General features: G+C 32.9%; 7 protein-coding genes across 8 annotated transcripts; 3 read left to right on the top strand and 4 right to left on the bottom strand.

Moving 5' to 3' along the window:
• Positions 1-12,827: 12,827 nt before the first annotated feature.
• LOC132058839 (uncharacterized oxidoreductase At4g09670-like) lies at positions 12,828-15,499 on the top strand. The gene is made up of 2 exons (XM_059451211.1): positions 12,828-13,413; positions 14,689-15,499. Exons 1-2 carry the CDS (start codon positions 12,943-12,945, stop codon positions 15,304-15,306), a joined length of 1,089 nt encoding a protein of 362 aa, XP_059307194.1. The 5' UTR covers positions 12,828-12,942; the 3' UTR covers positions 15,307-15,499.
• A 477-nt stretch (positions 15,500-15,976) lies between these two features.
• Positions 15,977-22,908, bottom strand: LOC132058838 (beta-1,4-xylosyltransferase IRX14-like). Its single transcript, XM_059451210.1, has 4 exons — positions 21,949-22,908; positions 20,911-21,346; positions 19,943-20,497; positions 15,977-16,558 (listed from the first exon to the last, which is right to left on the bottom strand). Exons 1-4 carry the CDS (start codon positions 22,238-22,240, stop codon positions 16,330-16,332), a joined length of 1,512 nt encoding a protein of 503 aa, XP_059307193.1. The 5' UTR covers positions 22,241-22,908; the 3' UTR covers positions 15,977-16,329.
• Positions 22,909-32,407: 9,499 nt separating this feature from the next.
• Positions 32,408-35,097, top strand: LOC132058835 (pentatricopeptide repeat-containing protein At3g14330). The gene is made up of 2 exons (XM_059451206.1): positions 32,408-33,950; positions 34,400-35,097. Exons 1-2 carry the CDS (start codon positions 32,480-32,482, stop codon positions 34,870-34,872), a joined length of 1,944 nt encoding a protein of 647 aa, XP_059307189.1. The 5' UTR covers positions 32,408-32,479; the 3' UTR covers positions 34,873-35,097.
• A 114-nt stretch (positions 35,098-35,211) lies between these two features.
• Positions 35,212-36,420, bottom strand: LOC132058837 (cold-responsive protein kinase 1-like). The gene is made up of 2 exons (XM_059451209.1): positions 36,375-36,420; positions 35,212-36,247 (listed from the first exon to the last, which is right to left on the bottom strand). The coding sequence occupies exons 1-2, from the start codon at positions 36,405-36,407 to the stop codon at positions 35,933-35,935; spliced, it is 348 nt and encodes a 115-aa protein (XP_059307192.1). The 5' UTR covers positions 36,408-36,420; the 3' UTR covers positions 35,212-35,932.
• Positions 36,421-40,019: 3,599 nt separating this feature from the next.
• Positions 40,020-44,183, bottom strand: LOC132058836 (cold-responsive protein kinase 1-like). The gene is made up of 8 exons (XM_059451208.1): positions 43,670-44,183; positions 41,947-42,344; positions 41,720-41,845; positions 41,441-41,568; positions 41,110-41,320; positions 40,782-41,013; positions 40,555-40,705; positions 40,020-40,466 (listed from the first exon to the last, which is right to left on the bottom strand). The coding sequence occupies exons 1-8, from the start codon at positions 44,029-44,031 to the stop codon at positions 40,152-40,154; spliced, it is 1,923 nt and encodes a 640-aa protein (XP_059307191.1). The 5' UTR covers positions 44,032-44,183; the 3' UTR covers positions 40,020-40,151.
• Positions 44,184-57,371: 13,188 nt separating this feature from the next.
• On the bottom strand, positions 57,372-60,687 carry LOC132058834 (zinc finger protein 4-like). Of its 2 annotated transcripts, none has more exons than XM_059451204.1 (2): positions 59,950-60,687; positions 57,372-58,407 (listed from the first exon to the last, which is right to left on the bottom strand). In XM_059451204.1, exon 2 carries the CDS (start codon positions 58,335-58,337, stop codon positions 57,603-57,605), a length of 735 nt encoding a protein of 244 aa, XP_059307187.1. In that variant the 5' UTR covers positions 58,338-58,407; positions 59,950-60,687; the 3' UTR covers positions 57,372-57,602. The 2 variants fall into 2 exon arrangements, with proteins under 2 accessions (XP_059307187.1, XP_059307188.1); XM_059451205.1 differs by lacking the exon at positions 59,950-60,687 and adding an exon at positions 58,590-59,602.
• Positions 60,688-67,861: 7,174 nt separating this feature from the next.
• On the top strand, positions 67,862-69,102 carry LOC132060535 (ubiquitin domain-containing protein 7SL RNA2-like). The gene has a single exon (XM_059453550.1). The coding sequence runs from the start codon at positions 68,243-68,245 to the stop codon at positions 69,077-69,079; it is 837 nt and encodes a 278-aa protein (XP_059309533.1). The 5' UTR covers positions 67,862-68,242; the 3' UTR covers positions 69,080-69,102.
• The last annotated feature ends 2,987 nt before the right edge of the window (positions 69,103-72,089 follow it).

Genomic DNA, 72,089 nt, shown 5'->3' with positions numbered 1-72,089 from the left:
GAACATGCTTTGCAAGTCATTTTAGGGTTAAGCAGAAAAATTGTAGGATATAAAGGATAATTTTCGTTACGGGATAATAGTTATATCAACTTAAGTCTCAAGGAAATCAATAATCTAGGGAAATGTGTTCTTGAGGGTGCTTCAAAACATTCTATAAATGTGAATGCCCAATTCTATTTCTTGTGTCACTTAATCAATTAAATTTCTTGTCTTAAACAGAGTCGGATAATTATTATGTGTATTTCAGAATTAAGAACTTAGCTCAAATAATTAATTTAATAATTATTTTCACTAAAAAAATCTCTTAAATCATATAATTATCCGGAAACACTTGAAAATTATGCAAAAAAATTAAATGGTCTATAATATCATATACTATGACATTTTGCCAAATGGAATGGCAAAATGACACCGAAACAATTTATAAAAATCATTTTATTTCTCAGAAATTGGTATTTCACTCTGTTTGTGACACAACAAATAGAAGTGGTTAAGCAGAAATATCGTGGGTCAAAATTAGGTGCCAACACCACCCCATGCCCCTCATAAAATAATTACGCTTCTTACCCAATCAGTCAAAAAATATTTGGGGACAGGCATAAATTGACCCTTAAACTTATCCCCAAAAGTCATTTTCACACATAAACTATTTTGGTGACCCATTACACACCTAATATATTTAAAAGTGATATTATTTTGTTACACCTCGTAGTCTTGTACGTGAAATCTACTAGGCATTAGTTGTTTAAGTGTAGACGTGGAGCATTTCCTAGAATATAAGAGATTGTATGCATCTATCTCATGATTACGAGGGTTTAAGTTCATATAATAAGCTATGGAAGACTCTGGGACCAAGCAAATCAAGGAAAATAAGTTTACCAAAAATTTGAAAAAAAAAAAAAAAAGTTGGCAGAATCAAGGATAGAATTTTGGATCAACTTTGGAGGGGTATATCTTCATGCATATTAGGAGTTTTAAGGTGTTTCAAAATCCTAAAATGAAGTTCGTCGAGTCTAGTTTTCAACGCAGCAACCCGCTCATCGATAGGACATCGGAGTAAAGAATTATGGACGTTATAATTTAGGCTGAGAGAACGGAAAGAAGATCAAGCTTCTGATCGCCGACTTTGAGCCACTATAAAAAGGTTAAAAACCCCATTTTTTTCCATCAAAAACTTCTGAAAATTTCCAGAAAATTCAGCAACCAAGACTCTCTTTTATATCACATAAAAAGTGAGGATTTTGAGTAAAATTCAAGTTACGCCGTATTAATCAAGGCCCGGACAACGTGTAATCTCGTTTATAATTTCATTCTGTGTTGGAGTTGGCTTGAAAACAAAGTAAATATTGAACATCTTGCTACTTTAGTAAAGATAAGGTATGAATCATTGAATCTCTCTCTTTATCAACGTTGATTTAGGAATATTTACAAGAATAAAAGTTATAGTTTGTTGTGTTGATGTTGTTGGTTTATGGATTGAGGTTTGAAGAGAGTTTTGGATGAGAATATACATATTTATCTTGTAGAATATTGAGGATGTTGTTGTTGATGTTGTTGGTATTGTTTGGGAGTTGTTTTGGTATTTGGAGGAAGTATATGATATAGGGGAGATGCTGCCAAATTTTCGTAACCCAAATTAGTCTTCAATAATTAGTGCTTATAAGTTGATGGAAATATGATGAAAGTATGATTAAAGATGTATTTCTCGATATATAGGTTCGGATGAAGGGCAAGCATCGGTGTAAGAAATTCTTTAAGTGGTGGCTTGACGGATAAGGTATGTAAGGTGTTCGTTTCCTTCTTTCTTTGGCACGAATCCAACTAGAACATGAACATAAGCGTTGCATAACAACTTCACTCCATTCCTATGCTATGTATTTCAATCTTAATGCCTTACTTATTGGCAAAATACATCAAAGCACCCCTAAACTATACCCGAAAAGTCGATATCACACCTAAACTATACAGGCGACCTATTACACACCTGAATATCTAAAAACTGAAATTATTTACCCCCTGCAAACTGATGACCACTTGCACAATGGGAAGTGTAACCCACTCTCTTGCCACATCAGCGCCACACCAGCACCACGTCAGCTCTACCTTAAAAATTTCCTAAATTTTAATTTTATATTTATTTTCTTTTCTTTATTCATTTAATTTTTTTATTAATTATATTTACACTAATTAATCCCTAATTAGCCATTAAAATCCTTCAATAATTATATCTTCTTCTTCATCACCACCACCTCATTTCACTGGAACCAAACCAATACGCTACCACCATCGCAATCAATTTCACTACCACCAATCCGCCACCAATTTCACCACAACCAATCCTCCAATAATTATGGACAAATAAATTTGAACAAAGGGAGTATTAGTAATTTTACTACTGCTGCTGCTATTACATCAGCAGTAGTAGTACCAGCCCATTTCTTCTTCATTCTTATTTCTTCTCCATTCCCATTTCATCCCATTTCTTCTTCATTCTCATCCTTCAACTTCATATTTTTTCAATCTCATCCCATCCCCACTGCTACCTTTCCCCCGCCCTTTCTCCCCTACTAATTTCATTATTAAAAAAAAAATCCACAACCCAATAGACTTTGCGAGAAATTTAGTAGTAATCCACTTGCTTCTTTTTACTTGATAGATTATGATTTTGATTCGGTATTGGTATTAAGATTTGGTATTGGTATTTTGATTTTGGTGGTGGTGGGTTTAATGGTAGCTATTGAAATTAATGGAGGTGGTGGCTATGGAAATCTAGTGTTGGTGATATATATGGTGAAGAAGATGGAGGGGAAAGGGGGCGGCGTGGTGGTGGTCAAATTTGGGGCTAGGGCTGGAGGTGGCGTGAGGGTGGAGGAGGCGGGGGGGGGGAGGGTAACTCACGTTGAATGAAAAAGAAAAAGATGAAGAAGAAAGGAAGGAGAAAGGGGTTGGGGTGGGGATTAGATTTTTTTTAAAAAAAATTTTTAACTAAAACACGCGCTTCTTATTTAATTATTTTTATAATTTATGCCACATCAGTTTGTAGGGTGGTAATAAATTCAGTTTTTAGATGTTCAGGTGTGTAATAGGTCGCCTGTATAGTTTAGGTGTGATATCGACTTTTCGGGTATAGTTCAGGGATGCTTTGATGTATTTTGCCTTACTTATTTGATTGATTCTTACCATATTATCATGTTTATCACCATTAAGCTAATTCCTTGGATTCGATACGAGCTCCATAATTCATTCGGAGGTTATGACCTTATGTCACTCCGAAAGGCCGTTGTTACTTCACTGGCTCATTATGCATGGTATATATGTATGTATGCACTATTTTACTACACCGAGCCGCGTTTATAGTCGGCCGGGTACTTCACCTATTGTGCAACCACCGATCGGGTTGGTATTACACACCGAGTCCCGAAAGCGGCCGGTACGTTACACACCGAGTCCCGAAAGGGCCGGTACGTTACACACCGAGTCCTGAAAAGGCCGGGTACGTTATGATGATGATACTATTTATATATATGTATATGCTTGCATATGATTTTAAACTCATGCATTGTATACTGTACGTTCTCAAATGGCAGGTCACTTCTATTGTCTTTGTATCCCCGTTTTACTTATGTTATTGATTCCAGCCTTACATACTTAGTACTTTTATCCGTACTGACGTCCCATTGCACGGGACGTTGCATTTCATGCTGCAGGCACTGACAGGGTTATTGAGGAGCGACCGCAGTAGGACTTTCTAACCGGCGGTGTTAGCAAGTGCATTTCTCGGACTTCTTTGTCTTTTGGTATTTTTCTGCTAGTGTAGTATATGTTCATATGTACACTCTTAGAGGCTCATAGACATAGTTGGATATGTAAATATTATGTATGGCCTTGTCGGCCTTATTTTGGGTTTTGGATATTTTCTGATAGCCTTGCCGGCTTTATGACATACTTTATGTTGTGGCGACCTTGTCGGTCTGCATATATACATATGTGTTGAATTATCGGATATTTCTATGTTGGGCCTTTTCTGCGTGCAGGTGTTCTCTGAGTTATGGTATGTGATGTTCTAAGTATCTATTAAGTCAGGTGATTTTCGACCGCGGGTGAGCCGTCATCTGCTCCTCATTAGGGATGTGACATATTTACTCCCTGATACACATATAACTAGTTGCACAGACGGAGGTGTTGCACACTCGCCCGCTACATTAGCGCCACGTCAGTGCCATGTCGGAGCCACGTCGAAAATCCTCTAATTTTTAATTTATATTCTTTTCCTTTTCTTTATTCATTTGATTTGCTTTAGTTAATTATATTTATACTAATTAATTCCTTATTAAATGTTTAGAAATCCTCCAATAATTATATTTCTTCACCAATAAACCACCCCACCACCCCATCTCACCGGAAATGGGTAAGATCTAGACTGAACTGGCGGTAGTTCGCCGGAGCAAAATAAAAAAATATCCGAGGATTGTCTTCCCCTTTGTTGTCTGATTTCTGTTCTTGTGGACTCAACGGAGGAGAAGTGAGGGTGGGGTGGCGGTGGCGTGAAGCTAGAGGAGAAGGGGGTGGGGTGGGGGTGGTGGAGGAATTAATTTTTTTATTATTTAAAAATTATTTTTTATTTTAATTTTGACTTTACTTGTCTATTTTTGAATTATAATTTTTGTTTTTGCCACATCTGCTTCTAGGGGGTAAAAAATGTCACTTTTAGATAATGAGGTGTGTGATGGGTCGCCAGGGTAGTTTAAGTGTGAAAATGACTTTTGGGGACAAGTTTAAGAGTCAATTTATGCCTTTTCCCAAAATATTTACCCGAATACCCCCTCGCCCAAAACCTTTCCTCCATGATACCATCGCAATATATTTATATATCATGATGGTATCATGGAAGACTAAGAGAAGGACTGAAGCAGTCCTCCATGATACCATCTCAGTACATTTATATACCACGATGCTATCATGGAAGGTTGAGGGGCGTCTCATTGCAAGACTGAAATAGTCTTCCATGACACCATCATAGTAAATGTATATAAGATGATGGTATCATAGAGGTTTTCTTTAGAAAAGTGTGTCTTCTAACTAAATGAACATGATCCTTCATTATACCAAATCAGTATATTTATATACCATATTAGTATTATAGTTTTGGGGGCAGAGGCGGATCTAGGATTTAAACTCTTGGGGTTCAACCTTTTAAATTTTTTAGCATTGAACCATTATATTTCTAAAGTTATGGGTTCATATCTACTATTTATTGTAAATTTAGTAAATTTTTACATATAAATTTGTACACCGCATTGAAAGTTTGGGGTTCAATTGAACCCCAAATTATAATGCTCCATCCGCCCCTGTTTGGAGGCGTGAAAGTAAAAGGATATGGGTGGGTAATTGTTTTATTTTTAGGGAGCATCTACGCCCTTTCACCTTTTTTAATGGTTATATTTGCACAATTTTAAAAAATAGGAACAAAATTTAAAGGATGGCCTAGAAAACAACCTTCGTATAAATCAGCAATAGATGCACAGGTAACCCGAACGGCACACAATATAAATAACCCTAACTTTCAAATTGAAGCTTCAAAGACGAACACCAAAGGCGAATTTTTTCAATCAAAGCAATAGAGAGAAAAAACTCCAAAGATGACTCAAAAGAAAAATCACCAACCAAGGAAGAAATTAGTGTCTCCTAATCAAATCCGCAAAGGTATCTATTTTTTGCCTCCGCTATTTGGGCTGACTATAATTTTTAACTGGTGTACTTGTCCGCGCTTCGCGCGGTTATAAACAAAGATTAAAATATATTGTTAAATAATTAATGTCACCATTTGATAAATATTGCAATAAGCAGTGTAGTTAGTGCAATAAAAGAGAGAAATACAATTTATTATCCATATTTATACCTCATTTACGTTATTAGAAAGAAAAATCTGACCTTCGTCAACACTCTGAACATAGATGTGTAATTAGGAGAACCAAATGAGGGAGTTCGGAAACTCTTATAATAATTAAGAGAGTTAACGAAATTATTTTTTTAGTTTTTTAACATAGTTATTTAGCATAATTAAGAGTGTTAAAGGAGTGATTTTTGAGCTTTTTTTTACATCACGTAAATAAGAAAAAAATAGAGAAAAGGCCACAAAAGAAGAATAAAGATAATTGTGTTGCTTGGTGAAATTGAGGTATCACATCACCTTTACTATTCCTAATATTGTTATATATAGTGAAATGAATTTTTTCTTTGGTTTGCTTTAAATCCTCTAGAGCACCTTTTTATTTTGGGAATCAAATGACCATGTTCTTGTAATATGTTATAACTAGTGAATTTGACCGAGCATCGCGCGGGTGCACAAGCTAATCTTTTTCATAAATTTAAACAATATAGGTGACAATTTTTTTTTTATAGTACTAACACTTTACAAAAAAGAACACTTTGTTTTTGTAAAGACAGATTTCTTAAGGCACAATTCAATAAAAGTTAACTAAATTAGTCCTCTCACATTTAATTCCTGTAGAATATTTTCGTACTTATTGATTAAAAAAAAAATTGGTTTAGCGTCTCTCTCGTATGATTTTCTTGAAATATCTCGCCTTAAAATAATTCATACTTCAGAGGAACAAATATGATGCATGGTATTTTTTATCAGTAGTCAGTACGATTTTTAGTAAAATTTACAAAAATTGAGCACCAAAAATTTTAGAAAATTTTAATGTATGCTTAACTAAATTTCCTTTTTGTAGGAAACTAATTGTTTTTATCCGAATTCTTACACACACACACATATTGTATTGTGTCCCTCTATATATTTTCGAACTCCTCAAACAAAATGGCAAGGAGAATTGAAAATAAAAATTACAAAAGCTTTCGTATTCTTAAAAAGCAATTGAACATATAAATTGATTTCTACAAGGCATTTACGATTTAATTTGAAAACTCATTTTTATTACCTTGTCGGGAAAAACTTTGACAGTATACTTAGAGGCTTTTACACAAAAAGTAAATAGCAAAAAAATAAAAAGGAAAAAACTCATTAAAAATAAACAAATTCTATCTAAAACCACAAAACTAAAATATCTCATGCATCAAAGTATTTATTCAAGTAAAATAATAATGACTTTTTTTCATAAGAAAGACAACACTCACTATTTTTGGGATCTGATTCTATACACCTTGCTCAAGATTTTAGTGGATCGACTCGGTAAGATATTTCACTTCGCATCGAATTAAATCACATGTTCCACCGCTTGTGCGGACCTCCGCCAATTCAATAATAGTTGTCAAGTTTTAAAAATCACACGAAAATAAATATAAGAGAAGAACAAATGAGAGCTAAAATTCAATAATAGTTGTCAAGTCTTAAAAATCACATGAAAAATAAATTTAATAGAAGAACAAATGAGAGCTAATATGTTGTTTGCTCGACGCTCTTCTAAAAATTTATCAAAAAATTAAAGTAACCGACAATAATGTGCAAAAGCAATGAAAACGGAAAGAAATAAAAGCAAATGAATACAACTCAGTCAAACCACATGAAATATTCCACAATAGTTGCAGAAAAGTAAGACGAAGATGACAGAAAAGTTATATTTTCTGCATTCTCAGTTTTTTTATATTAGGTACACAGTTAGAGGGCATAGCCACCCATGATAAGCAGCAAAGCGTCAAAATTGTTGTATAGCTACAACAAAAGACCTCATGTGGTTAGAACAATCTGATGTAAACAAAAATCAATAGACATGCTCACTAAATAGACCAAGGCCCAGCTTGCTGTCAGCGTGAGGTGGTAATAAAATTAGATATAATTTCTTCATAAATATTACTGGGGGAAAACGGTTTAGACTTTATTGCAAATAGATTTAATGTATCACTAATTGTTTCTTCTACGTGGGATGAATCAGATAGTTAATTGTGTTTTATTGCAATACGTGCGCCGATTGTTAATTGGGTTTTATTGCAATACGTGGGCAGATTATTTTAAGGGCTATTTACTTGATCATTTGCCTTTATTATGAGGTTTTTGTTAATCAAAATTATGTTAAAAAATGAAAAAAGGGCAAAAAAAAGAGAAAAAAGATAAATAGCAATGTGGCCATAGAGAGGTGCCACATCACCTTGTCTATGCCTAGCTTTATATTATATATAGATTTATATCTTGTTATATTCCCTTGCTTCATTTGCTTCCCAAATTTTATACAAAAGCTTAAAATGTGTGCTTCTTTTTCTAGATAACTTCCTAGCATTTCATCATACCCCACTTCCTTTAAATTGAGAGGAGAATTCTTTCTATACAATCCTAGTCTCTTTCTTATTCTTCTCTAGTGAAACAACTCCCCTATTGTATCCTTTTTTTTTCTTGCAAAATCCTCATTTTTCTCTCTCATGAATTGCTTATGTAAAAATTAATTTGTATATGGATCACATCTATTTTGTGATAATTTACACAGATTTGATAATTAATTTTACAACCAACCATTTGAAAACATTCTCGTGTGATTTCATTGCTACCACTCTACCACACATTGCCATATTTATTCATTCACATTAAAAAATATTAACACTATGTGCTCATGAAAATGTATAACTACTATAAAAATTCTAAAAGACTAAAAAGATAACTTATTTGCTTATTCTTTGGCTGGCTTCTAATGTTTATTAGACTGTGTCATATTTCTTTGGGGCATTAACAACCAATAACTATGAGAAATATTGTACCATAGGCAGTATGGCTTCCATCATCAACCCCCTGTGAAGATCCATTTTGAGTGTTTGAAGTGGACGGACAATGAAAGAAAAAGGAGTTTAACTTAGTCAATCTTAATTTAGAAGCTGACAAAGGCCAAAACAACACATTAATGAATTACCAAAAAAGTAAAAATAAAGTAAATAGAATATAATTACATTCAAAGTAATAATTTTGTAAGCCAAAAACATTATTAAAAAAAAAGATAAATAAAAAATGATTTCAAAAGGACTAACCTGGCGTCAAATTAAAGGAACGACAAACTTAAAAAAAAACGTTTCAAAAATTATAAACTGTAAAAGAAATGGAATCATAAGAGAAAGGAGATTTTGCTAAGGCTTAAAGAAATAAAACAAAAAAAGAAAGACAACATTAATTTGAAACCTTGTTGTTTCATTGAAAATGAATCTCCAAAAACATAACAGTGGTACATCAAACATTCTAACTCATGATTTTTATTAGAAAAAAAAATAAATTGTGGTAATGAAGATAAAGTAATATTTTAAACGTGAATTAGCTATTCTCAACCCTCATGGATGTGTCCATTTTGAGTGTTTGAAGTGGACGGACAATCAACGCACGTAATCAAGTTTCATTAAGAGCTTCCTTTTTTTCCTCTCAAACAACACATTAATCTTAGCTAAAAAATAGCATAATTAAATTAGAATATATATTAGCATTAAAAGTTGCTACATTGTAAGATATAAACATTATTAAAAAAAAAGATAAATAAAAAATGATTTGATAGACACTTACCTGGCGTTTAGGGGGTTAATAGGAACAACAAACTTAAAAAAACGTTTCAAAAAATAAAAAAAAAGGAATGTGTGATAAAGAGATATGCATTAAGCCTTTTGCTAAATTAAGAAAAATTGTTTTAATAGACAGATTGCTGCTAAACAATCACCAATCCTTAGTTGATGCAAATTATTTCAAGATAAACTTGATACAGTACGTGTTTTTGATCATATATAGTAGGATTTGACAAGCAAACGTGAAATTTACCTTGTGGCTGGTGTTTGATAATGAAACTGCACTCTCAACATTCCTCATTTGATTTAATCTTTTCCACTCAAGTAATGTTGGACTCCTTAATTTCCTAGAAGCAAATCCTGCGTTTTCTGCTCATAACGTGGGGAAGGGAAAAGGTGTAACAACACATAAATACATATTAAGATATCTAATAAAGAAGACAATTATACTGGGTGGTGAAAAGTTGATTAATTGAATTAAAGACTTTTTTGGGTATTAAAAATAAAATAAATAGATAAATGAAGGGAAAAAGGTCAAAAAATGGAGAAAAAAGATAAATAGGAATTGAGAGGTGTCGCATCCTTTGCTATGCCTTTATATTTATATTATATATAGATTGCAGGGGAAAGAGTTGTGAAGCTATCAAATAATAATACAAAGCTGATGAATTTCATTGATCAGGTTAATTCTTTTGTTTGTTGAACTTAGATTCTATTACTATGACTAGAAGGTGTTTTCCTGTGCTTAATTTTACTTTAAATTGTTGTGTTTTAGACCCTAATAGGAAAATTTAGCTAAATAATTATGCGGTGTTTGGGGGTAAATAGGGAGAATTGAATAATGCATGATATCTCTGTAATTTAGAGCACATCTGCCCCAGTGAGACAAAAAACCAAACACAAAGTCGACAAATCATTACCAAGCATCAGTGGTTTCAATCATATAACTCGTGTCATCGCTAGAAAACAATGTGAGACATCGAATATATGCCTTTTATTCCGACGCCAATTTATCCATTCACTGAGTTATTTTGTCAAACTAGACACCACAACCATTGCTAAGGCATCAAACATGTTGGAAATTCTTAAAGTACTTCACTCGTCTGTTGCTTACATGGTGCGACTGCCAATTGACAAGTAATTTCATTTTCATCCACTTGAAATTTTCTAATTTGTTATTTGTTAGTAAATAATTGTTTGATGAAATCATGAAATTTTCCAGGTTGATATTGTTTAATGAGTATTTGAATACCTTAGAAAAATTGTCTGATCACATTTTCTTTTCTATCTAGACCATGGCGACTCATTTCCAAGAGGAAATACTTATGGACATCCTCAACAGGTTACATATGCGGTCTCTTCTTCCATTCAAATGTGTTCCAGAATTTTGGGAAACATTGATCTCCAAGCCTTACTTTAAGATGAAGTATCTCAATCATGCCAAGAATGACCAGAATTCCCCAAAACTACTTATTTCTCAATTGATAAAAACTAAGAGTCCACTAGATAGTATAAAGAACCAGGTTCTCTATCTGTTCCCTCAAGTAAACAAACAGTAAGTAAATAAGACAAGATATTTACGTGGAAAACTTCTTGGCTCAAGGGAATAAAACTCACGACCCACCGGAGTAGGGTTTCAACTTCACTAAACTGAGCAACTTTCAGATTACAAACTCTTGCAACCTAGGAATTAAACTCTTAATCCCTCACCTCTTACAATACCTCTATTGTAAGCTACAACTCTTGGCTAACTCTAGCTAAGCAACCAACTAACCTTGACTAACTATAGTCAAGCACTCAAACACACCTTGACTAGCTATAGCCAAGAAAACAAAGTAACAACGGTTGAAACCATCCTACAATAACACTTCTCGAAAGTAGTTTAGGATTACAACTAAAGAACGAAATGACAAAGAGTTAAAAAACCTAGGACTTAAGACATCTTCAATTGTTAGGATGTACAGGTGTCAAAATGGTGGCTCAAATTTCAACCTGACCCTAAAGGGCCAAAGAATTAAATAACGGTAGAGCCAGTGCCCATTTTAGTTGAAGGACGCACGTAAATGGTGGCCCAAATTTCTGCAAGTGGCATACAGGGGGGGGGAGCCAAACCGCTTTAAGTTTTTAAATTCAAATAACATTTTCTAAGTGATTTTTGGTACAATTTGAACATGAAACTTTTGCAATATGAAATAGAAGAAACTTTTGCCATATGAAATGGAATCTTCTACCGCCCATTCTTGCGCAAATTCAGAGCATAGAAGAAAAAATTCAAGAGAATAAATATAAATTATTATTTTTAATCAATAATTCAGATCACATTAAAAAAAAATTAAACATAATATAAATTCTAAGACTAAAAAGTATTACTCCAGTTTCTAATAACTACTAAGTAGTAATTACATTCTTTTTTCTCATTACTTTTTATCTTTTTGTTTAATTTACTTATATTTTTTTTTTAAATTAATTAATTTATTATTCTTTTCGGCCTCGAAATACAGCGCCATTATACCATGCAAGCATAAGAAAGGTGAGCTTTATTACTACTTAGTAGTAATTACATTCTTTTTTCTCATTATTTTTTATCTTTTTGTTTAATTTACTTATATTTTTTTAAAAATTAATTAATTTATTATTCTTTTTGGCCTCGAGGGGCGCTATTCGTGCCCAACCATGGTAGGCGGGTCAGAAAAATGACTTTTGAGCCCCTCGACCTATATGGTAAAAAGAAATCTTGGCCAACCCTACTTAAAATAAAGGGTTGGGTTGGGCGGCTCCATGTTGCCAGCCATATTGACAGCTCTAGATGTGGTCCTTGAGTTTGATGAAGCTTTATTCTTGAGAGCACCTAGAGAGCAGTGACGGCTACACTTGAGAGAATATGATTTTTTGATCTTGCAAATGATAGGTTAAGCATTGGAACATGTTGTATATATATTGGGCAGCATGTGAAAATCATGTGACCATGGATAGGGACATCCACCTTTTTGTTTGGCCTCGAAGCAATGCCGGTTGTCTTGCTATGGTTACACGGATCTGTGATATCATTCTTTACCGAAATTTGTAATGTTATTATGTATGACACACAGAAAATTTGCTGGTCGAAAATACTTGTCAATTTTTTTTTTTGAATTCCTAAAATAACAATTATTTTGGGATAATATTTTTTTGCTGAGGTGACATTTTGGAACGGAGAGAGTATTTTAGTTTGGTACATGTTGCTGTAGCCTATGCCACCTAGAGAAATTTTCTCTATTTCACCAGTTCACTCACCTTTGGCTGAGGTGACATTTTGGAACGGAGAGAGTATTTTAGTTTGGTACATGTGGCTGTAGGCTATGCCACCTAGTTTATTCTATATCACCAGTTCATTAACCTTTAATACCCAACTATACTTTTACTCAAATTTCATCAACCAAAAAAGAATAAAATTAGTAGCAGCAGCAAATTAAAATGTCTAAAGATGAAAAACCAGTTCGTTTTGGCATCATAGGATGTGCAGAGATTGCAAGAAAAGTATCAAGAGCCATTAATTTATCTCCAAATTCAACACTTTATGCTATATCAAGTCGTTCAATTGAAAAAGCCAAGAACTTTGCAATCAAGAACAATTTATTATCAGATTCTTTAAAGATTTATGGAAGTTATAATGAAATTCTTGATGACCCTTTTGTTGATGCAGTGTATATGCCTTTACCTACTAGTTTTCACCTTCATTGGGCAATTTTAGCTGCTGAAAAAAAGAAGCATTTGTTGTTGGAAAAACCAACTGCTTTGAATGTAACTGAGTTGGATAAGATTCTTGATGCTTGTGAGAAAAATGGGGTTCAGTTTATGGATGCTAGTATGTGGTATCATCATCCAAGAACTGGTAAATTAAAGGAGTTGCTTAGTGATCCTAAGCTATTTGGACAAGTCAAAGCAGTAAGTTTTAGTACTTTAGTCATAGTAAAATGTTCAAATTTAGAATTATGCTATATCTTAGTTTTACCTCTGTTATACTTGAGAGTTATTCATATCCTTATCGTTAGCAAATTTTGTCCTATTTGGGGGTATTTGGACTAGTGGTAAGAGCTTAGCTTGTGATGTGTGTTTAGGCGCACGTCACAGATTCAGACCTTGTCACAGGCAAAAGTCGAGTATTTAGGTAGAGGGTGCTTTAATTCCTGGGAAAAAGGTTCAAACTTTAACCCTCCATTATACAATATCTTAATTTTATGGTATGTTATACTTTGAGGCCATTTATATCGTTGTTGTTAGCAGAAATCTCATAATGGAGTTCCACTATGGGTGTGGATTGGGTGGCTTGGATGTGTCAAAACAATTTGAAGGAAAGGTCCAAATTTACCTTTGTACTATTGATGGTTTAGAGTTACCCTTCCTTATACTCTAGGTTGGATCTCCATTAGGATCAAGGACAAATACGAAATGAGTTAGTTATGATAAGAGTATGAATGATCCAAAGTATAAAGAAAGGAAAAATTATAATATTTTGAGTATAGAATTTATTTTTTACCATTGTCCTTTGTTCATCCCATCTTTTTGATAGTTTGATGATCCAGAGGACTGATGTTCAGCATATTAAAAGGGAAAAGAATTTAGTCTGGTTTAGAAATGTCACTAGTATTTCAAGAGCCCCTTTGTACTTTAGATGTTTAGTACATTTATCTGGAGAAGGTTATGGTTTAATTTAGGTTCCATAAATTTGAACTGACTCTATGGTCCATTACCTTATTTACCACAGTGGCTTAAAGTTCCTTATATATTTACAAAGGCGACGGCCTTTTATGACTATTGCTTTTGTTGATCATGAAGCGGTTTCTTCCTATCCTTATGGATCAGACAATACTATGATACCTAATTGTGATTGCACTCTAGATAAACATCTAGCCATGCCAGGATATGACCAAATTGTGGAATTTACAATAGCTCTGTTCTTAGTTTATGGAGGTTTAGTTTCGTGCTATTACCAGTTTATTCCAGAGCACCATTTCGTTATGCATTTTCACTTTTATGTAGCTTGAAAATTAAGGGGTCAATGGCATTCCAGATAGTCTGATATATGCTTCTATAAAATAAGGATATGCAGCTTCATTCATTATTCTATAAAATCCTTTTGTGTTTAGGTTTTGTTCCAAAAATGTTATTGATGATTATCTAAACTAACCTATACAAGTGCCTTCTTTTTTTTTGGGTAAGATCCACAGCTCATCATCATATTCACCGGGCCAAGAATTTCTTGAAAATAACATCAGAGTAAAGCCAGACTTGGATGCCCTCGGGGCACTAGGAGACGCAGGCTGGTACTGCATTGGGGGGATATTGTGGGCCATGAACCAAAATCTGCCAACAACTGTAACTGCACTGCCTAATGTAGCAAGAAACTCAGCTGGAGTTATCTTGACATGTAGTGCCTCTTTATATTGGGAAAAAGAGGAAACTGTTGCTACATTTTATTGCTCGTTTGTTTCACACGAGACAATGGACTTGAAAATTTATGGCTCTAACGGGACGTGTTATCTCTATGACTTTATTATCCCATTTGATGAGGATTCTGCTTCGTTCAACTTCACTTCTGGTGCTAAGTTTGTGGATCTTCATATCGGATGGAATGTGAAATCTCAGGTAGTTGAAGTAAGTTCTGAGTTGCCACAAGAGGCTTTTATGATTCAAGAATTTGCTAGCTTGGTTAAGGCTATTGAAGTGTTGAAAAGCAAACCGGAGAGCAAATGGCCTCGTACTAGCAGACTCACTCAACTCGTGCTCGATGCTGTGAATAAATCTATAGACCTCGGTTTCCAACCAGTTCATATGTAAATGTTTATGTTCATTACATAAAAAAACAGCTTATTATGTCCGTATGTAAGAGAGTGTTTGTATGGACCTTTGCCTTGATCGAGATGAGCACTCCAGGAGTGAAAGGTTTCTGCTAGACTAGTATTGAGTTTGTAAATCATCAAATGACTTACTACTTTTTCTTTTTCGAAAGAAAAGGTTTTGGACTTTTGAAGATCTCTCCTTTCACTTTACAACAATAACATCTACAATGTAGTGGTTAGGCATTGGGTGTCTTGAGCAGGAGGAGGAATTTCTCTTAATATTTTTATACTCTCTTTTGTATTAGTAAATAAATAGTACTTTATCGTGTGGCGTTTAGTATATTTTTCTTGGATCGTCTTATAGCTTATAAGTTCAGTTAAACCCAATAACTTTGGTCCAACCCTGCATTTGTCTTTAAAAAATCCAGTGACTTATGTGCAATTTATTAAATATAAAATTCAATAACTTAAAAGAACTAAAATTCCGAACCCAAAAAACTGCCTCTATTTATAGGTCATTCAAGGCTTGCTTTGTTAGCATCTGCATGACACCTTCAAACCTGGGAATTTCAATCCCAACAACTTCAACCCTTGGAATTTATAGAGAATAGGTACCATAGATTCCCGTTGGAGGCATGAAACACTATTTTGAAAAATAAAAAACAAGATTTGAGCATAAACTTTCTCATCTCTAGATGTTGTCATTACATATATAAACTCCAAGCCACAAATACAACCTTTGGCCAAAAAGGAGTCTGGTAACAGTGACAACAGCAACAACACCCTTCTAACTGATCATCAATTCAATTACACAAAAGGCTAAAGACCAAAAATAGGACAGAAAAGAAACCGGTGAAGAGATATGGGGAAAAAAGAAGTGGAAAAGAATACAAAGATATAATTGAATAAAGGGCAGGTAGTATGTATTTCAATTGCTATTGTAAGAAATGCCTTCTCCTATTTACGAGACACAGGATAGTAATGCGGTCTTCAAACTTGCTGAATTCACAGATGATTATTACTAGTTCTCCATTGATTGCCTGGTTGAACGACGGTCGTCCACGTTCTTTGCTACATGCTTCCTCTTTCCCCGAGAACTACGTTTTCTTGATCGTGTTTTTGGTGGGCGCTTCTCGGTGTGCTCTTGCATAGTGACCAACTTTTCACCCGAAGGGAGCTCCGGAGGAGAATCTGGCCATGGTGTGCGTTTTGCTGGGACAGTCACATCCAGTGGCGGGTCAATGATCCATCTGCATTTCGGATAGGAATTAGTGATATTGCATTCGAGCGAAAGTGACCAATTTGTCTAGTAAATGAGCTCTATAATAGAACCACATGCACAGTAACAATCAACACATTATGTCATATTTGATACTTCATAATAGAAATATTATTCTGGTCTCTTATTGGCAAAGTTGGCGCTGAATACTTGATAGCACCAACACATTAGCCGTATTATTCTAATATGCAGCAAATGACTTCATCGCTGGCATTTTTCTGAAAGAATGAGCTCAAGTCTAAAAAATAAAAAAAATTAAATGAAAACATAGTTCAACGTCTATGAAGATTTCCTTCCAGATGTGATTCATCTTCTTACTCAAAGAAAAAGTAGATCAGGAAGAGACCAAGCATGTAGGGGTTGGGACTACCAAATGATAAATGTGCAAGAAATAACAATTACAGATACCTAAAAATGCAACTCACACCTCTTTCATCTTTCTCGGAATTAAGCTTTTTAAGGCAAAATCAACCACCTATAAACTTAATAGTCTAACTCAAACTGAATTAATTATATTATACAGATGGAACTATGAGCAACATAATCAATTCAATGCCAAAAACCATAAGTAGAGCTGAGATTGTCAGAGGCCTCCGCTCCAGAAATAGGTGCAACTACATTTATGCCTAAATAAACCCGCCTCCCCACTGTTAAATATATAATCAAGCCAAGCTTCATTTTAGTCAAACCAAGTCCAATTACATAAGCAAACTAAGACTATATATGTATAAACAACAGTCTGCACAAGATATGTCATCAGACTTTAAGATATCATGCCACTATGATACCAATGGAGAAAAAATAAAAATCCATTGACCATCCTAAATCATTTCTAAGTGGAAGGTAGAAATTATTCATAACGAGAACTAACTCAAGACCCCACTTCCATCAATTTTCATCACCTTTTTCTCCCATCTTCAAATTTGATTTCTAGCACAGTGAGATCAAAACTGAATCAATTCTCTAACAGCTATCCACTGCATTTCCCTAACAACGGATCAACAATTACAGGGAAGAAAAGTCACATGTTTGTATTAATTTTAATTCTTGCATTTAGAGTAAGTGTGTTTCGGAAAGAGTAAAACGGTTGCACTAACTAAGAAAACACCAACTATCATGAATCACGAACTTCCAATAAGAAAATAACCCATTCTTCGGGTATTCACAGAAGATATTGCTGATTCCTCCACCCTCTGGAGCTCCATGGCAACATGAAGACATACAAAGACATCCCTACTGGCAACCAAAACTATTATCCTTAACCAGATTTTACCACGAGCAAGTAACCCAAGTGACCAAACTGAGTAACCCTATAGCTATGGAAGCAGTTGGGGGATCAGATCTATCCCTTTTTTCACTAAAGCCTCACTCTAAATGCGGTTTTGCCGGATATAAGCCTTACTTGAAAGTGACTTTGGAGATGTAATAATGAGAAAGGAGACTATGGGAAAAGTAACTATTACTCCCCCCGTCCCAATTTATGTGATGTAGTTTTAATGGGCACGGAGTTTAAAAAATAAAGGAAGACTTTTGAATCTTGTGGCTTAAAACATGTCAAACATATTAGTGTGATTTTAAATCATCTTGTTAAGCGTAAAAGGTAAAGTTTAAAGTTAAATTGTTGCCAAATAAGGAAATGTGTCATTCTTTTTGGGACTGATAGCAAATATGGGCAGGTTAGTGGAGGATGGATTACAGATACTGAGAATAGACCATATGGATGCTCTTCGTGGAAACTGATTTAACTGGGACGGAATACCCTTTCAAATGCTCTGTTTTGGGAGGTAGATGGAAGCAGAATCAGATTTTGGGAAGACAGACCGCCTGAGGACCATGAAGAAAGCTACCCAACCATCTTTACTCCCTCCCTCCCCCCAGATTGGAGTACGTATACTAGCATTGAGATATGGCTAATAAATGTATAAATAACACACATGTATTTAATACTAATATTTTGTTCTAGAAGTATATCTCATAAGTTTTCAGTATCTTATATGACCTATAAATCCATTTGATAAGTATAGCAACAACTATGCCTCAGTCACAAACAAGTTCGGGTCGGCTATATGGATCCTTACTGACCATGTTTCTCCATTTATGCTCTCAACCCAGAATATTTAAGTTAAATTATTTCTAACTATAAAATTATTTCTAACTATAGAAATGTATCATTCTTTTTGGGACAACAATACTTTTTATAAGCCAGAGAATAGAAACTACAAATCAACCAATCTATGCTTCTTGGCCAAAGTTGTAGGCACCATGTTCTTCTTTGAGAGGGTAACAAGTTTTATATATCAATGCACAAAGGTAGTTGTAGACAGCATATCTTAGATGAATTAACTAAATCCAATGCGTACTCACGCCCACACAATTGTGCCAGATCGACAACTCTGGCAGTTGGATTCTTATAGACGGATTGACTTTTGTAGACTGACTTATGGTCCTTTTGAATTCATCTTGGACAGTCTTCGTGCACCATCATTAATAAAAAGACTTTTCACCCTTAACTTTTTTTTTTTTTTGAAACTGTAAAGTATTTTATATTAATAACAGCAATCTGGTAGACTGTTACTAAGTTGGCAGTGTTATTAAAAGCGAAAAGCACAAAAAAGCTCTAAGCTCAGCTGGGGCTTTAAGCGCAAAGCGCAAATAAAGCGTGGGCTTCAATGAAAAAAGGATCAATGGTGAAAAAATACAAATATATATATGTTTAGTCCAAGACTACTAATAATAAGCATGAAAAACAAATATATGGATAAGAAAATTGTCAAAACATTACGATAAAGTGAAATATCAATTATCTAGTGTCACCTCTTCAAGAGAGGCTCATTGTCAAGGAAAAGTATGTCTTAGAGCCTTGTTGATGACACTGAAGCGCAAATAAAGCGAGGCGAAGCGCTCAACATGTTTTGAGCCTCGCTTCAGGGCTTAAGCGCGCCTTTGACAACACTGTATGTTGGTACAGGATAAATACAACATGGACTCTTGATCCTTATCAAAAGAAAAAGACAAAGGGAACTGAAGGAATACCAAAAATCTTACGTGGTGCTACTTTCTTCATATAAGATCTTCCTTTTACTATTAGTTCCCAACTTTATTGAGAACTCTGATATCAATCTCATTTCTACCGTTGTTCCATGGCTCTGGACTTGAGAAAAAGAGAGATATGGCACTATAAGAGGATCTATCATGTTTTAAGAACCGATGACAATCATGAAATAAACACAATTACGATTTTGCTTAGGAGATCAAGGAAATAGAAAAGAATGATATAGAATGTTAGGTAAAAACAACAAACATATTTTAATGCTAAGAACATGCAAAACAAATTTTATACTACTATAGAACTAACCTGGCAGGGAATTTGCTGTCTGCCCGTGCTTCAACACGTAGCCACCACAGCATAATTTTGCGCCCACAACTTCCGAGAGGCTCCACCATTGAAGGATCCTTCAGCAAAGATAAAGGGTTCTCAACATCCTCCCTCTCCCTCATTACATCATCCAAATCCTTAACCCATTCAGGCTTATCTTCAGCATCTTTCCATACTAACCTAGAATTCAACACAAAGCCAGCCCACTCAAGCTTCCTTGGCAACACAACTGCCCTGTCACCAATGTATCTGGCACTCTTTTCCACAAATGGAGACGAATCAAAGGTGTGCCAACCAACAAAATGATCTGATGAATTACAAGCTGGACCTTGAACTGGCATTTGCAAATTCCTATCTTCCTCTTTCTGAACTGTTGATATCTCCTCCTCCGCACCACCCGAATGAGCAAGAATGCCCACTGACAGAGCGCCAATCCATTTCACTTTTTGGATCTCATCAAAAATCTCTAAACTATGCATATTACTATCATCACCAAATATCACCACCCCGTCCAACTTCTCTTCTCTCACATATCTGTTCCATCACACAAACACAAACCACACTATCATGTTCAATTTCTAAATCATTAAAATTCTTCTCTACCAACAACATCTATGCCTCAATCCCAAACAAGTTGGGGTCAGCTATATGAATCCTCATCTCTTCATTTAAGCTCATATCATATCATCATCATAATATTTAAAAATAAAATAAAATAAAAGTGAAAATACATTTATATATAGAATATATATATATATATAAGTTCCATACGAGTCTAAAACCTATCCTCAACTAGTAGCTAGCACCTATATGGATCTTTTTCTTCCATTTTGCCCTATCTTTGCCCAAGTCTGTATTGATACCAAGCACTATTCTTCTCTACCACATACATAAAAAATACAATACAGGTGTTAAAGTAAATAGCTCTTAGAAACAAACTTCTATACCTCAAAGCTCGAAGTCTCATTTTTGCCTCCATTTTATGACGATCTTCCCACAGAATAGGCATCTTCTCACGTAATCCAATGTGAATAGTCTTCAGACCTGATTTCTCTATCAGCGATGCGGTCTCATTAGTGGCTCCTCCAGCTTCCACCACAATCCACACAACATCGTAAGGCACATTCATTAAAGAATGCATCACACCAGTAAGATGCAAAGTCTGAAAAGTTCTCACATATGTTGGAGTTACAGCAATTACAGTCCTTGGACTCTTAACACCATATTGTAATCTCTGTTCCCTTTGAACTATCTCCATTATCTTATGAGCCTGCATTACTTCACTCGCGTTCGGGTGGGGCCATGGTCGGATTAATATCCCGTGCCGCCCTACTACCACCCGGCTACTCGACACCGTAGCCGCCGTGTTATTCCCCTGACCACCTGTTTTGATTTTTGGAGAGATGCAAACACCAAGTTAGAAAAATGAATGAAAAACTGTCTCATATGAATTTTATTAATCATAAGCCTTTATATAGGCACATAAACGAAGTAGTAAACAACTAAATTATTCTACAAAACTATAGCAGTAACAGATGCAACATCCAACATATCCATACTAAATGAACTATTAGGCTCCTCCTATAACTAAACAACTAATTATTCTAGAAAACTGTAGCAACATTCAATACATCCATACTAAATGAACTATTAGGCTCTTCCTATAACTAAACAACTGTAGCAGTAACAGATGCAACATCCAACATATCCACACACTAAATGAACTATTAGGCAACATTCAATAAATCCCTCTCCTATAACTAAACAACTAATTATTCTAGAAAACTGTAGCAACATTCAATAAATCCATACTAAATGAACTATTAGGCTCTTCCTATAACTAAACAACTGTAGCAGTAACAGATGCAACATCCAACATATCCACACTAAATGAACTATTAGGCTCATCCTATAACTAAACAACTAATTATTCTAGAAAACTGTAGCAGTAACAACAGATGCAACATCCAACACATTAATCATACCCGAAAACGACATCATTTTCGTCTGAACACCTACATCAGCACCGGGATCATGAAACAACGACGACGCGGAGTAAACACCGCCATTGGGACTAAAAGTAGAGTTGGTGAACAAAAGGAAGAAAACCAATCTTGAAAATCTAAAACCAAGTACCAAACTTATCAAACAACAAACCCCATGTAACACAAGCCAGAAAATAGTCGCTGGTGACTTTACTGACCCTTCTGAAGGTGAATCTAACCCTCTAAAACTATTACTCCGTCTACCTTGTTGTAAAGCCGTTAATTGCTTCATTTTACAGTATATAATCAAAAGGGTTTCAAGATCTTCAAGTTTTAGAGTAAATCAATGAAGAAAAACAATAGAAAACAAAAAAAGAGTGGTTTTTTTTTAAGATTCTTGAAGAAATAAAGCATTAACTGTCGCTCATTTCTTGGTATATAATCAAAAGGGTTTGAAGATCTTCAAGTTTTAAAGAGTTGGTTTCAAGAATCTTGAAAAAAAAGATTGAACAAAGAAAGAAAATGGGGTGTTACTATTAAGGATAAGAAACCAAAAGGGTATCAAGATCTTGAAGTTTTAGAGTAAATCAATTGAAAAAAAAAAAAAAAAGTGGATTGTTTGCTCATTTGTTAGTATAATTGAAAGGGTTTGAAGATGTTGAAGTTTTAAAGAGTGGGTTTGAAGAATCTTGAAGAAATGAAGTGTTAGTTGGGAAGTGTTTGGTGAGGAAGTTAGAAAGGTTTAATCAAGAAAGAAAGAAAAGGGTGTTACTTTAAGCTTAAGGAATCCAAATGGGTTGTTTACTAACTCTATGTATTATATATTCAGAAAGAGACACCATGAAAGAACAGTGGAAGCTTCATAGAGCAAGAAGAAAACTGACTAAAATGGATTCGGGTCAGAAATAGGTCCGAATAGGGTGGGAGTTTTCAGACAGTGTGGAGAAAGAAAAGGGAGAAAATGTAGGGAAAATGAATGGGAGATTATTACTACTAATTAAATTAAATTTGGAAAGTTGTTAAGATGTTTTTTTTTTAATTTTTTTATTATGACTTCCTACTTCCTCCGTGCACTTTTACTTATCCACTTCTTACTTTTCACGCTGTTTAAGAAATAACAAATAAAGTATGTATTTTATCACAATGCCCATATTAATTGGTATATAATGATATTGGTTTTGGAAAATGATTTGGAATGAGTACTTAATGTTAAAGATAAAATAGAAAAAAAGAATTTGTCTTATCTTGATATGTGAAAAATAACATGTAAAAATAAAAATCTATTTTAGGAAGGGAAAAGGGTCAAATTTACCCTCCAAGTATGATTTATAGTTTAAATTTGCCCTCCGTCAAAGTTTGGGATCAAATTTGCCCTTTCCGTTAAAGTTTGGGATCAAATTTACCCTCCAAGTATGGCTTATAGTTTAAGTTTGCCCTCCGTCAAAGTTTGGGATCAAATTTGTCCTCTTCGTCAAAGTTTGGGATCAAATTTACCCTCCCCATTAGGATACTTGATAAATTTTGCCTTATGTGGATGAAAGTCGACTTGGACTCATGACACAAAAAAATAGCCACGTCGGATCCACGTAGGCTCAAGTAGACTCCCAAATCCAATTATCTTTTAACCCGTTTCCCGATCCCGATTCTCTTAACCCGTCTAGCATTATTGCGACACTAAGGCACGTGTAGTAATGTGAAAAGCTAGAGTTTTAACGCATCAAAGTACACGCAATGCATAAAATAGGAGGCATGTAAGATAAATGTTTAATATCGACCAAGGATTCGTTGTTCTCTCCAGAAATATAGAATTTATCTGACCAATAAAACTTTCTTGAACATGACATCTATCTTAGGTGAACTTCGATGGAGCTAACTTAACTCATTATTGTCGCCTCCCTGTCGGAAGCTCTCAAAAATGGATTATTCAAGAGGCGAAAATGGATTTTCAAAATTTAAGCGCACAAATTTATTTTGTTGTCTTGTTATCACTTTTGCAGGATCATAACTTTTCTGATCTTACTTTCGGTATACGTTTAGGAATGTATTCTGAGAAAAAATGTTTTCCTCTGCTCAGAAATGCTCTGAAGAGTTCATGAAGAAACCTTCACTATGACAAAACAAATGTTGCAGGGGCACTTTTTTTTTTCAAAAGAGAATTGGGATTGGGAGTCTACGTGGAGCCTATGTGGATCCAACGTGATTAACTTTTTGTGTTGTGAAGTCCAAGTCAGACTTCCATCCATATAAGGGTAAATTTATCAAGTATCCTAACGGGAGGACAAATTTGATTCCAAACTTTGACGGAGGGCAAACTTAAGCTATAAGCCATACTTGGAGGGCAAATTTGATCCCAAACTTTGACGGAGGGCAAATTTAAACTATAAACCATACTTGGAGGGTAAATTTGACCCTTTTCCCTTTTAGGAATAGTGGACAAGTAAAAGTGAACGGTGGGAGTATGTCTCAATATGTGTGATATTTTTTTAAAGTCAGAGAAGAAATTTTTTTATCGCGATTTATTTATATGTTCTTTAAATGTTTTAAATTATTAATTATTGTGATTTATAGTACTTTTTATGTGATTTCTAAATATGTACTCCCTCTGTCCAATTTATGTGATACAAGTTTCGTTTTAGTTTGTCCCAAAAAAAGGATAAATTTCTATATTTAGAAAACAATATAACTTCAAATTTCCCTTTTACCCTTCATGCAATGATTTACAGTCATATAAATTTACATGACTTATTTTAGACAACAAGTTACAAAAGTTTTTCCAAACTCTGTGCCTAGTCAAACTATATAGCATAAATTGGGACAAAGAGAGTAGCAATTATTTTTCAAAAAATTTAAAGACTGTATGTCCGAATTCACGGTCAAAGTAAAGGAGTTTGATTCTCGAAATCGGAACAGTATCACATAAATTGGGACACAGGGGGTAGATAACAAAACTAATAATGGAATTAATGGGCGATTAAGTAAGGAATTATAAGGTTGGTACTTGGTACTAATTATTATGCTCAATAAAATAAGTTAGTATACTTGCTATTATGTTTAATATTATCATAACTGGGATAAGACAGTAGACACATTGTTTATTTTTACTGCCGATTTTCTCTCTTACGTGTAACAGTCGATGATCTACTTTATAAACTATTTGATATTTTATTTTATTTTATAATTTAAGTTGAATCACGGTAATTTATTAATTTAGTCAATTGAGATAGAAAGAGGAGATAAATCCAGGGGAAGGAGAAAGGATACTTCTGAAAAATAATTATCGAATTATTGTAAATTTTGGAGAATGGTTAAGGTAGTTTTTTTTTTTTTTTTTTTTTTTTTTTTTTTGCTTTTTTGGTTTTTTGGTTATAAAAATCTAATAATGGAATCAATGGGGGTCTTTTTTTCTCCGAATTAATGGGGTGATTAAGTAGACAAATAATGATGCTACTAATTATGTTCAATTATATAAGTTAGTGCACTTGCTACCATGTATTAATTAATATGTTAATTGGGGTAGACAATGTTGATATATTAATTGAAAAACTATGCATTTTTAACGCATTACGCACGGCTTGTTTTTACTTGTAAGTGTCACCATGGACGATTTTTAAAAACTATTTAAAATTTATTTTATTTTATAACTTAAAAATTTGAATCACTATAATATATTAATTCAATCAATGAGATAGAAAGAAGAAGGGGTATTTTTTAAATTCAATATTGGATTATTGTAAATTTGGGAAGTTGTTAAGGGGATTTTCTTGTAACCAAACTAATAATGGAACTTATGGGGGATTAACAAGTAAACAATTGTGCTACTAAATATTCTTAACAAAATAAGTAAGTACACTTGCTACTACTATAAATTAGTGTCCAGATCCATTGACTATGAGAAAGAAAATTTAACTCCTCCTTTCCAAGGTTGACAGTTACATTCATTTGTTTATTTACGTACATCTTAATTAAAGTTTTTTCCTTAATATATCATATTAAATATAACACACGTTCTTAATTTTTTTTCAACTTAAATTTGTTCAATAATAGACATATATATAAGAATTAAGAAATTGGTAGGACCGATTATTCTATGATAAAAGAAGGTACGCAATGTTTTAACTGTATTGTATAGGAAACTAATTTGATTGAACCCTATAGGTTATCATTAATGTTCAGTAGTAAACTATGATGTTTTATAATTTTTAATAATTTTGTTAGTTAGAATGTGCTTCCCTCCTAGTCATAGTGAATAATACTCTTATGGCTACTTTATTTCAAAAAGGTAAAACTGTCTTTTATTATTTTTTCTGTTTAATTGTTCCATATTCAAAATTTACTGATAATTTGAATCATCTTTTTATTTTTATTTTTTATTTAATTGTTCGATATTCAAAATTTACTGATAATTTGAATCCGCACTGGCAAGGCACTTAAGGAAATAAAACACTCTTTATAAGAAAATTATGTGGTTCACTTAACTCGAATTCGAGACTTCTGGTTAAAATTAAAGACCTTAAGATGACAATCATCCTATCAAATTCCTCGGTGGTAGCACCCTTTTTCTTCCTACGGAGCCGAAAATAGTTTTGGTGGTAACACTTTAGTTCTTATTCACCTAATTTTTATTTTATTTTGCATAATACCTCGGAACCCCTCTAAATTTGACACTTTTTATTCGTTGCACCTAAATTATTTTTGGTCCTAATTGTCTCCTTAAACTTGACAGTTTGATAGCCTCCACGAGCTTAACCTAAGGAAATTGTGATGAACGGGGCCAAATTCGAGGGAAGCCCAGGGTATTGTACTTTATTTTTTTTAGATGTGATTAAAATGAACAACAGAATATTTTGTAGCTAGCAACCTGGCTCACACCAACAATTTGAGGATGCAAATCATGCAATGCTTGCAAAACTCGTTATTACCAAATTGGAAGCATTTAATCATTTATGTAATAAAGTCAATATGAAAATTATTAATGACATATATATAATTAGCATCAAATTGTTGTGATATGTTTGGTGTGGCCGTGTGGGCACAACAAAATATGAAAGACAATGATATTTGAGTGATTAAGTCCATGAGAAGGACTGGTTAATCGCTAAAGAATTCGTCAGCTTTGATTCTATTAGTATTAGAGGTTGTTGGCTAGTGCTTTTTGAATAATCTGATGCCTAAAAATGGCGATTATAGTAATTTCATTTTCAAAGAAATGACATAATATCTCCACAAAATTATTTTGATTGCATTCAACAATTAATAGATAGACTTTTTTTGTCTCCCATTCGGTATTCCGTACTCGCATAGTGGCCCAGCTAAATTCGGATTGGCGCCGGGATGTCCCACATTGGGGGTAAACCGCTCCCTAATAAAAGCAATTATGGGCCTATGACTTGAACCAGAGACTTCTAGTTAAGGATGAAGGAATAGTTGCTCCACCGCAACTCTTATGTAAAATATTGAGATTGATAGTAGATATAAGAATATAAATCTCTTTTTTTTTTTCTTTTCATTTTTAGAGTAATTTCTAAGTGAAATCTTTGTTTGTAGATGTACTTTAAGTTCGTTTGGTCAATTTTCACTCATACTTAATTAGCAATTCAACATTATGATATAATTATTGTTTTAAACTTAAATTCCAAGTTGTTAGCACACTAAAGGCCCCATTTCAGTTCGGTGTAAATACTTTAAAAAAAAAAAAAATCAATAACCGCCATTATGGTGTAGCGATATGATCTTTACAATTTTAACCCAAAAGTAAAAATTTGGAGGAGGGGGACATAATCGCCTTACCTCTCTATTTACAACATGAGAGTTGAAACTTTCCGTTGACTTTTGTGTCCAGATTACACATAATTTACACAGACCAGTTGTTAGAGTTGACAGTTAGAAGAATCCAAGAATGAACGTCTTCTTAAGCACAACTTTCTAGGTTACGTATGTGATATGACAAATTTTGCCCCTCATATTTGTTGTCTTTAAATTTTGCCCTTCATAGTTGTGGTCTTTAAGTTTTGCCGTTCGCTTGGAAAGGTGGGCGAATACCTAAGGTCCTGGGTTCAAACTCCCGCTCAGGCATAAAATAAAAAAATAATTTCGCAAGGCAGGGCTGGAGTGTATATGCCGGATCAGGCATACAATCCTTAAGGAAAAACTAAGATTATGCCGGAGGGGGCATAACTAATTGGCAAGGCAGTGCTGGAGGGTGTGTATGCCGGATCCAACATACAATCCTTAAAAAAAAACTAAGATTATGCCGGAGGGGGCATAACTAAAAGTCTGCCCCATAAGACAAAATTTTCCTTAAGTCATAGTTTAGTTATGCCTTATGGGGCGGACTTTTAGTTAAGGTATAACCAAAAGTATGCCCCATAAGGCAGAACTTTTCCTTAAGGCATAGACTTTGCCTTATAAGGCAAACTTTTAATTATGCCTTAAGGAAAAGTTCCGCCTTATAGTTATGGGGCATACTTTTAGTTATGTCTTATGCAGCACATTTTTAGTTAAGGCATAACTAAAAGTATGCCCCATAAGACGGAACTTTTCCTTAAGGCATAACTAAAAATTTGCCTTGAAAAGTAAAAAAAAAAAAAATATATGCCTCAAGGCAAAAGTACGCACTCCCGGCATAATCTCGGTTTTTCTTATTTGTATGCCGGATCGGCATACACACACCCCCTGCCTTGCGAAATTATTTTTTTATTTTATATCTGAGCGAGGGGTCGAACCCAGAACCTCTCCTTTCCAAGCGAAGGGCAAAACTTAAAGACCACAAATATGAGGGGCAAAATTTAAAGACCACCCCAAAAGAAGTGCAATTCTGCGAATTGCCCAAAGATAATCAATAAAGTTCTAGACCATTATGAACCAATTCCAGCCCAATATCACACAACCAGTTATTGGGTCGAGAAGAAGCAATAGAACTGGAAGGCCTTCACAAAGGTTGATTTGGGATCCAGACCCATTAATAACTGGTTAAAAGGACTACGGTTTAATAGAACGTTTTATGCGAATCATGAAGAAACTGTTTGTTCCCCCTTTTCCCTTTCTCGGAGTCTTAAACTTTTCACCCCTATTGTCTATCCTTACTTACTTGTTATTTCAGTATTCTCCATTGTAATTCAGGTGTTGCATGCAGTTGTAATTTGACCATCAATGAATATATATATTTGTATTGAGAATCTAGTTTGTTTCATAGACATTGTGATCATCATCTAAAACCTTCTAACTTGTCTTATTCTGAAATTGGGAAGTTGTGCATTCTCAATTCTAAAATTTTCTATGGCTTCAAGAGGTAAATCTTTAGCATGTACGTATTCTTCAACATTGTATAGATTCCACCTTTTAGCTCCAGATTTTGCCAAGGCATTAGCAGTGCTATTACCTTCTATATCAATATTGCACTATGAAGTATTGAGTATGAATAGTTTGTCTCATCAGTTGATATCATCTTCAAGTTCTCAAGGTGGTTTATACATACCTTTTGAGCATATTTACCACAAAAAATGAGTCCATTTCTAATATCACATCAGAATGGGTTCAAAACTTCAAATGGACCGATATATTATTCATTGAGAATTAAAATTAAAGTATAATTACTGCTGTTATTATTGTTCTTCTCTAGAGTTGGACGAGCCTTTTGCATAGCAAAGTTGCCCCACTGTTATACTACACCAGTTTTCTAACTGAATAAGCAAACTAGTTCGAGAATTTCTTTAACAAATCATGTTGTAGAAGCTGACATCAGGTTATTGGCATTTTATATGCATCTTCCCTCGTAAAGTAGCATCTTCACCTTTCCTATGAGTTTCACTATTTTTGTAAAAGGAGGTAGACTTGTTCAGCTCCTCGATAACATAAAAGTGTTGGTGTCTCTATAGGGAGCAAGCAAATCTGTCACTACACGAGGACGAAAGGGCAAGAAAAATCTATACAAGATAAAAAGTAGATTAGAAAGCGTTAATGGGCTTATCATACCAAGAACGAAAGAGTTTGTTTCTCATTTAATATTGTTCCAAATAATGGATATTCCTCCTCCTTTTTTCTCCGGGAAAGGGAAAAAAATAGAACAAATGATAGACCTGACACAGGTGTGATTATCTTTTTTTCCTTCCACCAAAATGAAAAAATAAATCCCCTCACTTTTGAACAAATATCATTTTCCTATATAAATATTTACTCTAATGCATAGTTAGAGGGTGATTATAAAATTTTAATACCCAAAAATATATGTCAAATTACTATATTCATATTTTATGATCTTGTATCTCATTTGTTTACCATTTAGACCTCTCAATGATATAATATAATTTTATTATAGCAATCGAGTTTTCTTTGGAACCGATTTTTAATTCTATGTTATATTATATTTTTTTTATAAAAATATTCTGCTGCAATAACCAAAAAATTTCTGACAAATAATGTCACTATATAGAAGTTCGATTATATATCACCAACTTTTATAAACTAAAATAAATCATTTTATCCTTTCAAGAAAAAGGCCCCAAAAAGAAGAATTATCCCATATAACAAAGTTCTCTACCATTAGCATAAACTCACTCTTCACACAACACAAAAAATGGTAATTCCCACCATTTCTCTACCAACTAACATAATTGTCACAACCACCATAACTGTCACTTCAAAAATCTTAACAAAAAAACACGCATAAACCCTTTAATTTGGGCCCCACAGGCAGAATTTCTGCCCATGCAAATTCTAGCAGAAATTCTTCCTGTGCCATGTAAATTCTGCCTGAAGGCAGAATTTCTGCTTGAAGGAAAAAAATTTAAAGATCACCATTTTGAGGTATAAAAGTTAAAAATCACCCCAGTTAAAAATCATCCATAAAACCCTTCAATTCAACTCTCAAATCACTCACCAAATCTTAGATGAAGCTCTTCTCTTATTAGAATCCAACAAATCATATCAACCCTATATCGAATCTTATTCGTCTCTTCTCCATACTTGTATATTCAAGAAATCAGTAGAACATGGTCAGGTCATAGAATATAAATTCACCTTCTTCAAATAAAAGTTTCCTCAACAGCCCTTTCATAAAACATATCAATAAGAGTTTTACTCGAGTGATAAATATTTTTTCATCCTTAAAAAGGGTACAGAGTTCGAGTATTCAGTATGAAGCTGCTTTTGTTATGGAGCAATGTATCCCAATGTGAAACTTTCTGTTGTGATTCTAGATTTAGTCAGCGCGTATATATATATATATATATATATATATATATATATATATATATATATATATATATATATATATATATATATATATATATATATATATATATATATATATATATATATATATATATATATATATATATATATATATATATATATATATATATATATATATATATATATATATATATATAATCCATATATATATATATATATATATATATATATATATATATATATATATATATATATATATATATATATATATATATATATATATATATATATATATATATATATATATATATATATATATATATATATATATATATATATATATATATATATATATATATATATATATATATATATATATATATATATATATATATATATATATATATATATATATATATATATATATATATATATATATATATATATATATATATATATATATATATATATATATATATATATATATATATATATATATATATATATATATATATATATATATATATATATATATATATATATATATATATATATATATATATATATATATATATATATATATATATATATATATATATATATATATATATATATATATATATATATATATATATATATATATATATATATATATATATATATATATATATATATATATATATATATATATATATATATATATATATATATATATATATATATATATATATATATATATATATATATATATATATATATATATATATATATATATATATATATATATATATATATATATATATATATATATATATATATATATATATATATATATATATATATATATATATATATATATATATATATATATATATATATATATATATATATATACATATATATATATATAATATATAATATATATATATATATAGGCCCTACCCTATCTTGGGAGATAGAAAGGTTGTTTCCAATATACTGTCGGCTCAGAAAAAGTACCAGACGTCATGTGCAAAATTAAAATAAAAAAACTACAATATAAGATTCGGAAAAGGGCTAAATATACCCTTCGTTATACTTTGGGTCCAAATATACCCCTAGTGTTATACTATTGGTTCAAATATACCCCTCCTCCGTTAAAGTTGTCCACCTTAGATATCCTATCCTACGTGGCACATATGAAGGGTATATTTGGCCCTTTTCCATTAGTATAGGGATATATTTAGCCCTTTTCCGTATAAGATTTTAGCATTTCAAGAAAAAAGACCCCAAAAAGAAGTTATCCCATATAACAAACTTCTCTACCATTAGCATAAACTCTCTCTTCACACAACACCAAAAAATGTCCATTCCCGCCATTTCTCTACCAACTAACATAACTGTCACAACTACCATAACAGCCACTTCAAACTTCAAAAACCTTAACAAAAAAACACCCACAAAACCCTTCAATTCAACTCTCAAATCACTCACAAAATCCGGAAAACTCGACGAAGCTCTTCTCCTATTAGAATCCAACAAATCATCTCAATTCGATATCGAATCTTATTCGTCTCTCCTCCATACATGTATCTCAAAAAAATCAGTAGAACATGGTCATAGAATATATATTCACCTTCTTTTAAATCCAAACAAAACTTATCTCAACAACCCTTTAATATTATCTAAGTTAATAACCCTTTTCTCTGTTTGTAACCAACTAGATGAAGCTCGTAGGATTTTCGAGCACGGGGTTGGAAATGAGGATCGACCTGAATCAGTTTGGGTCGCAATGGGAATTGGGTATTTAAAAAAAAAGTGTTTTAAAGAAGCATTATTGGTTTATGTTAGAATGTTGTTGGGGTTTATTGAACCGGGGAATTTCGCGTTTTCGATGGCTTTGAAAGCTTGTTCAGGGATATCGAATTTGAGGGTAGGTAGAGGTGTTCATGGACAAATTGTTAAAGGTAAGAAAGAACCTGATCAAGTTGTGTATAATGCTCTTATGGGAATGTATAATGAGTGTGGGAGTTTTCGCGATGTTTTGAAGGTGTTTGAGGAAATGCCTGAGAGAAATGTTGCAAGTTGGAATTCGTTTATCGGGGGGTTTGTTAAGAAAAGACAGGTTTTTGAGGCGTTTGATATGTTTAGGAGAATGCAAAGAGAGGGTGTGGGGTATAGTTGGGTAACTTTTACGACGATTTTAGCTGTATGTTCTCAGGTTACATATCTTTATTATGGGAGAGAGGTACATGCACAAATTGTTAAAGCAAATAAAATTCCTGATGTTGTTTTGCTAAACTCACTTTTGGATATGTATGCGAAATGTGGAGCAATGGAGTATTGCAGAAGAGTGTTTGAGAGAATGAAGTACAAAGACATAACATCGTGGAATACTGTTATTAACGGGTATGCAATCAATGGGTTAATGGAAGAAACAATGAAGTTGTTTGATGAAATGGTCGGTAGTGGAGTAAGACCGGATGGGGTGACATTTATCTCTTTGTTGTCTGGCTGTAGCCACGCAGGGTTTGCGGACTTAGGCGAGGAATTGTTTGATAGCATGACGGCAGATTTTGGAATTCGGCCTTCGATGGAGCATTATGCTTGTCTTGTTGATATATTAGGTAGAGCTGGGAAAATTAAAGCAGCACTGCAAGTAGTGGAGAAAATGCCTGTTAAGCCTAGTGGAAGCATTTGGGGCTCACTGCTCAATTCATGCAGACTTCATGGAAATGTTTCTCTTGCGGAACTCGTGGCAGAGCAGTTATTCGAGATGGAACCTAACAACTGCGGGAATTATGTGATGCTGTCAAATATATATGCAAATGCAGGTAGGGGTGTCAAATGGGCGGGTTGGGTTGAATTTGGGCGGGTCAAAGTGGGCTAAGTTAATAAATGGTTGGGTTATTAGCCCATCCAAAAGTTACTTGGGTTGGTATTGGTTGGGCTAAAATGAGCTAAAAAGCGGATCATATCCCAATCCGCCAAATTCTTACTAAGTTTTAATTTATATTTTGTTCTTTTATAATTATTTAATACCTAACAACACTAATTTTTTCCCTTATTATGGCTATAAAAAACATATTGAATATAAAAAATGACTTTCTAAAAATATTTTGACAAAATTTCTCATGGGTCAATTTGAGCTGTATATCAGCCCAATCTTTTGATGGCTGAAACGGGCTGAGCTAATAAATGGGCGGGTCAATTACCAGCCCAAACTTGGGCGGGTTTGGCAATTAATTTTTTCAAGAGCTGATTTTACCACCTCTAAATGCAGGGATGTGGGAGGGAGTTAAAAAAGTGAGGCAGATGATGGAGAATAAGGGAGTAAAAAAGGAGGCTGGATGCAGCTGGATACAGGTTAGAAATAAAGTAAACACTTTTATAGCTGGTGGTGGTTTTGAATTTCGTAATTCGGATGAATACAAGGAAGTTTGGGATGAATTATCAGAAGCTATTGAGAAAATGGGGTATAAGCCTGATACAAGAGTTGTGCTTCATGATGTAAACGAGGAAACGAAAGTAGAATGGATATGTGGACACAGCGAACGGCTTGCTACAGTATTTGGTTTGATTCAAACTGGTTCCGGTATTCCAATTAGAGTGACGAAAAATATTCGTATTTGTGCGGATTGTCACTCTTGGATGAAGTTTGTGTCCAAAATAACAAGAAGAAAGATTATAGTGAGAGACACAAATCGGTTCCACCATTTTGATGAAGGGAAATGCTCTTGCAATGATTACTGGTGATTCTCGTAGTTTAATTTTGTAAGTACTCCCATTAAGATTTTTTTCTGAGCTATGTACTGAACCAGAAAAATAATTGTTCTTTCAAAACACATTCTTGTCATTTGTATGAAGATTTCCCGCTGAAAAGATGTAATTCTTAGTTTACTTTTTAGAAGTTGAAAGAATTGTGTGAACCCGGCATATAGCTCTATGGAAAAAGTACACAATCCACATTCAAGAGCTTCAGATGAGATTCTCAAGCCCTTCAAAAACATTTATTTTCCCTAGGAAATTAATACGAAAAAACTCTCTGATTATTTGGTCAAATAAGTTTTTTTTTTAATTTCAATGAGAAACTGGGTAATTGAAGTGTGACCATCTCATCGAAAAGATGTTAGAGAGCAGTTTATTTACTTAATTCTGTCTACAATACGCACCCTTTACGTTAAGCCAACATATGAAATTTTTTTTGATGATGGATGGCAGATCTCTCTTGCTCTAATATTACATTTAATTTGTGTGATCATCTCATGTAAAAACTTAAATTGTTAGAGATGATACACTTTTTATGTTTTCAACAAATAGCTCTTTTTTGTTCTCCTCTAATAGCCACAATAACTTAAGGAAATACCAAAATTCTTCAAAATAATAAAGGAGTAAATCAAATATAGACTATATATTTCAAGATGAAGGATTAAAAATGGCGAGTATTCTCGGCTTAACTTTCAGCTTAGTCTTTCTGCTTCACTTCGGATGCTTTTCCAATCTATACATGAAGAGTGAATCATTTTTCTTCCAACTGATAAACATGAAGGTGCCTGCTCCAGACCAGCACAGAGTCACCATACTGCGTTATTATTTGTTGTCATGTGGAAGATTGTCATATGGCTGGAATTTGAGTATTAGTGTACTCAAAAGTTTTATAAGATTGCATGTTGTACATGAAGAAGGATAAGTTTTTTAATATCGTATATATTACAACCAAGAAAAACAAAAAAAGAAGACAAAAGAAAAAGAAGGGAAGAAATTGGATGCTGCGGTGCCAACATAATTTTCAGATCTACAGTAAACTCTTATGTAGCTAGCGGCCCGTGATATCAGTAAAAGTGTTGGTTGCATTAGAAGCTGATGATCCGGTAGTCATGGACGAGTCCACCATTGTAATCTTATCCATGCTAACGAAAGCAGGCCTGCTAGGAGTTCTTCTGTGTGTGCTATGATCACTTAGTAGCATGACAACAACTTCGGACATGCTTGGCCTGAGATTCGGAGGTGATTGCGTACAAATTAATGCAATCTCTATGATTTTCTTCACTTCTTGTTCGTTGTATTCATTCGGGTCTAATGTCTCATCCACCAGTTTTACAGGTATGCCAGTTTCATGAAGTTTCCACGCCTAATTTCACCAAGCCACAGGTGCATTTAGAATAGTTGGAAGAAGCTTTATGAATATGGAAGAAAGAACTTAGGGATATTCAGGGCATATCAAAATATGAATATAGGATTTGAAAATGAGAACAGACCTGTTCAAGGAGATATTCAGTCTCGATTTGCATGTCATTGCTCCTCCGGCCTAGTAAAACTGATTATTGATGCAGGCATGGAACAACAAACACCAAAGATCTATGAATCGTTGCTTCCAGTTGAACCTTCTCTGTTAGATGTCCATGAATTTGCATATTCTGGTGCAGTATATCCCCTGTTTCAATTAGACTCTTTTTGAACATTGAGATTGCATTGTACATTTGCAGTCTAATCTGCTTTTACTAGTTTTTTAACAGATACATGTCCGTTTTTCAAAGGTTCAATAACAAGAATCATCATATGTATTAAGTCCAAGATTATCTAGTCAATTTTTAAGAATCCACTACTGACTTACATATATACATCAACAAAACCAGCGAGTTTATTACTTTCATTGAAATCTTTGGTAGCTATTTTTAGGTCCTTGAATCTGTAGTTCACAGGACCTCTGCTCAGGTGAACATACTATTATACAGTACATAAATAAACAAAAGGACAAAATAAAGACGAAAAGAAAAACCCCAGTTCTTGTCCTAAAGTTTAGAAAAAGAGAGAATCATATTTAAGGCTTTGAACAATTTTGAAGATGGGTTCAGGAAAAACAAGGTTAATTGTGATGTAACCCATGCTTGTTCTCACTTGCAGAAGGTGACTCTATTGTTTAGTCAATATAATTGTTGTCTACTTTTTTGAATTTCACAACTGAATATATCAGGATTTCATGCCAAATGGCTTTCTTCTTGTTTGAACTTCCTGCATAAAGGATTTTAAGTTGAAAAATAATTGGAAAAAATAAGCTTCGATCTCCACCAAGGAAATACTGAAACTAATAGGCACAGCCTGCATCTACAGCCCTTCCTTCTGCATTTTTAGGACATGTTGATTGCTTTTTCAACAAAAGTGAGTCTAGTTTAATAGCTGTTAGTTCGTGGCTGCAAAGAAGTTGTATTCAGATGTCAAAAGCTCTAGTGCCACAATAATGACTTAAACATTGCTGTTATGATTCTCGACTGTTACCAGACTACAGCTTATGATAGTGTTTGACTCACCTTTTTACATCAAGCAACCTCAAGAATCTTCTTTCTATTGAAAACTTATTATTGCATATTGTTTAGAAAATAGGCTTCTTCAGAAAGTGGTATACATATTGCACACGGTTTGGGGTAAACTTGCATTTCGTGACAATTTTTTCTGTCTTTAAATTTTGAAGAAGAGACATAATAATCTTGAAAATCTGTTCTTAGTTGTATTCAGTGCCAATAATGACTTAAACATTGCTGTGATTCTCAAGTACCAGACTAATGCTAATCATGATCAAGATGCATCTAAAGGTGAAGAAGACTAATATGAAAATCTGTTGTGAACTAAGTCCAACTATATTTCAAGTTTCAAGCCGCGTAAATGACAGATTTAAAGAAGAAACTCACCTGAGGAAGCAACCATCATAGATAACAGGAGCACCATTAGCACTAGCGCAACTTCTTATGTGAAAAGCAGCAGCATCGAAGCAGGAGACACAATCAGCTCTTGACATATACTTTCTACATCCAACCATAGCATACACCGACTGCTGTGTGATGGCAAATCGTTTATTATGTTTAGACAATTGGTTCCTTAAATCATCAACACTAGCATTAAGCCTTTTGAAGAAATCAGGTAAATTTGTTACATTATATTGACTACAGCCTTCGTTTAACAGGTGGGTTTGTGGGTTGGAGATAACCGGCTTCTGCATCAATAAACACCCGATAAACGCCACCGTGAACCACCAAACGTAGTTAGCCATTTCTGAGAATTTGGTCCACAGAAATTCAGGTAATAATGCAATGGAAAGATCAAGATGTTTGAAGGTGAGATATTTATTCTATACACACAGAGATTATGACAGCATTGATGTATGTTCAGCTTTATATTATCTGCTGGAAATGGAACAAGAAATTATAATATTTTTTTGGGATAGTTTCAGAGACCTACCCTGGTTTAATAAATGTAAGCACTCAAGAGTGCTGATGGAAATGAACAGTGTAGGTTGAATATTCCAACTCTAAAGTTGTATTTGTCTTCTTGAAGGGGGGATTTTGTTAAAAACTTAGTATGTTGTAAGTAAGAAAGGGCAATTTTGGAATGTTATATAAACTTTATTAGTTAAACCAATCTTGTTAGGTATAAATCAAAATAATGGAGGTAAGTGTAATATATCAAACCCCAAGGGAGGTTAGTATTACAAAAGTAAACCCGAGAGGAGGTATATCCGAAATTATTTTTGTTTTCTTTCGTTTTTCTTCCTTTTCCTATTGAAGAAAAAGAAAATAGCCCATTGAGGCAGGGGATGATGGAAAAACCACTGAGAAAATAACAAAAAGGTCTCTATATTTGGGATAGGTCTAAAATAATCTCTTAAATATACCTCTGAGTAGTTTTGGTTCTATAGGTTTGTCAAAAGTGAGCACTTTTGGTATCCGTTAAATATTTAACAAACTCTAGTTAGATTTAACAGGAAAAATTCATCCACTCAGAGGTCTCGAGTTCAAGCTCGGCAAATGAAAAAATTTCTGCTAGGAAAATCGTCTACCCAAAATAAGCCTTATGCGATGCAAATCTAGATTATCGGATAATGTGAGTTCCTAATACTAGATAAGAAATTGGTCAATGGTGGGGTTGGTTGCTTTAGTCTCAATAATTTTTGTTTTTAAGACTTCTTGGTAAAATTATGAAAATATATGATGCAGTTCTCACGATCATATGATGTATTTCTTACTTGAGTGTTAGTATGACGCACGTGCATGAGCAGATAATGGTAACATTCTAACAAAGGATGACAAAATACTCTCTCTATTCCATCGTAGAATACTAAGAAATGACATATTTCTATATTTAAAAATAGTGTAATCCTAAACAATATTATTTATAGCCATATAAATACCATGACATGTTTAATACATAAACAATAATTGTGTCATATAGGTCGAGAAAGTTTTTTTTTCTTTCTCATATGAGTAAATTTGTTTTCGAGACTTTCTTTAAGGCTTTAATTCAAAAACTAAAAGTAGGAAATGACATTTCCAAGAAATAGGGGAATTATTCAAATTGGACAAAGAGGTCATGTTCTTTGCTTCCTTATCGCTCAAATTGGACCCATTGCCCTGTCTTCTTCTTCTGGCTGGCTAATGTAAAATCAACTTCACGTGGCGCGCATCCGGATTAGTTTGGTCCTCAATGTAGATACCGAACATCGAGTGGGAAGCCAATTGAATTATCGTATTGAAGCGGCCCTAGTATGCTTTTCCTACAATGGAGGGTTAAATCATGTGAAAGCTTCTCTTCTGTTTGTTGTTAGAATCACTAGTATCCACGGAATATTTTAGCATAAAAAAGGGCCTACACCTTAATTTGCATTTCCAACTTGTGCAAGAACCTCTTAGGAATCTTTCATAATTACCTAAAATAATAGAAATTTCTCAACTAGTGAAAGAACATAATTGTGAGTTCATGTTGTACAAGGAGTTCTACTATTGCTTGTACTTTCCATCTTTTTACTATTGTGCACATGAGTATTCAAGAACCATTCTGTAAAGCCTTTTAATGATTGTAGTTTTCTGGCAAACCATCTATCTTACAATGAGGACAAGAAAAAAAAAAAAAAAAAAAAAAAAGAGAGAGAGAGAAAAAGGAAGAGAGTGGCTTGTTAGATGCTATGGTGCCAATATAATTTTTAGACCCCAATTAATTTGGGACTAAGGCGCAGTTGTTGTTTGTTACAATATACTCTTATGTAGCTAGCGGCCAGTGAAATCACTAAAAGTGTTGGTTGCATTAGAAGCTGATGATCCAGTAGTAATCGATGAGTCCGCTGCTGTACTCTTATCCATGGTAATGATAGTAGGCCTGCTAGGAGTTCTCGTGCTTGTGCTACGATCACTTAATAGCATGACAACAACTTCCGACATGCTTGGCCTAAGATTAGCTGGTGATTGCGTACACATTAACGCGATCTCTATGATTTTCTTCACTTCTTGTTCGTTGTATTCATTGGGGTCTAATGTCTCATCCACCAGTTTTTCAGTCATGCCAGTTTCGTGAAGTTTCCACGCCTATTTCACCATGCCACAGGTAAATGCAATAGAATGGGAAAGATAAGAATGTGAAGAAAAAAAGGTATATTGGGAAATGAGAATTGACCTGTTCAAGGAGATATTCAGTGACAGGTTCAGTTTGCATATCGTTGCTCCTCCGGCCACTGATTATTTCAAGAACAACGATGCCAAAGCTATAGACGTCAACCTTCTCTGTTAGATGTCCATGAATTGCATATTCTGGTGCGGTATATCCCCTGTTTCAATTGGATGTTTTTCAGTTGTTTATTTTCTCATAATGCTATTACTATAAACTCGAGCCGTTTGACTTACAAGGTACCAGCAAACTTAGTGCTAACATGACTCTGATCCTCAGGTAAAAGTCTAACAAGCCCAAAGTCAGCAATTTTTGTCTGGAATTCATCGTCTAGTAGAATGTTGCTGGATTTTATATCTCTATGGATGATGCAGACATGGAATTGCTCGTGCAGGTAGGCAAGGCCACGAGCTGTGCCACAGATTATATTGAATCGTTGCTTCCAGTTGAGCATCCCGCGTTTATCGCCTGCAAAACCATGAGAAGTAGGATGAGTTTAGATTTTTATTGAACATAAAGATTTGACTCGGAGAAAATAGTAAGCTGGATAGACAAAAAGTCAACCATATAAGTATCTTTCAAGGCTGCCATTTGCCATGTATTCATAAACAAGTAGTAGCTCTGCTCCTTTTATAGAACATCCCAAGAGACGGATGAGATTACGATGATGGACATTACTGATAAGGCGAACTTCAGTCTCAAAATCTGCCTTTGCTCTGCACGAAAACATTGCTAGTTTTTTAACAGCAACTACATTTCCATTTTTCAAAGTGCCCTGTTCAATAACATTAGAATCATCATAATGAATTAAATTTAGCGTATAAATGAAATAATATAAAAATCCAATATAATATAGTCCATTTTACCAATATAAGGATCTTCAACTGTTACATACCTTGTATACATCACCAAAACCACCTTCACCAAGTTTATTACTTTCACTGAAATCTTTGGTAGCAATTTTTAGGTCCTTGAATCTGTAGCTCACTGGGCCTCTCAGCTCAGTTGCTCCCAGTATATTACCTGAACATGAGATACTATATCAGTTACAAGATAACACACACGTAAGGACGAAAAGGAACCCCCTATTTCCCATTCTAAAGTTAAGAGAAAGAGAAAATATATTTAAGACTTTGAACTAAATTAGATTTGGAAATGATCATCTAAAATTTACCTCTTTCGGCTGCCTTTGGTTTTCTTGATAGTCGATACCATAGGAACACAGCCAATATAATCAAAAGAAGTCCTACACCTCCAACTACACCCCCAATAATGGCGGCTTTCTTCTTGTTCGAACTTCCTGCATAAAGCACCACCACCAATTATAAACTCGTCTGAAGATGAACTAATACTAGAAAGAGTTGAGAAAAAAAAAAAAAAAAAAGGAGGATCATTTCCTACCTCCTCCACCAAGAAATGGTGTGATATCAGTTGTCTGGTTATCAGCAAAAAAGGCTTTATCCGAGTACCTCATAAAACACCCTGCATCAACAGCTCTTCCTTCTGCATTTTTAGGCAAACAGCCTTCTATATTCTTGTAAGCAACTGTCAAGCAATCTTGGCAGCCACTTTCCGTTATGGTTTCGGCACATTGAGCAACTCCATAGACAGTAACACCGGATGATTCGCTCTTCGTGGCTGCAAAGAAGTCACTAATTCTTGGAGTTGCGATGCTAAGATCCTTCAAGAGCTGTTGTGCTACAGGGTTCAAAGCATTTGGCCGAGAAGTTGTTCGATTCCCACAAATTGGTGCATTTCCTGGTAGTGTAGTGTCTTGGTAGAAGCTGTTGCTCTCATACCTTTAGAAAATAGGCATCAGTAGAGCAATGAGTTCATATAAGTTACTAGACGGACTGTATCACTGGACGGACTGTACTTTCATTTTTATCTTTACATTCCAACATAACAGCCATTATGAATCTTCTTTTTCACTTAAAAGATAACTTCCACTGATAAAAGAAGTGCTATCAGCTTCATGCTTTAACAATTGGAAATTCAATGATCAAAGTGTTTTTGTGTGTTTTCATCTGAAAAAAGACACTTTCAGAAGGTGGTAAACATCTATGTTGCTCGGTTCCTCCAAAAATGTCGGGTCCTCTAAATATGAAGAACTTTTGAAGGATCTAACACACATTAGATGGTATATTTTAAGGATCCGAGCAACATAGATTTACATATTACAGACTAAAATGTATTGGAAAAGTCTTACTTTTCTCAGCGTTAAAGTTAAATGATTCTTTGAATCAGAAATTACCACAATGGATAAACAGGATCTCACATCAGACAAGATGGTTTACTTGGAATTATGACTCTTCAAAGAAATGAAACTATTAGGCATTATATGCAGGCCAATAATGATATACATATTTCTGTTACCAATAATTTTGATTCTTGAATTTTGGCTAACAACACCATATGATTTATCATGATCAAGTCAAGGCTGCTGCATATCATTTGGTACTTGCTTCAGTTTCTTTCGTTTTGGAAATTTTGAAGAAGAGACATAAAGATCATGCAATTTTGATGTGAAAATACTAAGAGCAAGTGCATAGAGATTTCTAAATAAGATGTTGGATAAAAATTTGCAGGAACAAAAACTAAGGCTTTGATAGTGTATTAACCGTCCTTAAGGAACTTATGCGCCTGGTACGTGTTGCTAGGTATTATGGCAGACTTCATTCCTTTAGAGGATTGACAAAGTCAAACGAAATTTGAGTTCGACAAAACTTGAATTACCACAAAAACACAAGAAGAACACTCGGGCGAAATTTTGATATTTCTATCAATAAGGGACAACTTTTTTTTTTTTTTTTTTTTTTTATCTTTTCAATACTAACTCTTTTCAATCTATGTTGTCGGACAACTTGTCTTTATCTTTTCAATACTAGCCCTTCTCAATCTATGTTGTCGGACAACTTGTCTTTATCTTTTCAATACTAAATCTTCTCAATCTATGTTGTCGGACTCTTCAAAAATCTCGACGAATGCATGTCTCATCATTTTTGGAGGATCCAACACAGGTAGAGTCCAAGCAACATAGTTTTCAATCACTAACTAATACTAATATAAGAAACTTATATAGCCGACTCCAACTAGTTTTTTTTTTTGTCCAGGCAAAACTCACCTGAGGAAGCAACCATCATAGGTGACCCGAGCCCCGTTTGCACCAAAGCAAGTTCTGATGAGAGAAACAGCAGCATCATAACAGGAGACACAATCAGCTCTTGACATATACTTTCTGCATTCAACCATAGCATAAACAGCCTGTTTCGTGGTGGCGAATCGCTTATCTTGATTCGACAACTGGTTCCTTAAATCATCAAAACTAGCATTAAGCCTTCTGAAGAAATCAGGTAAGTTTGTTGCATTGTATTGACTACAGCCTTTGCCTAACAGGTTGGTTTGTGGCTGGGAAAAAACCGGTTTCTGTATCGATATACAGCCGATAATCACCACCATCAACCGCCACCAGACATAGCTAGCCATGTCTTAGAATTTGGTCCAAAGAATGGGAAAAGATTAGACGTTTGAAGATGAATGGTTAGTTTTTATTATATATACACAGCAGGACATAGTCAATAATATGTTGTATTATTGACAACATTAATGTATGGTCAACTGTTTGATTATCTGTTGGAAATGAGCTAGAAGATTAGAATATCTTCTGTCTTTCTCTTTTTGTCTTGTTTTTCCCAGTGGATTTGATAAGAGTTTTTTAACACAAATAGTCCCTGAAATTTGAGCGTAAGGCAACTTTAGTCTCTATTGTTTTATTTTGAGTGTATATGGGCTTTCAGTTTGCAAAAAGTCGAGCACTTTTAGTCCAACTGACGAAACATCCAACGAGCGATTGAAGTTTGAAATTAAAGAAAATTTCAGGTGACTAGAGGAAAATTTATCCTGATAGAGATCTTTTTCCCGCTAATTTCAGCACTAATCGTAGAAAAATCGAAAAGTCTGACATGAATATCAGCATAACTTAAAAGAAATCTATCAATATTGAATATAAATCGTGATCGGGGAAAACCGAAATTAGGCGAGTAGACCCCAATCGCGATCGTTATGTAACTTGGGAGCTTCAAAAACACATGACATTTGTTTCGTCAGTTGGACTAAAAGTGCTCAACCTTGTGCAAACTTAAAGGATTCTATGTACTCAAAGCAATACAATATGGATGAATAGAGACTTATCCCAGACATAGTGGACCATTTGGGTTAAAAACTCGATTTAGCAAAGAAACAAGAAAAAGAGCCCATTAATGCAATGGATATGATGGCTAACCACTCATTGCCTCAAAATTCTTTTTCGATATACTATATTAAATGTACATTGTACCAATAAGAAAAAAGAAAAAAAAAGTAAATGTACATTCTGTTGGCTCATGGAGGGTTGACCTAATCACATGAAAGCTTTCTGCAATTTACAGTAAGTTTTGGGTGTGAAAAAGTAAGAAAAACTGTCGTTTATAGAATTAAAAAAGCCAATTAATAATTATGTTGCGTAAGTGGAAAGTTAGCTCCCCATATTTGACTCGACTCAAGATTTAATTGATAAAACTATTCAAGCAAGCGTTGTTTGTTAAATGATTAAGTAGGCTCTAACTTAAACTATAGTAAATAAGATTAATAATTAGTGATACTATTTTTATCAATAAGAAAAAAGAAAAAAAGTAAATGTACATTCTGGAGCTCAGAGACCTAATCACATGGGCAGAAGGGGGAATTAAAAAGCCAATTAATAATTATTACATCCCCATATTTGACTATATATATTTTCAAGTGTTTTTTTAAATGATTAAGTATATATAGTAAATAAGATTTAATTAGTGATATTTTTTATCAGATAAAATTACATTGTATATATATTTTCTTTTTTTTATGTATATATAGTAATTGTTGAATCCCTTGATAAAATTCTCGTTTTCGCCACTGCCTATGAGGTCATATGTTTGAATCTTTGTCTAGGGAGTTACAATCGAATTCTTTGTTTTTCTTTGAATCAATTCTCTTGTAAAACTTGAGGGAAAAAAAATGTGCTGATCACTCTATACGTGATGTAATGAAGACCAAGTATGATACTACCTTCGAACATTTTTAACTAGTGAATTTCTTCGCACTTCGCGCGATCATAAAAGATCTCATTAGATTTATGAATAATTTTTCTGATACCAAAATTTAAAAGTAATCACACCATATATTTTGGCTAAAGTCTCCTTTAATTTTTCTTTCGTAAGATAAGCTAACACATAAATTTGTAAATTCCATATAATCCACATGTATTTTGAAAATTGACATATTTTAAAAATAAACTAAAAGTAAGAAAAAATTAAAAACTCTCTATAAATTAAAAACTCTCTATCATTTTGGTGAAAATAAAAGAGCATTAAATATCTCTCATGTCAAAAACATATATATATATATATATATATATATATATATATATATATATATATATATGTGATTGTTTGGTTTATGTTAGTGTATGGTGACTTACTATTAAAAGCATTTGAAACTTCCTAAGGATGTCACAAATTTCAAGTTTTGAGCTTCTTGGTAGAAGACTCGAAAGTTTTAAATTTCCAGCATTCAATGCCTCATCATACTTCTAGTAACAGACCAAATGAAAACACATTAAGGAGAAGACTTTAGGAAGTGTTTTCACCAACAGAAGCAATGAATTGAATAACAACATCCTTTACTACACCATCAATTAGCAATGGAAACTTTTGAAATTTCTAAAAGAAGTTAGATTAATGGCTTTCCAAAAATTGCACACAAAAGCCTCTGTAGCTCAATATCCTAACTACTATACTTGCCATTCTTTCTATTTCATATTGGGCGCTAGAGGACATTATACGGCTGACCATATGAAAACATTAAAACGTAATTTAATTAGACATCTATATCGCATTCTAATCTTGTCAACTTGCATATGTTTTACTTAATAAAATAAACTCAAAATTTTATACAAATAAACAAAACAAGAAAACTTCTATTTCATGTAGTGAGTTATTCATGTAATTCTTTTCAAAGATTCTACATCAAAATATTTCGTAAATGTTAGGATAAATAATTTTCATATTGACCTTTGCCTAAAAATCTCCATTATGACAACAACAAAATGACCAATATTTATAAGATGATTGTCACAAAGCAAGTGCTATGTATTTCTAATATCAATTCAAAATAAGCACCTGAAAAAATGAGGAAATACCATAGTAGATGATTATGAGGAAAAATAAAAACGTAGTAATTGACTATGAGGAGAAATAGAAAATTCACTTTACGACTTTTTTTTGGAGACCTTAAATATATTAGCAGGGGACTTTTGGCATAACACTACATATTCAAAAACATCATCTCTTCTTGTTTGTGAAGACAAAAAAATTGTCATAAATTTACCCATTAAGTATTTGGGGGTTATGAATACTAAAGATATAGGAATCAAGAGAATATAAAATATATTTATGGAGATAAAGATATGAGTTATGAAAGTGAAATTTTTAATAGAAGATGAATGAAAAAATGATGTGAAGAATAGACAACGGTTGTATGAGGAAAAGAAAAGATGTAATTAAGAGAGCCTAGAGGTGCAATTAAGAAACTTAAGAGGGCGCTTTTTGGTTCTTTAATATATACCACATAATTGTTACAATATAATGCTGATCGTGGATGACACTTTGAACCTTTAACGATATAAATTTACTTAATGTCTTTAACCATCTTTTATCTCAATCTTGATACTCATTTATCTACCTTGGCATCTTCAAAAAGTACAACATCATTTTTGTATTATATTTATAACTGGTTGATCACCATAAGTTATTATCTCATTGTTCCTCTTTTACTTTTTTAGGGAAAATGTTCTCTCACTTATCCTCAAAATTTCATCTTCCACCGTGATCTTCACGTCCTCATTTCCCAGTCCTCTCACTTATCCTCAAAATTTCATCTTCCACCGTGATCTTCACGTCCTCATTTCCCAATCTTAGTACCTCATACAAAATTATGTAGCTCTTGTCGTTGTCCTTATATCTACCCATAGATGTGAGTGGCTGACTTTTCTACCAACCTTACAACTATGACTTATTTGTTATGGCCACTGTCATGCCAAAAGTAAGATTATATATACACATAATGGAAGAAGAAAATGGAACTCACAAGATTGAGGTACTTAAATAAAAGAGAAAAATAGCAATAATGAAAAAAAAATATCAGTATAAAAATGCTGCAAAACAGAAGGAAACTAAAAATTGTAGGAAAAGAATCTCAAACAATTCTTAAATTTGATAGTAAAAAGCTGATGGTATACCGGTACATGGCCATTCCAAAAAGGTATTGTACAAACCTCCCTCCGTTAGCTTCATTAATCAAAGATGGCCACATCTACAAAGGACAACAATTTGAAGCCAAAAAAAAAAAAAAATGTAGGAAAGTTCTAAGCTAAAAAAGGAAAAATAGATTGAACATTTAGAACACTAATATTATATATAATGGTTACATAATATTTTTGAAGTGCCAAAAAAAAAAAAAAGGAAGTTCACATCACCAGTTCTTCGAGGGGAAAGGACGTCTAGGTCTTTAACAATTCAGCCATAAAGCACAAAGAAAAATAAGCTTACATATATTCACCACATATTGGATTGTAGTAAGGGGTATTTAATGAGGAATGAACGTGGGTATATAAGCAGGAAATAAAATTTTACGTTACACTTTATGGTGTATTACATATGATGAAGGAATGGGGTCTAATGGGGAACGAACGTGGGATATACAAACGGAAGAATAATTGAATAAAATAATAATAATAATAATTATATATATATATATATATATATATATATATATATATATATATATATATATATATATATATATTAGGTTCCTTGATCAAAGAGGGGTGCCACATCACTTTTTTTTTGCCTAGCTTTATAATAGATATAAATTTAATAAAATATAATTACAATAATTATAAAGGAAGTAATGACAAATAATGTTACTAAATGGCGAGTGAGTCTTTTACCTTTAATATTTTATTCTATTTAGTAAAATAGAGAATGAAGAGAAAAATGTCAAAAAATTGAGAAAAAAGATAAATACTAATGGAGGCCATAGAGAGGTGCCACATCACCTTATTTATACCTAGCTTTCAAAAGCTATTTAGTGGTATTAGTCATGATATTATACTAACTTACCTCATCTCTTCCTTAGATGAGTAATTTATTACAGATCTGTCTTTTAGGAGTAACAACTAACACGTATGGGGAATTTTACAAAGAAATTAAAGCTTTTTTATTTTTTAAAGTGATAAATATTTTGGAGCTAATTTGTCTTAGCTAAAGTGACAGATTAAATGGATTGGAACGATTATATAAATAGTTTTTTTTTTCTCTTCTTCTTGTGATTTGTATGATCGTATCAATGAATTTACTTTTTACCAGAAAATTAGTGAACTTTAGTCATTTAGTAGTATTAGTCATGATATTAGACTAACTTACCTTATCTCTTCCTTAGATGAGTAATTTATTACAGATCTGTCTTTTAGGAGTAAGAACTAACACGTATGGGGAATTTTACAAAGAAATTAAAGCTTTTTTATTTTTTAAAGTGATAAATATTTTGGAGCTAATTTGTCTTAGCTAAAGTGACAGATTAAATGTATCAGAACAATTATATAAATAGTTTTTTTTCTTCTTCTTCTTCTTCTTGTGATTTGTATGATCGTATCAACGAATTTATTTTTTACCAGAAAATTAGTGAACTTCAGTCATCACATGGGACGATGGTGACATCGACAAATTTAGTACATTGAATTAGTTGCAAGTTCCTATCAGTTGACTGAAAAAATGACGACCATAGAATCATATGGAGATTTTTTGGCTCATATATTTGCTGCCTTTTTTTAAAAAAAAAAAAAAGAAAAAAAAAAAAGAAAAGGAACATGAGCTAAATGAGTTTAAGATATATATACTGTTATTCTTAAAAAATTTAGATTATAAAAGAATTTTTTTAAATTTTGGTTTAGTTCCAACATTTACAGATATTCCGTCTGTAATTTGGTCTTCAACGTATATTAAGACATTATAGTCAGCTTTTGTCACTTAAGTCTGAACATTATGGTTACACTATATTTTTCACCTTGTACGCATTACCATATGTCATCTATTGTTAAACTATATCTAACTTAGAACTGAAATTATATTATACCTAGCACCTTATTATTCTCAAGTGGCTTAGATTTTGTTCAATTGCCAGTTTTTCTGTTATTTACAATTTAATAGCCGGCACAACTCCTTATGCACTATTTAACTAAATGAAATAGACGTGCCATAAATGTCTGTCATCATTAATTGCCAAAAATATGTGTGAAGACGTGTATCGTCTTAGCATCACAGATTATTTTCTTAGTAATTAAGTTATGTTTTCTATAATACTTAGCCGTCACAATTTATATAATGCTGTATCTATTTTAGAATTTTCTATATTTTTATAGTACAACCTTTTTTTTCTATAATTTTGACAAGTTCCGAAAATTAGAATCCTTTTAACTAGTTGAATATAAGTTTGGATATTATATTTTTGTTTGTATTCAAGTTAAATCTATGTTCCACTTCACAAGTGTGTATATTCTTTCTATATATATAAGAGCTAGTTTCAACGTGTCAGTTTTTGGGCATAAATGAAAATTTTAAGGCTATTTTAATCTTTGAGACATATTTGCAAGATTAACCTGCTTAAGATGGGTGTCTTCTCTGCTTTATGATTTGGACCTTATTACTCTAGAAAAAAGTCCATGCTTTTCTGTTAAATTACAGATCATGCCCTGGTGGCTCCATTGGAAGTGAGGCCATTAAACTTCCAAATCACGTATGACTTGGTCTAATTTCGTCCATATATTTACATTTGAATCTCGTGAAGGGTATGAACATATTTATACCCAGATTTATATATCAAATTGTGCAAATTATTATGTTAAGGGATTTAATAAGGTGATAATTGATACTAATTAATCATGAATAAATACCAAAAGTTTATGTATAAATACATGTTACATACTCCCTCTCTTCCTTTTTACTTGGTCTGTATATTAAAAGTAGAAGTTATTTTATTTGTCTATTTTAGCAATTCGGGTAATATTTATTATTTTCTTTCAATATTATCCTTATCATTAAGTAACTACATACATAAAATATTAATACTCAAACTTAGATTTTCAAAGCATAATTAATGAGATTAATTTAGTAAATAATTTCCTAATAAATATCTTTTCAAGGGGAGTATCGAGTCAATTGAGTCACGTAAAAAAGGAACGAATGGAGTATTTATTCACCTGATGAAACGTCAAACACCGATAAAATTTTACTTTTGTGAAGGATAAACATATTTCACTTCTAAATAATGTGTAATACTCGCTATTCTTTTATATGCAAAACAAACCCACCGGTACTTGATCAAGTCTAATATTCCTATGAGTTATTGATTATTACATATACTAAAGCTTAATATTGAACAGAGCAGATTTTCACTGAAAAAAATTATTGGATCTTTCTTTCTTGCACACACACGTTAATAGATTCCATATATCCTTGAACACATACATGATAACGGTGACATCCTTCATGAAGAAGCTAGTTTAGGTCATACCATTTATTTAGAGGCAAACAGGGTAACACAAAGACCAAAGTCTAGGCACCATGTGAATAATGTTCTACTTTACCTCCTGATCTTATGTGAATAGATTGGTTCAATTAGAAAAGTCATATATATTTGTGTGGCCTCAAACCTAACTATATAAAAAAAATCTTAAAAAAAAGTCGCATAAATCACGATAAAAAGATTAATAAACCATTAGGTTTTTCAACATTATAGTATTAGATTGAGTATTCATAAAAAATTTAATTAGAAAATAATAATTTGTGTTGCGTTCTTTTCTGGCACAACTCCTTTATATGGTTGCTTCTTAATTATGTATTATTAATTATTTAAGTTGGTCGCACAATTGGATAACTTACTAAAAGAATTATTTATGACGAAGCAAGTATCGTAGGAAACAACTATAAAAGGTACATGTAACTTGATGTTTTGTAAATTAACATAAAGTATGTAAAACAATTTCAAACTAACTATAATTGTACATTGAAAAGACATTTTAGTATTTTATGAATTTGTTAACATATAATTTTTAGCTTAAGATAAAAATATATGTTTTGGTATATATTAATTAGTCGTTCGTAATCTCATCGGCTTATGCTAGTAAAATACGATGATTAAAGCCTAGGTCTAAATATATCTATACACACAATATTTATTCTTTCATTGAGAGGCTTAGCGAACACGAAAATAAAGATAAAATTAAAAATTAAAAAAAAAATTGACTCTTAACTTATTTTAATAGATGCTAGTTCTAATTAAATCATAAAAAATATATCAATAATATCAAAGAAAAAATGTTTTTCTTAATTTAAATATTCTTTTCCTTTCAAAAAAATGCATTTTCTTTTTCATTTTTTTTTTGGTGTTAGTAGAATATTATTGTGTAAATTCATGTCATAATAACCTTAAGCTATCAATCTCAAATAAGTAAGGATCGACTAAATTTAAATAAACTAATCATGTCTGAATGCGCACAACTAATAATTTTGTATATATATATATATATATATATATATATATATATATATGAAAATACTATCTAGTAAATGAGCTCCTTAAAATTATTGTATTTTCTCATGTTTGTCACAATTATTTTTGTTAGATATGACATCATCATTTTAGACAACTTTTGAAGCATTTTAGATCTCAAAATTTGTTATATTTACCTAATCTAAGTAACAAATAAATAAAGTAGGGGTAAAAGTATGGGATAGAAAAAGTACTTATCCACCTGCAACAAGTTAATTTGTGGGACTATGTATTATCAAAATGGGTTTGTAAATTTCTTGATTTATTTAAAACACACTTTGGCATATGATGTAATATATATAAAATACAAGGACAAAATTGACAGTGCAAAGCATTTGGTTAGCAAGCTTCCCAACCAGAAAGTTGAGTCAAGGAATACAAAACTCATTATATTGTTACTTATATATAATAATAATAATAATATATATATATATATATATATTTATTATATAGAAGAGTGAGTTTTCACCTTCGTCGTCCAATAAAAAAAATTGGACCCCCCATAAAAAAAAAAAAAAAAAATTTACGGCCCCATATTAATCAACCCCAAAAAAAAAAAAAAATTTTTTTTGGGCCCCATATTAATCAACCCCTAAAAAAAAAATTGTGGGCCCCATATTAAACAACATCGAGTATTTTTAATTGTGGGCCCATATTAAACAACATCGAGTATTAAAAAAGTGGTATCCAAAATCAGGGAAAAAAAAGTAGACCCATATTAACAAAATCAAGCAATATTGAAAAAAAAAGTGAATCATATTTTTTAACAAACATCGTTAAAAAAAATGTGGGCCCCATATTAAACACGATGCGTATTCTAGAAACACTAATATAATAAAGATTTAGATACGAAGCACAAACTACAATGTTATATTAATCGTAATAAAAATTTTTTTGGGCCTCATATTAATCGAGCCCTAAAAAAAAAAATTGTGGTACCATATTAAACAACATCGAGTATTAAAAAAAAGTGGAACTCACCATATCCAAAATCGGGGAAAAAAAGTAGGCCCCATATTAACAAAATCAAGCAATAAAAAAAAAAGTGAATCCCATATTTAAAAAAACAAACACTGTTAAAAAAAATGTGGGCCCCATATTAAACACGATGCGTATTCGTAGCAAACACTAATATAATAAAGATTTAGATACGAAGACAAATTACAATGTTATATTAATCGTATTTTGAACATAGTCTATATATATAAGGCCCCATATTATGATTAAAAAAAAGTGAAAAAAAGAACTCACCATCTCCAAACTCATGGAAAAAAATAAAGTGGACCCCATATTAATAAAATCAAGCAATATTAAAAAAAAAAAAAAATTGAACCCCATATTAAAAAAAAATATAATATTAAAAAAAAAGTCAGATTTTTTTATTCGTAAAGAAACACTAATATAATAAAGTTTTTTACGAGCACAAACTACAATACAATGTTATATTAATCGTGTTTTGAACATAATATATGTATATATATTATATATATAAAAATGGTAAAACTAATAAGTCCAAAAAAAAAGTGAAGACCCTATACTAAACAACAGTGCAATATATATAAAAAAAAAAAAAAAAATTGGAACCCACTATCTCCAAACTCATAAAAAAAGTGGAACAATAAAAAAAAAAGTGACCCCATTCTTAGTAAACACTAATATAATAAAGTTTTAGATACGGAAAGACAAACTACAATGTTATACGTTTGAACATAATATATATATATATATATATATATATATAATCACCATTGATTAAGACTAAACTATAAGATCGTTAGTATATATATATATGCAAGTCAGAATATAGCCTCCCCTAGTAGTACACTAAGCTAGTATGAGTACTTTCATTTTCTTCTTTCATAGTTTCGTTAAACTATAATATTCGACGTTTTTGCTAGCCATGGTGTCATATTTTTTGTAAAATATTATTCTTTTTTTGACATTTAATATTATTCTATTGACAACATATTTTCTGGTCACAATGTCTCACCCGCAACTAGGGGGTGCAAGGGGTCATCCGAATTTCATTCGCTAAAAAATTACACAGTATAAACGTCAAAATATTTTTTTATGTGTATATAATAAATGTTGAATCTCTTTTGCTTCTCTTTATGTTTACTTCTTTATATTTGAACCTTTTTAGTAAAAACTCACAACGGCAAAAACGTTTTGTATAATTCTATTCAAATTCGAAGGTATATGAATGAGTCTTAATTAATGCAGCAGTCACGTTGTTTTAATATTTTTTTTTTTATAAAAATTATTACATGGAAGGAAGAGAAATGATCAAAGAAGAACGTGAAAGTGAAAATCGAACTCACGTTTGTAACTTGAAAGACTAAACTATAAGTCTGATGGTATGCAATACTGAAGATGATTCATTCTATCAATGAGTCCTTGTTTTTTAATAATCATCTGATGTATTTGAAATTTACTGATTTGATTAATTAATTCAGATTCGCGTCGTTAGGTCATTTAAGGTGAAAGTGCTTTCATGTTTTTCCATTCTTGATGCTCCAACCTGAAACCTCTAGCTAAAAGTGGAGGGTCCGTCCATACCACGACACCCTATGTGGTGGAATATTCTATCTATCTAGATTAAGTATTATTTTCTCCAATTGGAGAAAAAAAAAAAAAAGAAATTTGAACCACCTGGAGGAGGGACTTTTGCTAGAAGGTCGTTTGATGGGGGCGGCTGATTTTGTTTTAATAGAATAAAAATATATTGCATGTTCTGATCATAGTGTATTTTTTTTGTTGCTCATACCACTAAATTTATATTTTAAGAAAAACATGAAAATGGTAGCTTCCAAATATATTGTATATTTCAGTGACGTAACCTATTAAGTCCTTACCTTGGTGTAAACACCTAGTACATGTAGATTTTTATCCTTGCCGTATGTCGTATTCAAATTTACAAGCGGTCATGTTCTTTGCTTCCTTAACTAGTTTCTCAAAATTGGACCATTGGCCTGTCTTTTTTAAACGTTACATCATTGGGTTATAAGATTTTTTGCATTTTTTCCTCGTTTTTTGTAGTGCCAACATTAAAGAGTCTTTGTTCATTTTCTTTTTCTCTAACAAAGAGTAGACGGTCCAACTAAACAATAATTTATGTGGAATTATTGAAATTTGAACTCGTGACGGCTCAGTTACGGCTCAGTTATTGTAATAGTTTGTAGCCATTACTGGCGTATAATCAGTGTTAATCAGGTGTATACGCTAATTATCCACAAATTATACAGTAGTACGGTATTACACTATACATGGACTAAAATTTGAAATAAATAAAGATTAGAAAATATTTTTTGTTGTGACTTTGTTGACCTTATGTATAATGTAAAATCCCCTAAATTTACTATTGTAGCTGGCCCAAATTATCATTTTGCTTGCACATTATGGTCGTACAGTTAGACCACTCTATAACAGTTTGTAACAGTCATGTTTTGTGCAGAACCATTTTTTTATGTTATGATATATCATATATTCTTTATAAAAGCATTTTGCTATAGCAGTCAAAAAGTATCGGGACAAAAAATGCCGTCATAGAAAGGTTTCACTGTATATATAATAAGTCAACTGGTATGATAGTAGCTAGAAGCACTATGAGTATATAATTGATGACAATTTGGGAATGAGTATACAGTCTGGACAGCCCAAAAAGAAGTCCAAATTGGCTTAGTGAGACAGTCATTATTAGTAGTTCAATTTTTCCAAGTCAACCGTTGACAACCACTAATGGAATAATTACATCAATTTCGAGTAACAAATTTTCTCGTGCTGCACCAAGAACAATATCCCATTTTGGTGCATCGAATCGAGTTCAGATAAATGTGGTTCGGCCCTTTTCCGGATCCCATATATGGTGAAAGATTATCGCATCGAGCTATCTTTTAATACATTCCCATTAAAAGATGTTAGTGCAGTCATGAGTAGGGCTAATAATTCCTCTAATGCAGAGTAGTTGAACCATACACGAGATTTTCACCTCATACCGGTCCTTGTTCAACGTAACTCTTCAAGTTCATTGCAGTTCTTTTACGCTTTCAAGAATCTAACCTTTCAATTCATCCCGAAGAGTAATTACGACCAATTTATCATGTTTTCATGTTCCAATCAAACAGTCCATTTCTAAAGTGGTCCTAGTATGCTTTCAAAACTATTGGAAAGTTAAATCATCTGGAGGTTTCTATTCTGTTTGTTGTCAAAATCACTAGTTCTACGTACAGAATATTCAGCATTAAAAGGGCCTACCACTTGTGCAAGAACTTGCCTAGGAATCTTTCATAACACTGTGTTCACACCTCTGATAATAAAGTTTTTATCACGAAAGATTGCGGTGGAGTGGTAAGTATTTTTCCGTACTTAACTAGAAATCTCAGTTTCGAGCCCTAGGCATGAAGTCGCCTTTGGTAGGAAGCACTTTACCTCTATGCGGACTTTCCGGCGCAAATTCAGATTTAGTCGAACCCCGATGCGGGTACCAAACACCGGACCGGAAACCAAAAAAGAGTGATAAGAATGTCCTAACTAGTACAGGTACAAGAATGTCCTAACTAGTCCAGGTACAAGAACCTTCCTACGACCTTCCAAACTGAGAGTTAATGTTGTACTAGGATTTCTAGTCTGTCGTGTAATTCCATTTTCACAAGTTGCACAACAACAACAGTAATGTATTCTGAGAATTCGTCGTAAATTTACTAGTTTTACACTGGCTGGTACCCTACCACAACCCTCCTCTTTCAGATATCCTTGGGACTGCAATATGAGCATGCTCACACAGGCGGAGTACAACACGTAATATACATATTCACAAGTGACACATGTATTATACATACAAACACAAACTCTCTGATAAACTTTGATCTTCAACCATTGAAAATATGACCGATCAATGCTCTTCTTTTTCTGGAGTTCTCAATCCAAGTAACCCTTCAACATGGTTTTGCTTTCTCCGTGCTTAACATGTAACGGCTACAAAGACTATTCCCTAGCGATAAAACATATTGTTCTATGCATGACTTTTCATAACTCAATGTTGTATGTGCTTGAGGCTGTCTTCATGTAAGCAGATACTCGAAAGTATCCCATTTGCAATTAACATAAACTTGCCTAGTCATTAACACCCTCACGCACACACATAGTTATATCGTCGATACTTAAAAGTAATGCAATCTTATAAGAAGCGAATACCAAGTCAGATAACCATTACAAGTCATAACTAATACATTCAAATTGTAAAACAATCTTCTAATGTCCTAATCACACTAGCCTGAGCAAGCATTGTGGCATTGGAAAAGTTCTATTTCTCAGTATCCACCCTTAGGACAATATATTTTACTGTACAGATAAAGCAAGAAAACTAAATGAACTTCTCAAAGCCTCAGGGTGAGATCTGGTGCAATTGGTTCATCTTTTTCAACATATGGAGTCAATGTGACATTTGAACATCCAGCAAGAGCAAAATTAGCATGAGAGATACCGGGATTTGTCACTTGACGAAAACTGCCAGGCCATAGTAATTGATCAGCCTCATCATTTTCCATGTACAATGGTGGACTCTGGCGATTACCATACTCAAATCTCGAGCTTGTTTTAAAATCGAGTGGCCTCATCGGCCCCTGGTGTAGTGAAGAATGGGCTTTGATCCCTAAAGACCTTATTGTAGATCCGTGCAACGGCAAAGACGCCAAATTAGTATACCTTTCTGAGAAAACGCTCATTCTCATAGCACGTTTCGCTAGTGTTCGTTCTCTTTTATGTGCATTCTGGTGTCCACCAAGTGCCTGTGAACTATAGAATTTTCTTTGACAGAAATTGCAATTAAAAACTCGTTGAAATCCTGGTCCTGACACTGTAGTTTGTGTAGTTGGAAGTTCATTGCTGCTTTCACTTGTGCTTGATACTGAAAAACCGCCTATCGAATCCTGGCTAAGAGACAAGTCAAGTGACACAGGTTCTGAACTTAACTGAGTGAAATCTATAACTCTGTTCTTGGAAGTATCGGTGAACGTTTCGTCGGTACATATGTTAGAAGCTACTTGGCTAGTAATATCAGAATCATCTTCAAACAAGGCCTCAACTTCAAGATTGAATCTTGGTGTTTGCATCTTTGGGTAAGTATTAGGAATTTAGGAACTTACACTGTCTTATGATCAATTGAAACAATTTAACATTGTCCTGCATATGACAAGTAAAAGGGGTTAGTTAAGTAAACATATACTATAAGTTTAATGCAAGTAAAGTTCTTTTTTGCCATTTTGTAATATCTTCAACAAGGGATAAAGGGAAGAACTTTTAATGGAAAAATGAAGGCAGATAAAAACATAAAAGTGTTTTATTGTGTGGGATAAATCTCTTACATATAATTCAGTTGTCTCTTTTGCCTTCAATTTTAATGCATTGATCTCGCTTCACTTCCTCAGTAAAATGTGATCAACTATCTATTTTGTTCACTTTGTTGTTTAAGTTGCAACATATTAGAACTCAATGAAACAGCAAGAAGTACAACTCAAACCATCAGAAAATACAAAATATTATGAAATCTTAGTATAACAAAGAACAAGAAAGAACAAGGGATTATGACACGCACACATATAAGTGAGACTTAACACTAAGATGTACCAATTTAGGATCACTTTCCAAAGGTCTACAACACCATGTATAAGCTAACATAGTCATTGAGAGACTGAGATAAGTGTTTAACAAATCCAACTTAACAACAACATGTATAAGCTAACATAGTCATTGAGAGCCTGAGATAAGTATTTAACAAATCCAACTTTCACAAGAGTTGGTCGCAAAGTAAAGAATTATTTTTCTACCATCCATAACTCTATCAACTTAAGTCTACTGACTAAATATGAGTTATTTTATACTACAACAGCAACTACTAGTCAGTGGCAAAGTGAAGAATTTCTCTAAGGGTGTTCAAGGTTTAATATATATATGTATAAAAATAAATTTTGGCCTATATACACAATATATTTCTATATACCACCCTTCACTTTATGTGGTTACGCAACTGACTACTACTACACCTGAATTCCAAGCAATTTGGAATCAGCTATATGAGTCCTCACTGTCCATGTCACTCTGTTTAAACTAATCTCTATCATATTTGACTTGTTATCTAAATTCAAAAATATTATCAAAACATGATAAGCTGATTGAGGAAAGAGATACAACAAAACACAACTCTTGTTGATATTAGATCTTTGTTCCACAAAGGCTAAAAAGGCTAAAGAAATTCTTAGTATAACTAACTTCCACAAAAGTATATAACTCCAATAATCAAGAGACATCCATTTTTTTATATTTCCAGGGGCAAGAAAATTGCATAGGATAATGAAACATTTTCCTTTTTATGAACTTAATTAACCTCCATACAAGAGGAAACAGCTGCAAGAAAATTGCATAGGATAATGAAACATTTTCCTTTTTATGAACTTAATTAACCTCCATACAAGAGGAAACAATTTTATTTCAAGATTTGAAACAAAGGATTAATGAAGAATACATAAGGTAATTAACACAAAGCTAGTTTATTAGTAAAACTAAGCCACAAAAACCTATGTTGCCAGAACTCTCCATTGCTGCAACCATATTGAATCCTCAAAAAATTCTACTTTTGGAGGATATAACACACCCCTGTTGACATTTCTGAATAATCCGAGCAACATAAACACAAATTAGAAGAACAGCACAAGAAATCAAACTAACCAGCTTCTTCTTGTTGTTGACTTGTAGTGGTAATAAAACTAGCTAGTGATAGGACTTCATCAAGGACAAAATATGGTGCTGTTTAATTTCTAAGGGCCACTTCAAAGTATACATGGAAAAGGGGAACTTTGGGGAATTGAAGAGTGGAGTTGTAGGTGTCTTCTTTTTTATTGTTTATACTAATTTAAATTATGGGAAAGCTAAGGACAATGGTGGGACATCAGAGGGTCAGAGTAAAGATGGTTATAGTGGGTGTAGAGTTTAGTAAAGAATAAGGGAAAAAAAAAAAAGTACAACATTTGCTTATAGAATATGAAACATGACAGAACAGAAAAAAAAGTACAACATTTGGTTATAGTATATGAAACATGACAGAACTCGGATTGTATGTTTGTTAACATTTTGGATTTGTTTCTAGAAAGGATTTATATTTATATATACTGACAATATAAAAAAAAAATACTATACGTTACTAATTTCACTTTTTATTTATATTACTTGTAAAAGGTTAGAGGGTTAGACGAGTGGAATGAGGGAATGCGGCTTGTCGACAAAAACGAAGAGTAGCCTCCCTAGAATTAACTGAATGAATTCACGGATAATGATCTCAGCCAATATATGCAAAGATTATAACACACAAGATGACTCCGGTGAAGACGCAAGCAAAGCTGGAACTCGGATGTTTATATTTCATCAAAAAAAAAAAAAAAAAACGTTGGTAAGAAGGCTGTTCGAACGTGCATAAATTAAAGTTAAACTCATCAAAAGAAAATAGAAATAACTTTGAAGGAAGCAAAACAGTTTATGAGATTTTATATTACAAGTCCATTCATGTTGTTAGTCCCACAAAGATTCTCAATCTGTCTTCCACTTTTCTCTCTCAATCTGTGCCCACTTTTAAGGGTTTCACAAAAAGAGATGTAACTCAGGTTACCAGTCTTCATGTCCCCCATGTCTCTAATTACCATAACATATCTAATTTCATTCATTCACAGATTTTCTTAAGACAGTTATACGTAGTTATCTACAATTTAATGTGGTGTAGCAGATTGTCTACTTTATTTTCAAGATTTTTAATTTCACTTAGATTAGTTACATGTAAGTTATTTTTATTTGATTTAATGAAATAAAAATTATTTTGTAATTTCAGTACCCTTTGAACTTGATAAACTTCTTTGATTGGGGAACACGATGAAGATAAAAAAGAAAAAGGAGAGATTCTTGGCATGCAACAAAAGTACCTTTAGAATATTTCGTTTTAAAAATGCTTACTATAATATTTTTATCATTACAAAATGTATGTCATTAAGAATAGAATATAAAGTTAAAGAATTCTTAGATATATAAAATTTTGGGACCGACTATAAAAGAAAGAGCATCTTATAAAATGTGACAATTTTTCTTCTGTAAAATGTGACAACTTTGTGTATCCCTTGATTCTTCTCTTCAAATTATTTATCTTTATTCAAGGAACGAACTAAGGTGTTTCTTGAATGAAAGATGTTGTAACCTTCATATCAAAAAGTCGGGCAACCTCGAGTTGATCTTGAACAAGTTTGGTTCAACTTAATTTTGTATAAATTTGATTGAATGAAATTTTCATGTCTACAATATCAGATAATATACAATATACATATAGTATCTTTTGCCAATTTTTCCAATTCATTATTCTGATCTTTGAGCAAACCCATGATCTGATCCAGTGCTATTTTCACCAATCTCCATGACTTGATATCCCCAAGAACACTTTTAATATTTAGCCTAACCTTAAACCCCACATCCTAGGTTAGTTTTAAAAATTTTAATGTGAAAATAATTTTTTTATAAAAAATTATTTGTTCCCTAAGTCTATCACAAGACTTACACGTGACTCCGTAACACCCAACACACTAATCACAGATTAAAAATAGAGTTTAGCCTTAATCCCAAAAATTACCGACAGCTGCACGTTGCCCGCCGCTTGGCACGTGGCTCGAGGCAGTTTCTTTTGGTGAGAATAAAATAAATAAAAATATCTCGTTGAGCTTGCTTCTCGTGAGATTATATAAATAAATGAATTTAAGGGAAAAAAAAATTAAATTCGAACTAAACTTCGATTAAGTGGCCACTTTGACGTACTACAGCTAATTAAGATTTATTAATGTACTCACTCATCTGTTGCCCACCACCTCGAAAAGCAAATCCACTTAAGTAAATTATTCTAGTTTCTTTGTTCTTTAATTTTTTTTTAAATAGATGGTACTGATCCAAAACTTATTATACTAAGTTAAATACAGGTTTTGCTTTGATGAAGATAAGTTATTGTAAGGCAAGGCTCTTAATTAATTTTTTTAATTAAATAATAATTAGGTATAAATTCTTCCACTAAGTTCTGGTAGTGCTTGCTTTTGTACATTCACATGCTTTGCTTTTAATATTTCAGGCTAATGAACTATAGACATATGGAACCAACAAAGGTTCGGTGAAGTGGCAAGTACTCATCATTATTAGTAAGGAATCTTGGGTTTGAATTTTTGGAGTGCATTCGCCTATGGTCGTGGTGGAGAGCGTTTTACCTCCAAATGAAACTTTTCAACGTAAATTCGAATTAATCAGCGCCAAAGTGAGATACTGAACACCGGAGTAAAAAAAATCTATAAACATATGGCATGTTTAAAAAAAAAATGGGGGTCTGCCTTTAAGTGTATATATTTCACAAGAAGAACTTGTTGGATCCCCAATAGATATTAGATCCTCCAATTTGTTGGGTGGGGTGGGAAGGTGCAAACTTATCCACACGAGTTTTTACACCAAATCAATAGATTTATTCCTCTGCTTGTAAATCTTCGCAAATTTAAAGAATTATCAGTCATTACATCATTTAAGTATTCATGTGTTATGTTAAGTTTGTATTGTTTCTCTATATATGAAGGTGATTTAGTTCTTCAAACAATCTAAATTTAACACATTTTGAATATAATGAGATAAAAATACACATTTTAACTAATTGGAGGTTAAATGTACTTAGTCATGAAACACGATGATCAAGATTATAATTTACCGATAATTAGGACACCAAATATTGTTATCCCGATCTATAATAAAATAGCAGCACTGCACGTTTAAAAAATCATTACATATATTCCTCAACAATTATTTGAGTAGTAACTCTTGGTTATTCTTTTTTTTTTTTTTTTTTTTTTTTGTTTGTTTGTTTGTTTGTAAAAAGGTTGTTATTAATAATGAACTGTTAAAGAAAATATATGTGAGGCTCTAACAAATTCATAAACTTGCCAGGAGCATTTTTAGTAATGACGATTTGTATGTTGATGAGGTAATAAGTATAAGATTTAATTTAAAGATGTCTAGTCTAAAAATCCGAAATTTAATTTAATTTATCTTAGAAGAGAAAATATTTAAGCATTGAAATGAAATGGGGTCGAATAAGGCGGAGCAAATATAGAGAATTAATCATGTCATATAATTAAACTTCATCTTTTTATAAATACCACAAGCCAATGGATAACGTCCTCTAAAAACTTATTTGTGCTCGGTATTTACATTAAATTATGCTAATTTATCACGGTTAAGGGATAAATTGCGAATTAAGGTAAAAATGTCTATTAATTCACTATGATTTAGTGACAACAATGTACATGAAGACGAGCGTGACATGTATTTATTGTGTAAACACATGGTACATATTAGGTTTTACCCGTATATAATCGGATGTATCAACTGGTCCATTTGTATGCTAATGAATTACATAACTTAAAATGTTGAATCACAATTATTTTGTCCAAAAATGAAGAAATTAACACCATGTGCAGCTAAGCTTTTGCCCATTAATAATTTCAGGTATCAACCTGTCCGCTTCTATGCTAATGTATTAATGACATTCTTAAAATGCTACATATTTATTAATCTTGTCAAAAAGGTAAAGAGGAAAAAAAGAAGTATACAAATAAGTTTTTTACCTATGTATAATTGCATGGTTTTCAATTAGTGTCTTGCCTGTTTCTCTAGTTAGAAATCATCTAATCAAGCTGCTCATGTTTTAGCTAGGACGACTGTTTTCATGTCTGGAATTCGGTGGAATGGGGGTCTGTCCCACCATCCTTTATTTCCGATGTACTCGCTTTTGAATTTGAGTAATAATTGAGAAGACAATTTTATTTTATTTTATTTTATTTTTAAAAAAGGCAAATCTTTTTGACCTATGTAAAATTGCATATATCAACTTGTCCATTTGTGTGCTAATGAATTAAGGACATTCTTAAAATGCGGAATATTTTATTAAACTTTCAATCACAATTATCTTTTCACAAAAGTAAAGAAATTAAATATGCTAGGAACGAAATATTGTATTTTAACAAAAAAGAAAACCAATTTAAAGAATGTGAAAAAAAAAAAAAATGATTGCTCATGCATAGAGATGGCAATAGGGCGAGGTGGGGCGGGTTAAGTCTTCCCCTCTTCCCCTACTAAGGTTTTGTCCTGCCCTGCCCCGTTTAACTATCTGTCTCATTTAGATTTAGCCCTGCCATGCCTCATTTAGGCTTGTTTAGCTCCGCCCGGTTTAGCCTCTATTTATATGTTCTTTATTTTTGTTACCAAAATTAGATGTTTGTTTCAATTTAATCCTTTAAAAATCATCTTCAGTTTTTTTTTTTTTTTTTTTTTTTGTTGGCAATTTTCTAATTTATTAGTAGTTGCTTATTATTTGGTAATGGTACTTGTATAATATTAAACAGTTTGATTTCGTAACCATTCTCACATGAATTATTTTACTAAACCCAATTTTATTTAATTTTTAGCTCACAATTTAAAGTGTGATATAGAAAATTATATTGCTCAATCTAATTTATAAATATCCAAGTAGATTATAGTTTTTGTACCACATAAAGTCTAAACTTTTATAAAAATCCAAGTAGACTACTACTCTTCCTGCTTCCGATGCATTTAGCGTTATTGTTCATTAAGTTTCAAACTTAGATTTAGTGGGGAAGAATATGTTAGCAACGGTTATTCTCCATTGAGATAAATTACTGCAATAAAGATACGAGAGGATCTCAATGATTTAACTAAAATGGTTATTCTCCATTGAGATAAATTACTGCAATAAAGATATGAGAGGATCTCAGTGATTTAACTAAAATATTTTTTTGTTTTAATCTATATTCTACCAAGATTAAAGAGATAAAGAATAAAAGTATAACATAATTAGATACTCCAGAGATTTGGAGATCAAGACATCCTATACCAAAACAAATCTTAATCTTCAAAGGCCAAACCTATAATCCTTGACGACCATTCCGAACGTTCATTATCGTAGGATCCGAACCCGACAAGCGGGGGCGGCTCAACATATTTAGTGGCCTAAAGCCACATTATATTAAGAGGCCTTAAGCTTCTTTCTATAAAATTTAAAAAATCTTTGACATTTCTTAAATTATATTAAGTAATATTGTTTAATAACCGGTTTCCTCTAATAGTTGTTTTCCTGTTAACAATATCACCGATTCATTTAATCTTTCTTGAGATATAAGATAAAGAGCTCCTTTTTGAGATTGTATACAAATTTCATTTTTTCACGTCCTTCTTTTTTGAGTTTTGAGTGACTTGATTGATATTTTCTAGTTGCTATATTTGAATTTTAGCATGTAATAAAAAAGAATACACTTATGGAGAAAAGTATAAAAAGACAACAAATGTGAAATTAAAAAAAAAAAAAAAAAAAAAAAAAAAAGAAAGAAAGGCAATAGAAAGCTCGGTCAACAGGGCATGATTTTAGAAGTTGGTAATTTAGTATAAAAATAAACTTTTATAACTTCAATTTGCTATATTTTAAGCAGGTTTATCTATAAATATTCTTTGGATGTTTTTATGATAAAAATATTTAGTATAAAAACTTAAACTCTTTGAGACAACAGATAGCTTAGTAGGAAGAAGAAGAAAAATAAAAATTATGAGAAAGTAAATCAGAGAAAGAGGATTATTCATGAGAGAATGTAATATTGTCTAACCGTGATTACTTGTTACATTGCTAAACAGTTTTATTTCCTTTCTGAAGAGCTTGTATATCATTTTATCTTACAATATTCAATATTTTTCTTAAGAACTTAATCATAAAACTTAGTACCACTAATAAAAAAATGGGGCCTCCAAAATGTGGAGGCCTAAAGCCTTTGCTTCAGCAGCTTGGCCCTTTAGCCGGCCTTGCGGACAAGAATAACATCATCGAGACAGAATATTCGTCGTCTCCGGCAAGGAAAATCCAACTCCTCCTCAAGATGCCGACATCAAAACTGGGCGTCGCCTTATGGCAGTGGCAGAGCCAGGATTTTCATCTAGGGGGTTCCAAAATATGAAGAAGTAAATACACGAAGAAGCCAACGGGGTTCAACATCTACTATATATACATAAAAAATTAAAAAAAAATTAAAAAAATTAATCTTGTATATACATTGTAATTTTTCGCCGAGGGGGTTTAAATGAACCTCCTGGAGCCTACCTAGCTCTGCCTCTGCTTAGGGTGGACATTACGAATAGTGCTCAAAGGGTAAAAGAGAGAATTCATGAGATGGAAAGCGTACAAGTGAGTAAATTAGTCATGCATGCGAATGCAATCAAATTGAACGATTTCAAATAATTCTGAAATCGATATTAGTATCAGGCCTAGTATTATTGTGTCTGCAACCATAACAACTACTTCTACGGGAGGGCAATTTGCAGGATTGCCCTTCGCTGGGGTGGTCTTTAATTTTTACCCCTCAAAATGGTGGTCTTTAAATTTTGCCCTTCAGGCAGAAATTCTGCCTCGCGAAATTCTGCCTTGTGATTTTTTATTTTTTTTTTACTGAGTTGGGGTTCGAACCCACAACCTCCGGATATTAAACGAATGACAAAATTTAAAGATCACCAATTGCCAAGCAAAAATTAAAGAGTACCCCAAATGAAGGGCAATCCGCGCAAAAAAAAGTCTTTTGGGGATCGTCGGTGAATGACGGGAATGGACCGAAGAAATTAAAGATAAGTTTTTGTTGAATGACAGGAATGGACCACAAGCCAATGGATACTGTCATCACATTCACCTGTAAAAACTTAATTATCCGCACCCGATAACTATATTATACTTAATGTTGATTCACTAAAATTAGTGGTCTAAAGCTGGATTTTAGTAAGAGGCTTTTTATCATACTTGTTCTTTTTAGTACTGTAGTATTATTAAAAGAAATAAAGTATTTAACTTCACATAATATTATAATTATTATTAATTATATTGTAAGAATTAATTTAAGTTGATAAGATGTTAGTCATGTGTTTGAAATACATTATAATGTTAACAAGTATTAAGTCTTTTTTTCTTTCCATTTTAAATAATGATTTTTTTACTTACTCATTTTAATTTGTCTAAAAACTTCAACATTATCAAAGTGAAAATAAAATCATATATTATTGATAAATTTTGGAGGCCTAAAGCAAAGGCTTTACTAGCCTCCCCTTGAGTCACCCCTATTATATCATACTAATTTATCATGATTAAGTGATAAATTTAGATAGCGTGTATTAATTAACTACTCCTTTTGTCTCAATTTATGTGTCATAGTTTTAATTTTCGAGAGTCAATTCTATATTTAGATCGTGAGTTCGAACATAGAATCTTTAGTTTTTTGCAACAAAATTTATACGTAAAAAGTAATATAAGTTACATTAGTTAACAATTCAAAATATTTGAAAGGCATGTGAATAAATTGATGTCAAGGAAAAACTTGTTTTTCGAAATCCAAACACTGCCACATGAATTGGGATGAAGGGAGTATGATTTAGTAATAACAAGGGATATAAGACATGTGTTGTGTATGATTTAGTAATAACAAGGGATATAAGACATGTGTTGTGTATTCATTAGGTTGGTGTAAATATCGGGTACAAATATTATCCATGAGTAATCAATCCCAAATAGCAACTTGTCCATTTGTATGCTAATGAATTAATGACATTCTTAAAATGCTGAATATTTTATTAAATGTTGAATCACAACTATCTTGTCAAAAAATTAAAGAAATTAAATATGAGATTACACAACTGATCTTGTAAAAAGAAAAAAGAAATTAAAGAATGTGAAAAAAAACAAATGACTGCTCATGCAATATCGGATATTGTTGTAACTATCCATAGATTTAGTAGCAAAACCAAATCTTCTTGAATCTTCCTTCACCTATATTTAGGGTAACCTATTTGTATTAATTTAAACTGTGAAAGTTTTATTTTTGACTAAATTTAGACTGAACAAGTTACACTAAACGTGTAAATGGATGTGTTCTTTCAACCAACAAAAGGAAGGCCATTTGCAATTGAAGTTGGCTATTTTGACACTATTTTAGAGATCAAAGACAAAATCCAAAGAGATCAAGGTATTCCTATTCCAAAACAAACCTTAATCTTCAAAGGTAATGTCCTAGACGACCACCTGAATGTTCATTATTCTGACATCCTCGACCGTTCTCATATTCAACTCGTCGTAGAATCCGAACCTGACAAGAATAATGGGATCAAGGAGGAACAGGCATTGTCTCCTACGAGGAAAATTCAACTGCTCCTCAAAATGCCAACATCCAAAATAAGTGTCACCTTAGAGGTAGACGTTACGGATAGTGTTAGAAGGGTAAAAGAGAGAATTCACGAGATGGAAGGTGTGCATGTGAGTAAATTAGTCATGCATGCAAATGGAATCGAATTGATTGATCATCAGAGCCTTCAAGATTATGGACTTTCAGATAATTCTGAAATTAATGTTAGTGTTAGGCCTAGTATTATTGCATCTGCAGCAACAACAACAACAACAACTTCTTCGGGATCATCAGTGAATAATAATGGGAACGGACCGAAGAAATTAAGGATTATGGTTTTGTCGAAATGTGGTACGAAGAAAATTCCGATCGAAGTTAATCCGTCAGACAATGTGGGATACTTGAAGAAAGAGTTGCAAAAATTGAACCAAAAATTGGAATTAGAGCTTCCACAAGAAGGGTATTTTTTTATTTATAAACAAAATGTGATGGATGATGATCGTTCATTTAGATGGCATCATGTTTGTCAAGGTGACACTATTGAGATTTTTAATGGTAGTGTCACAGGTGGAGCTTAATTTTCTTTTCTTTTTTTCTTGTATTTTTTCTATTGGTTTAAAGTTTAATAAAAATATAAACAAAAGAAAGATAAATCTTGTATGTGTTGAATGTGCTAAAAATTGCTTATATAATCAGGTCACTTGTTAGAAAATTACAGATAAATCTTGTATTACTATAATTGGTAATATGATAAAAATGATAACTAACCTGTCATCACATAATAAAAATCAAATACAAAGATATTTTTATTATTGGCCTAGGAGTAGCTTTAATTGTCCCCGGTGATGTCTCTGGTGAAGAGGTTCTTGAGAATTTACTAGCCCAAAATAAGAAATTTTGGAGTTACAAAAGATAGTTATCACTTATTAGAGACTCCAATGGGGAATGGAAAGAGGGGTTTTCCTGCCACATTTTATCGAATTCGGTATTTTATGCTGAACTGATTGCACTATTCAAAGAATTAGAAGTGATTTTCACTACGAATTTGTATACGTTGATGATGAAAATATACTCTCAGGTTTTGAAAAATTTAATCGTCTCACCTTCACAAAATGTATTTTATTCATACATGTTGAATGATTGGGGGTTTCTTCTTGAGGTGATGAACGCTCACTGATAACTACACTCGTACGGAAGCTAACAAAGTGACACATTCTAGCAAATTATGGAACGATCTAGGATTCACATAGTTTACCTGGATTGGATATTATATTTTGGAACTCCCCTCTCATTCATGCTTTATTTACTTTTCATCAAAAATATTATGGGATTTAGTCATCATGATCAGTCCCTTTGTGAAGTGAATTATCTTAAATTAAATTGCATTTCATTAGCGGAAAAAACTTTATGATCATATCTGCCATAAAATAGGCAAAACAATAGATGCACAAGCCACTTGTTTACATGTCTTTTGGCCCCATTTTCAAAGTTCTCACTCTAGGATATTTAACCATCTGATTCACCATAAAATATTCTTTATCCTTAATACAGAATAGCAATCTCTTGAGTGATTGCATTGTTGTATGAACAAAGTAAAAAAAAGAAGAAAAATGGCATAGAACAAAGTATTAAGTGGTGTATTAAGTAGGGCTTCATCCCTAGACCTCTAGGTATATAACTCAACCTTCAACCAAGTGCACCATTTAGTTTTTTTGAAGCATGTGTTCCAGCATATAGTATTATACTAATTTTAAAAAATATATACATAAAATACCCAGTGTTACAGCAAGACCATGTGTTCACGTGCTTCATTTTTTGCACCTAAAATCGCCCCTGCACAAATCATACTTTGGCCAAAAAGTGTTTCAATCCACTGGTAACCGCGTTTGCGAATTTCCCCAAATGCTTAATACCTTCCTCGGGAAATCATCAGAACCCTTACCCTTTCTTTGGTACTAAAATAAAGGTTTTTTGTAAAAATACCTTTTTTCGAAATGGTTTCCTAATTTCGTAAAAATTAGGTGGCGATTCTGTTTTCAAAGAAAGAGCCACGTTATTGGTACGCTTTTATACACAAGTGTAAAAGTGTATCGTAATAGTTCCGGTCAAGTCTGGTAAACCCATAGAAGATGTGTAACGGGGGGAGGGGGTTGTGGTTTGTCATCCTCAGCTTCGAAATTGGAGTTCGTCGGAGCACCAGTAGTAGTCCTAAGAGGAGTGGGGTAGGTTTTAATCAAGAATTTCAGCACAAATACACGACTACCTTCATTTTAATTAAAAATTAACCAACAAAATTAAATGCTAAATCTGGATTTTTACACCAATCTTCAAAGTGTTTGGATAGTGATTCTCCGACGAGGTTCCGACAAAGATAGACCAGAATTTTCTCTCCTTTTCGTAAGTGTTTGGATAGTGATTCTCCAACGAGGTTCCGACAAAGAAGACCAGAATTTTCTCTCCTTTTCATTCAATTTTTCCTGTTTTATTCTTTGGTATGGCTCTCCAATATTAGTGTTGTGGTCATAGGTCTGGTGGATGGTGATGAAAGGTGCTGTAACATCCCGTAAATCCGAGTTAGGTGTGAATGTGTAAAAATCTAGTGTTAACATGATATTATATCTATATGAATCCATTTTTGATGGATTCGGGTGGAAGATGGTCGTTTTGAAGTCAAACCAACAATTGAAGTTCTTAAGGGCTCTTAACTTCGCCTAAGTTTTGGTAGGTCTATCTTCTGGGAGATTTTCATGAAAATGTGTTGCGAATTTGGAAAAACTTCCTGATGAAAGTTGTAGATCTTTGAAATATCTTTCCAACGGTAGGTCGCCCAGCCCGAGCAAAGCTATGTACAAAAAGTTATGTCCATTTTACTGAAGGGCACAAAAGCTGGTGAATTCACCCAAAGTACGCCCGGAAAGTACGGGCCGTACTTTAAAGTACGGGACATCTTTTTGGACGTACATCTTCCGTTCTTCACTAGTCTTGGCAGCCTAAATATGGGCTACAAGTATGGGACGTACTTTGTAGGCCGTATTTTCTCCGTTTCTGGCAGAAAATTAGGTTTAAAATGAGTATGGTCTTATTTTGTTCCCATTCTTTTTTATCCTTCCAAACCCTAAGCACGAAAATCATCTCTCCAAGTCTTCAAATCAAAGGTAAGAACACACTTAATATTACTAATCTATTCTAACATCAAACCCATGATTCTTACAATGATTCTTTGATTCTTGTGATCAAAACCTAGAGTTTGCAGCATAATTCTTCCTAAAGTGATTCAAGCTAGGGTTTGGGTGTTCTTCATTAGGAAAGTGAATTGTTAAACTTTGTTTAACATAATAAGGTATGTCTCTTTTAAAAATTATTTTTTGACTACAAAGGTGATTTGTATGTCTCTCTTTTTGAAAACTTATTTTGAATGAAAATCACTTGTGAACCTATTGTTGGAGGTATAAATTTTATTCAAGGTTCTTTGATGAATGAAAGGAAAAGTAATCTTTTTATGTTTCTTGAACTCTAATTCATGTCTAAATAGTGGTTAATGTGTGTGAGGGGACAAACCCACATTAAACCTAGATTGTAACAAACCCT

Source organism: Lycium ferocissimum, chromosome 6 (assembly GCF_029784015.1).
Source record: "Lycium ferocissimum isolate CSIRO_LF1 chromosome 6, AGI_CSIRO_Lferr_CH_V1, whole genome shotgun sequence".
Lineage (NCBI taxonomy): Eukaryota > Viridiplantae > Streptophyta > Magnoliopsida > Solanales > Solanaceae > Lycium > Lycium ferocissimum.
This window is presented reverse-complemented; position numbering and strand designations above follow the sequence as displayed.

What these genes read in the sequence shown, in the direction of transcription:
- LOC132058839 (XM_059451211.1), top strand. Translation starts at nt 12,943, where the DNA reads ATGTCTAAAGATGAAAAACCAGTTCGTTTTGGCATCATAGGATGTGCA. An exon ending in TATTTGGACAAGTCAAAGCA is followed by an intron (nt 13,414 to 14,688) that starts GTAAGTTTTAGT and finishes TTTTTGGGTAAG; the next exon opens with ATCCACAGCTCATCATCATA.
- LOC132058838 (XM_059451210.1), bottom strand. Translation starts at nt 22,240, where the DNA reads ATGAAGCAATTAACGGCTTTACAACAAGGTAGACGGAGTAATAGTTTT. An exon ending in ATGAGACTTCGAGCTTTGAG is followed by an intron (nt 20,498 to 20,910) that starts GTATAGAAGTTT and finishes GTGATGGAACAG; the next exon opens with ATATGTGAGAGAAGAGAAGT. An exon ending in GACAGCAAATTCCCTGCCAG is followed by an intron (nt 16,559 to 19,942) that starts GTTAGTTCTATA and finishes TCCGAAATGCAG; the next exon opens with ATGGATCATTGACCCGCCAC.
- LOC132058835 (XM_059451206.1), top strand. Translation starts at nt 32,480, where the DNA reads ATGTCCATTCCCGCCATTTCTCTACCAACTAACATAACTGTCACAACT. An exon ending in AAATATATATGCAAATGCAG is followed by an intron (nt 33,951 to 34,399) that starts GTAGGGGTGTCA and finishes CTCTAAATGCAG; the next exon opens with GGATGTGGGAGGGAGTTAAA.
- LOC132058837 (XM_059451209.1), bottom strand. Translation starts at nt 36,407, where the DNA reads ATGCAAATCGAGACTGAATATCTCCTTGAACAG. An exon ending in CTGAATATCTCCTTGAACAG is followed by an intron (nt 36,248 to 36,374) that starts GTCTGTTCTCAT and finishes TGGTGAAATTAG; the next exon opens with GCGTGGAAACTTCATGAAAC.
- LOC132058836 (XM_059451208.1), bottom strand. Translation starts at nt 44,031, where the DNA reads ATGGCTAGCTATGTCTGGTGGCGGTTGATGGTGGTGATTATCGGCTGT. An exon ending in GTTTTGGTGATGTATACAAG is followed by an intron (nt 41,321 to 41,440) that starts GTATGTAACAGT and finishes GTTATTGAACAG; the next exon opens with GGCACTTTGAAAAATGGAAA. An exon ending in CCTTGAAAGATACTTATATG is followed by an intron (nt 41,014 to 41,109) that starts GTTGACTTTTTG and finishes ATGGTTTTGCAG; the next exon opens with GCGATAAACGCGGGATGCTC.
- LOC132058834 (XM_059451204.1), bottom strand. Translation starts at nt 58,337, where the DNA reads ATGCAAACACCAAGATTCAATCTTGAAGTTGAGGCCTTGTTTGAAGAT.
- LOC132060535 (XM_059453550.1), top strand. Translation starts at nt 68,243, where the DNA reads ATGGATGTGTTCTTTCAACCAACAAAAGGAAGGCCATTTGCAATTGAA.